The sequence below is a fragment of the Suncus etruscus genome, chromosome 16 (genome assembly GCF_024139225.1).
Source record: "Suncus etruscus isolate mSunEtr1 chromosome 16, mSunEtr1.pri.cur, whole genome shotgun sequence".
Taxonomy (NCBI): domain Eukaryota; kingdom Metazoa; phylum Chordata; class Mammalia; order Eulipotyphla; family Soricidae; genus Suncus; species Suncus etruscus.
The window spans coordinates 85,274,853-85,333,444 of record NC_064863.1 but is presented as its reverse complement, the minus strand read 5'-3'; the positions used below and the strand labels follow the sequence as shown (position 1 = coordinate 85,333,444).

Below are 58,592 nucleotides of genomic sequence, written 5' to 3'. Positions count from 1 at the left end.
GAATCCCGGTGTCCCATATGGTCCCCTGTGCCTGCCAGGAGCTATTTCTGAGCAGACAGCCAGGAGTAACCCCTGAGCATCGCCTGGTGTGGCCCAAAAACAAACAAAAAAAAATAGAGAAAGGTACATTATGACATTGATAGTTGGAACATATCACTCTGGACAAGAACTGGATGCTGAAAATGGATAAGTGACATGCATGGTACCCTTTAATTAACAATATTGCAAACAAGTGTTACAGCTCTTTTAGAATTTGTCCACCAGGCCTTCTGGTCTCCACCGGAAGGCACCCTTAAAAAGAAACAAACAAATATTGCAAACCACGGTGTCATAAAGGAAAGTTTGCAAACCTCAGTTGTCATAAAGAAAAAGAGAGAGAGAAAAAGGCAAAATGCCTGCCCTTGACATAGGCAGAGGAGGGTGAATGGGAAGGAAACAAGGGACATTGGTGGTGGGGAAAGTGCACTGGTGAAGGGTAGTGTACGTTCTATGATTGAAACTCAAGTATGAATAATTTTGTTACAAATATGTTTAAATAAAAATTATTTTTAAAATGTTTCAGGCACTCTATCATAATTCCTTTATGATATATCATATGCCTTTAACAAAGTGCCGTTTTTGTTTCTGTGTGTATTTTAGTTTGGTTTCTTGCAGCATACACTAAAGTGTCAATAGGTTTTTTTCCTTTCAGTGAAATCACTACTTTTCTCTGGAATGCTGTCCTTGCTTTTAAAGATTGTTAAAAAGGTTTTTCTCTTACCTGTTTCATCTCCATATTGTGGGGTTTCAAATTTTCACATTTTGGTTATCAAGAGGAAACGTTTTAAACGTTTTGCTTACTTATTATCAGAAATCAAAGCATTTTTCCTCGAGAAGGGTGTTCACTATCCAGAATTAACAAACAATCAGTAGATTCAAAAACTGTATTTCATGGTGGATGTTACTTCACATCTAAATCAGCTTAATCATAAACTACAGGGGAAAGGAAACAGTTTTTTCGATGTTAGAAGTTATTTCATTTGAAAACAAATTATCTGTTTTTGCTCAAGATTTTGACAGAGAAACTTTGATTCACCTTCCAAGCTTGTTAAAACATCGCCAAGAAAATAATTCTGATATTGACATTACCTATTTTAAAACAGCACTTTTAAATATGAGGGAAGCTTTTCTCAAGAGGTTTCAGGATTTCAGAAACAGCAAAGCGACGTTGGCCTTTGTTAAAAAAAAAACCTCTGGATGTCACTGTAACGGAATCAAATTTTTCACCCTTTAATATTGACATTGGCAACTTTGAAGTGCAATTTCTGGATTTAAAAACAAAGAACTGTGGAGCTCAAAATTTGAACGTCTTTGTACTAATTTAGAAAGATTGGAGAAACACAAATGTGAACTTAGTTCACAGCACAAGTGGTCTGCTTTGAAAGACCTGGAGAAGGAAGATATGTTGATTTTTAACACCTGGAATAGTATTCCTGACTCATATAATCAACTAAAAAAGCTAGCATATGCTGTTCTTTCCTTGTTCCGGTCTACATATTTATGCGAACAATCATTTTCAAGCATGAATCTTATCAAGAGTAAATTGAGAAATCGTCTTATCGATGAGAACCTGGAATCGTGCCTAAAATTAAAAACAACAACATACAAACCTGACTTACTCAAATTATCCAAGGAAATGCAAAGCCAATATTCACATTAGTGTTTGTGACTTTGTCAGTCATTGTCAGGATGTAATTTTCTCTACATTGTAAGGCAAATTTTATAGAATTTAACGTTTTCAATAAATAATATTGTTCTAAAGTTTTTGTTTTATTAGTTGTGTTATTTGTATCCTTCCGACCTATGTGGATACTTGCCATGCAAAATATTTTCTCTCTCTCTCTCTCTCTCTCTTTTTTTTTTTTTGGTTTTCGAGCCACACCCAGTGACACTCAGGGGTTACTCCTGGCTATGTGCTCAGAAGTCGCTCCTGGCTTGGGGGACCATACAGGTCACCGGGGGATCGAACGACGGTCCTTCCTTGGCTAGTGCTTGCAAGGCAGACACCTTGCCTCTAGTGCCACCTCGCTGGCCCCTAGAATATTTTCAATAAAAACTTATTGAGGGGCCGGGAAGGTGGCACTAGAGGTAAGGTGTTTGCCTTGCAAGCGCTAGCTTAGGATGGACCGTAGTTCGATCCCCCGGCATCCCATATGGTCCCCCAAGCCAGGAGTGACTTCTGAGCACATAGCCAGGAGTAACCCCTGAGCATCAAACGGGTGTGGCCCAAAAACCAAAAAAAAAAAAAAAAAACTTATTGAAACTAAAAATATTGTACCATCCTATGTATTTTCGGTTTTAAAAATGTGGCTCTCGGGCCTGGAGAGATAGCACAGCGGCGTTTGCCTGGCAGCCGATCCAGGACCAAAGGTGGTTGGTTCAAATCCCGGTGTCCCATAGGGTCCCCCGTGCCTGCCAGGAGCTATTTCTGAGCAGACAGCCAGGAGTAACCCCTGAGCATCACCGGGTGTGGCCCAAAAACAAAAACAAAAAGTGTGGCTCTCGGGGCCAGAGAGATAGCATGGAGGTAAGGCGTTTGCCTCTCATGCAGAAGGTCGGTGGTTCAAATCCCGGCATCCCATATGGTCCCCTGAGCCTGCCAGGAGCAATTTCTGAGCATAGAGCCAGGAGTAACCCGTGAGCGCTGCCAAAAAAAAAAAAAAATGTGGCTCCCAAAATAAATTTCAATCGTGGTTTTGGTGAGATTTGGCTCAGTTGAAAAAAAAAGGTTGCCGACCACTGGCTTAGGGGATTGAATCCAGGCCTCTTACATGCAAAGCATGCACACTGGCCCTTTGAGCCACTTCTCTGTGGTCACTTACAGGTGAATTTTAGGGTAAGCCACATGCCCTAAACATACTAAAATGCACAGCACCAAGAGTGCACTGTAATGTTAAGGATGGACTTTGATTAATGCCAACGTTTCAGTATTGATTCATCAATAGCGACAAATGTATCTAATTCCTGATGCAAATAATAGAAATAAGTAGTGTCTTTTTGTTTTGTTTTGGGACTGCACCAGCAGTTCTCAGGGGTTACTCCTGGCTCTTAGCTCTCCTGGCAGTAAATTACTCCTGACAGGGACTGTATTGGGTGCTGGGACTCAAATACAGCTGGGTGCTGTATTGGGAGTTGGCCACATGCAGGTCAAATGCCCTACCCGCTGTACTATCACTTCTGCCCCTATAGTGTCTTTTTTTTTTTATGTTTTTTTGGGTCACATCCAGCAGTGCTCAGGGATTACTCCTTGCTCTGTGCTCATAAATCGCTCCTGGCAGGCATGGGGGACTATATGAGATGCCTGGATTCAAACCACCGTCCGTTCTGAACCAGCTGCATGCAAGACTAATGCCCTACCGCTGTGCTATCACTCCAGTCCTCTAGTGTCATTTTTTTTTTTTTTTTGGTTTTTGGGCCACACCCGGTGACGCTCAGGGGTTACTCCTGGCTATATGCGCTCAGAAGTCGCTCCTGGCTTGGGGGACCATATGGGACGCCGGGGGATCGAACCGCGGTCCGTCTCCTAGGCTAGCGCAGGTAAGGCAGGCACCTTACCTCCAGCGCCACCGCCCGGCCCCTCTAGTGTCATTTTTGACAAATTGTGTTCGAGAGGAGACACATGGAAACTCACTGAATTTTCTTAGCCATTTTTCAAATAAACATAAAACTACGGGGCCAGAGATAGCACAGCGTGTAAAGCGTTTGCCTTACACGGGACCAACCCAGGTTTGATCCCCGGCATCCTATATGGTCCCCCAAGCCTGCTATGATTAATTTCTGAGCTCAGAGGCAGAAGTAACCGAAGAATCATGAGTATGGCTAATAACAACAACAAAAACCTCCTAAAACTGCTTTAAAAATAAAGCCAAGAGGGGCTGGAGAGAAAGCATGTAGGTAAGGCATCTGCCTTGCATGCAGAAGGGCAGTGGTTCGAATCCCAGCATCCTGTGATTTCTGAGCATAGAGCCAGGAGTAACCCCTGAACGCTGCCGGGTGTGACCCAAAAAACAAACCAAAACAAAACAAAATAAAACAAAACAAAATAAAGCCAAGGGGCCGGAGAGATAGCATGGAGGTAGAGTGTTTGCCTTTCATGCAGAAGGACGGTGGTTCAAATCCCGCATCCCATATGGTGCCCCGAACTTGCCAGGAGCAATTTCTGAGCATAGAGCCAGGAGTAACCCCTGAGCGCTGCCGGGTATGACCCAAAAACTAAAAATAAAGCCAATTTGGAGCCGCATCAGTGACGCAGCAGTGGCACAGCACTAGGGCATTTGCCTTGCACATGGCTGACCCAGGATGGACCGCAGTTGGATCCCCTGGTGTTCCATATGGTCCCCTGAGCCAGGAGCAATTTCTGAGCACATAGCCAGGAGTAACCCCTGAGCGTCACCGGGTGTGGCCCAAAACCCAAAATAAAATAAAGCCAGTTTTGGGCCAGAACGATAGCACAAGATGTAATCTAACACCATATGGTCCTCAAAATCTGCCAGGAGTAATTTCTGAATGCAGAACCAGGAGTCACTCCTTAGTACCACAGGATGCAGCTCAAAAACAAACCAAAAGAAGTGAATTTTAAAAAATATTAATAACGGGACCTGAGAGATAGCATAGTGGTAGGGCATTTGCCTTACATGCAGCCAGCCAGGTCAGATTGTGGTTCAGATCCTGGCATCCCGGATGGTCCCTTGAGCCTGCCAGGGCCAATTTCTGAGCACAGAGCCAGGAGTAACCCCTGAGTGCTATTGGGTGTGACCCAAAAATTATTAATAATGTAACAAAATAATGCAATTCTTTGTTTTGGGTAACGCCAACAGTGCTCAGGTGAAACTCCTGATTCTGTGCTCAGGAATTACTGCTGGCAATGCTGGAAAACTATAAAAGATACTGAGGATCAAAGGTTGATCTGCCCTACCCACTGCACTATCTTCCCAGCACCATCAATGCAAACACTTTTATTTTTTATTTATTTATTTATTTATTTTTGGTTTTCGGTTTTTAGGTCACATCTGGTGATGCTCAGGGGTTACTCCTGGCTCTGTGTTCAGAAATCACTCCTGGCTTGGGGGACCATATGGAACACTGGGGGGATCAAACTGTGGTCTGTCCTAGGTCAGCCGCATGCAAGGCAAATGCCCTACAGCTGCGCCATCTCTACAGCCTCAAATGAAAACATTTTTTTTTTTTTTTTGGTTTTTGGGTCACACTCGGCGGTGCTCAGATGTTACTCCTGGCTGTCTGCTCAGAAATAGCTCATGGTGGGGCCCGGAGAGATAGCACAGCGGCGTTTGCCTTGCAAGCAGCCGATCCAGGACCAAAGGTGGTTGGTTCGAATCCCGGTGTCCCATAGGGTCCCCTGTGCCTGCCAGGAGCTATTTCTGAGCAGACAGCCAGGAGTAACCCTTGAGCACCGCCGGGTGTGACCCAAAAAAACAAACAAACAAAAAAAAAGAAATAGCTTATGGCAGGCACAGGGGACCATATGGGACACCAGGATTCGAACCAACCACCTTTGGTCCTGGATCGGCTGCTTGCAAGGCAAACGCCGCTGTGCTATCTCTCTGGGCCCTATGAAAACATTTTTAAAACTACCAAATGTTGGGGCCAGAGAGATAGTATTGTGGTAGGGCGTTTGCCTTGCAAGCGTCCAACCCAGGACCAATGGTGATTCGAATCCCGTTATTCCATATGGTCCCCTGTGCTTGCCAGGAGCAATTTCTAGCAGAGAGTCAGGAGTAATCCCTGAGCATCACCAGGTGTGGCCCAAAAACAAAACAAAACAAAACAAAAAAACAACTAACAACTACAAAATGTTGGGGCTGGAGTGATAGCATAGCAGTAGGGCGTTTGCCTTGCATGCGGTCGACCCAGGACAGATGGTGGTTCGAATCCTAGCATCCCTGATGGTCCCCCGAGCCTGCCAGGGGCGATTTCTGAGCACACAGCCAGGAGTAACCCCTGAGTGCCCCCGGGTGTGACCCCCCCCCCAAAAAAAAACCTACAAAATGTCTAAAAAATAAAAGAATATTTGAAGGACCAGAGCGGCACAAGCAGTAGGGTGTCTGCCTTGCACACACTAACCTAGGATGGACCTTGGTTCAATCCCCTAGCATCCCATCTGGTCCCCCAAGCCAGGAGTGACTTCTGAATGCATAGCCAGGTGTGGGGAGCCTAGCTGATGGAACCTAAAACAAAGGACACCTCAGAAATCCCTGACCTTGTCACCCACGTGACCAGAGGCGCCCATGCCCTGAGAACAAAGGAACTAGACAAATACTAAAGTAATTCAAAGCAGCCCAATACATCCAGCCAGAAAGAAAAATATAGAGCAACTTGCCTTTGTGTTAGCAAAAGGTTATTAGGATTACAGCTGATGTTTTATTTATGCTTGCTGAGTAAAATTTATAAGACTCTGTTTGGATCTTGTGCTTTCAGTATAAACTCATGCTCAGGTCTACCTTTTTACCCCTCCCTATTACCTGCCCCCAGCTTATGCTAATGAGTGCTTGCAATTGTAATTGGTGGAAAACCTGTAACACCCCATGACGTATTTCAGCCCTTAAAAGCTGATCTCCCCGACAATAAATCCTTTTTGAACAGCATGTGTTGTCTTTTTTTTTTTTTTTTTTGTGGTTTTTGGGTCACACCAGGCAGTGCTCAGGGGTTATTCCTGGCTCCAGGCTCAGAAATTGCTCCTGGCAGGCACGGGGGACCATATGGGGCGCCGGGATTCGAACCGATGACCTCCTGCATGAAAGGCAAATGCCTTACCTCCATGCTATCTCTCCGGCCCCCAGCATGTGTTGTCTTGAGGACTTTTCTCACTAACTTCTCAAGTTTTTCTTCACAGATCGGTTCTGCTCGGGCAAACCCAGGAATTACTAGCGACCTTCATTTCCACACCCCCGCGGGTCGGGGGTCCCCCACGGAAGGTTGCAGCCAGGAGTAACCCCTGAGCATCACTGGGTGTGGCCCAAAAACCAAAAACCAAAAAAAAAAAAAAAAAAGTAAAGATAGACATGGATCTTTTTTGGTCTTGATTAGACAATGTTTTCTTAGACTTGATGACTGAGCAAAGTAACAAAATGAAAATTAATGAATTGGATAGCATCAAAATTAAAACTATTTCCAAGTATACCAAAAGAATGAAAAAAATACCAAGAGAAAAATTTGAAATCATATATCTGATGTGGGATTAACAGATAAATATTTAACTGTTAAATATAAACTGTTAAGGCTCGAAGTAGTGGCGCAAGTGGTAGGGCATCTGCCTTGCATGCACTGACCTAGGATGGACCTCTGTTCAATCCCCTGATGTCCCTTATGGTCCCCCAAGCCAGAAACGGTTTCTGAGTGCATAGCCAGGAGTAACCCCTGAGCATCACTGGGTGTGGCCACCCCAAAAAACAAAAACTTTAACAGATAAATATTATATAGGAATATATAGAATGTGTTAACTGTCACTATGAAATGATATAAAGGCATCCGATTAATAAATGAACAAACAAGGGGCTGGAGACATACTACAGTGGTTAGGCATTTATTTACCTACATGTGGCCAATCTAGGTTCAGATCCCAGACCCACATATATAACCTGAGAATTACCAGGAATGATCCCTGAGCGCAAAGCCAATAGTAAGGTATGAGCTCCCTCAGGTGTGGCCAAAAAATAAAAACAAACAAGAAGAAGTGATAGTTCTCCCATGAAGATATAAAATAGTCACTAAGCACTGGCATAGTGAAATATAGTGAAAACTTTCTCTGTTGTCTATTTACAAATAAACTCAGCTTGTTGAATTAACTGCTATTATTTGAGTGACACAAAGACAAATTAGGGCCCGGAGAGATAGCACAGTGGTGTTTGCCTTGCAAGCAGCCGATCCTGGACCAAAGGTGGTTGGTTCGAATCCCGGTGTCCCATAGGGTCCCCCATGCCTGCCAGGAGCTATTTCTGAGCAGACAGCCAGGAGTAACCCTGAGCACTGCCGGGTGTGGCCCAATAAAAACCAAAAAACAAACAAACAAAAAACAAAGACAAATTAAATACCACTGTACCCCACAGTTACATAAACCTAAAGAGCAGTTCACCCCCTTGCACACACACAGAATAAGATGAGCCGTTCACTCCCAACACACACAGAACAAAGAAATAATTCACCAATACAGAAATTCAGTCTTTCACTCCCTACCTCCTTGCACACACACAGAATCAGAAGAGCAATATACCCCTCATGAACAAATAATAGAAGGGTCTCATACCCACCACACACAGAATTAATGAGGAAAGGGCTAAATAATAGCAGAGGTGATAGAGCTTTTGATTTGCACGGGCCCACTGAGCCAAAATGAGTTCAATCCCCAGCATCCCAAAAACAAACAACCAAACAAAACACAGTTTGGGGCCAGATCGATAGCACAGTGTTAAGGCATTTGCCTTGCACAGGGCCAACCTGGGACAAACCAGGATTCGATCCCATACGGATTCATCCCATATGGTTCCCCTGAGCCTGCCAGGAAGGATTTCTGAGCGCAGAGCCAGGAATAAACCCTGAGCACCGCTGGGTGTGGCCCAACCCCCTCCCCCCAAAGAAAATGATTAATGAGGAAAATAATCCTCAACCCACATTTCAAACAGATCCGAGACCAGAGAGAAAAACCTACGAAGGGACAGCAGAGTGGATGACACAACATAACCACAGTGTACATTCAAGAAGTCCTTGAGTTAGCCATGTGAGAACCAAGACCCCCCTGGATCCGTGGTAAGGGTCCTAGACTAAGATGAGCCCAAAAGTAAAAGCAGTTTTTCTTGAGACAGGTGAAAAGCAGTTGTTCAGGCAGGTTAAAAGGTTAGGTTCTTTTCCACTCCTATCTCTGAGCCAAAGTGGAGGGAGTTAATTCAGAAATAAAACCTCAGAAGGATTACAGGGATGTCAAGACCCTCCCTATTCTGCTCTGGAATGTTCCACCTGATAAGGCCCCCTTGACAACCAAAATCGAGTCAGATGAGTCAGAGACAAGATGAAACATTAATAGTAAGAAATAATGTGGGCCCGAAGAGATAGCACAGCGGCGTTTGCCTTGCAAGCAGCCGATCCAGGACCAAAGGTGGTTGGTTCGAATCCCGGTGTCCCACGTGCCTGCCAGGAGCTATTTCTGAGCAGACAGCCAGGAGTAACCCCTGAGCACCGCCGGGTGTGGCCCAAAAACCAAAAAAAAAAAAAAAAAGAAATAATGTGCTTTGTGTGCAAATTAATATAAACCAATCATATGTTGATGAAAGTTATAGGCCAGTTATGTATGCTGTAAAGGTTGAACTGTTTGTATCAACCAATGAAATGCTTATGCTGTTAATGCTTGTGATGTCTATAAATAAACTGGCTAAGATTTTGCTTCAGGGACCTTGTCAAGACTCCCTTGGTTGAATGAGACTGAACCTTGACTAGTCGGATAAACTCCCCTTATGCATCTTGCATTATCAGAGGTGGTCTCTGACTCTTAGTGCTGAATCAGTGGTCAACTCAGATCCTAACACTTTGTAACTTCGGTAACCTGGAAACATACTACAGATGTGCATATGTCCTTGAGATGGCCTTGCTTTGCAGATGACATGCTTGAAAATTTCTGCTTCTGCGGCAAGAGCGCTAGCACAGCGGTAAGGCATTTGCCTTGCATGTGGCTAACACAGGACAGACCCCAATTCGAATCCCAGCATCCCATATGGTCCCCCAATCCTACCAGAAGTGACTTCTGAGGCAGAGCCAGGAGTAACCCCTGAGTGGTGTGATCCAAAAACCAAAACAAAAGAAAATTTCTGCTTTTGTACTCTCCAGTCATCTACCTGCAAATGCCCTGCCCCCCACTAGGTATTTCATAAAACAGATATCTCACCTTGATTCAAGGCCCAGTCTTTTGAGTACTAGGTTACCTGGTGTAATAAACTTGAGTTTCCCCAATATTCAGTGTATATCACTTGGTTTTTCACTGGCTCTCAGTGAGAATATTTTTTTTTTGTGTGTGTGTGTGTGATTTTTTGGTCATACCTGGCAGTGCTCAGGGGTTACTCCTGGCTCCATGCTTAGAAATTGCTCCTGGCAGGCACGGGGGACCATATGGGGCCGGGATTCAAACCGATGACCTTCTGCATAAAAGGCAAACACCTTACTTCCATGCTATCTCTCCGGCCCCAATATTTTCTTTTTTTTCAGTGAGAATATTTTCAACAGTATCAGGAGGCTCATGTTTCCTCATCTTCTCTCTTGAAATGTGAACTTTCATGTTTTGGGGCTCATTTCTCCATCCTGGGGAAATAGTCTCTACATTACTACTTGGGATATGTACTTTGCTTTTACCACTTTGGAGAAACCTGTGTTCTCTCTTGAGCATGTATCTTTAGCTACTTCTCTCCTTTCCTCCCTTTAATTTTCACAAACTTATTTTACTTCAAAAAAAGAATCAGGAGCATTTTCACTTCACACAGAATTAAATATTATCAAATGCCATAGAGAATTAGATACTATGAATCCCCAAATACACAGAATCAGAGGACCATTCTGCCCCAAACACACAATTAGATACTGTTCTATCCTACATACACACAGAATCAAATATTATCACAACCAATTTATACACAAAGGTGATGTAATAGCTCCACATGCCATATCCCACCCTGGGGAAATGGTCTGGAGCAGAGGTTGTCACAGTAAATAATTCGAACCAGACTAAGAAGGAAAACCATGTGGTTGGGTAGCTTTCTGCCTGTCCAACATGAGAGGGAGTTGCCTGCCAGAAGTACAGTTTTTACTGAATACAAAGACCAACCCTGGGGCCCAGAGAGATAGCACAGCGGCGTTTGCCTTGCAAGCAGCTGATCCAGGACCAAAGGTGGTTGGTTCGAATCCTGGTGTCCCATAGGGTCCCCCGTGCCTGCCAGGAGCTATTTCTGAGCAGACAGCCAGGAGTAACCTCTGAGCATCGCCGGGTGTGGCCCCAAAACAAAAACAAAACAAAACAAAAAGAAACCCCCCAAAACAAAGACCAACCCTGGGTTGTAGGAGTAGGGCAAGAAGCCTATTCTGAGCCACTTCTGACCAGGTTTGCTCGAGACATCTAAAACAAGATGGTAAGTAGGAACCTCTCTGGTTTGGGTGAAATCAAGTTGTGAACAGATACAAAGAAACCAGGATGGGCTGGAGTGATAGCACAGAGGTATTTGATCCTCAGCATCCTATGGTCCCCCAAACCTGCTAACAGTAACTGAGCACAGAGCCAGGAGTAACCCCTGAGTGCTGCTGGGTGTTGCCTCAAAACAAAAAATAAACAAACCCTCCCAAACAAGGATGATCTTTGTTTGTAAATTGTTGTAAATTGTGAACCAATAGGTAACATTATACCCCACATGTACACAGATACCACAATACCCACCCCAGAACAAAATCACACACACACACACACACACACACACACACTGAGACTCACCTTATACCTTCATGACAAGAAAACAAATGCCTTCTCACTAACATTCTGAAAGCTGGCATCACCTTTCACAATGCAGCATGACTAACTGATTGCCCAATCACATCTTATAGTTTATAGAACATGCTCCTTCCCTGTCTTACTCCACTGCCCCATTTAGTGTTCTTGCAAAATGGTGTCCACATATGCACAGAAACTATCTCTCCCTGTTTAAACTAAAGTGTGGGTGGAAGGGCCCACGGAGTCCTTGATGAAGGGGATGGCATGCTGGTTCTCAAATGCTGTTGCTTCAACCTTGAGGTGTGTGTAAGCCCTGCTCCCAATGCTGGCTTTTTCTAGATTGTGCTCTTGACACAAATAAATCTTCTGGGGTCCCTTGAAAGGTGTGTACCGGGGTCGGCAAATAGTTAACAGAGGCAAGGAGTAAAGTTAGGTTCAAGCTCTGTTCCCTTTATTCAAAGCAAAAGGTGAAATATTTATACTCAACTTCTTGACAGATAATAAGGCTAATTCACCAAAAAAGGCATAGGGGCAAGTTGTTTAAGGCATATTTCTGGCACAGGATAGTTTCATTTTTGAGGCTGCTTCTTGCTATCAGTAGTTTCTCTGTAGCAAGGTCGATTCAGAATTGTTTTGGTTTATGCATACTGAGCTGGGTCTGAAATGTTAACTCTTATTATGACTGCATATAGGCTAAGAGCAAAATTAGATTTGAGAGTGAGTAATTATTCTGTAAGACTAAATAAAAATACTTGAATATAAACAAATGTTCCTCATAGGTATGTTTATATGTCTAAGTAATTTTTTTTTTTTTTTTTGGTTTTTGGGCCACACCCGGCGTTGCTCAGGGGTTACTCCTGGCTGTCTGCTCAGAAATAGCTCCTGGCAGGCACAGGGGACCATATGGGACACCGGGATTCGAACCAACCACCTTTGGTCCTGGATCAGCTGCTTGCAAGGCAAACGCCGCTGTGCTATCTCTCCGGGCCCTTGTCTAAGTAATTTTTAAAATGTCAGCTAAATTATGTCTCAAATAATATTTATGCTACATCCCTTTATTTCCCAAATGCCTCATGGACAGGCAACCAATGTTTTTTCAGGGCCCTAATGCCTTTGAGTATAGGTTTTTTTTTTTTTAAGCATCCTTTTTTTACAGGTGCTACTTTTTTCAAATGTCCTCTCTGCGAGACTGCTTTGAAAAAGTTCCTGTAATAGCAGACAGCTTTGTAAAAAGCCTTTCCTTTGGCAGTTAGGGCCTTTATAAACTTGGTGCCTTCCTAGGTCTCAGGATTTGTTAACACGGGGGATGTAACACAGGACTAGTTGGGCTGGCGACTGTGGACTTAACTCTGGGACCAGTTTATTTCTTTTCTATTTTCTGGGGGTGAGTGTCCAGGGCTTACTCCTTCCCAGTACACTTTTTATGGAACGTATCACCTGATTCACCTCCCATAAGGATAAGGATGAAGTTGGGTCCTTTTAAAGCAGCCTGATGCTGATGACACGGATTTTGATTTGCTGACTCAGTGCTCTGTAATAGGACTATTTGGCTGTGTGTTTTCAGCAGCTACGAACTCAAAGACTTTGTCTGTGAGAGTGTTCAAGTTTCTGTGTGTGTGTGTGTGTGTGTGTGTGTGTGTGTGTGAGAGAGAGAGAGAGAGAGAGAGAGAGAGAGAGAGAGAGAGAGAGAGAGAGAGAGAGAGAGAGAGAGAGAGAGAGAGAGGTAGCTAGGCAGATTGGGGTGAGGTCAGAGAGATAGAGGGTGGAAGGCAGCAAGATAACACAACCCACACAAATATTTTTATCCAGAACCCTGTTCCTGGGATTCCAGTCTGGACAATTTGGCCCTGACCCTCATGCAGCTGACATTCTTGTGTAAGAAGCAGATAAACACCAGGTTCAAAAGTCAACAGGATGGTATGGGATCCTGTCACCTGACAGGTGTCAACTTTGCTGATAATGCCTGGCTTCAGAAACTGATAGCACTCAACTGCTTCATCTGAGGCCCCAACTCCCGCACCCCCACAGAGCCTTTCCTCAGGCTGTGTGGGATGCTCACAGAACTAATGAGAAAGGAGTTCAGTGAATCCTGACAGATGTAGAAAAAATTGTATGCTCAATATTATTATTATTATTATTATTATTATTATTATTATTATTATTATTATTACTTTGGTTTTTGGGTCACACCTGGCAGCACTCAGCGGTTACTCCTAGCGCTATGATCAGAAATCACTCCTGGCAGACTCCGGGGACCATATGGGATGCGGGATTCGAACCATCGTCCTTGTGCATGCAAGACAAACGCCCTACCTCCATGCTATCTCTCCAGCTACACTGAATGTTATTTTAAATAAGTCTTTTTTTGTTTGTTTGTTTTAGTTTTTGGGTCACACCCAGTAGCGCTCAGGGGTTACTCCTGGCTCCACGCTCAGAAATCGCCCCCAGCAGGCTCGGGGGACTATATGGGATGCCAGGATTTGAACCACCGTCCTTCTCTATGCAACCCCCCTACCGCTGGGGAGTCCTTAATACTGCTCTGGCATCAACTTGTGCCAGGGAAGGTTCATAACAACATCCTGATGATGAGGAAACAGTAACAACTTGATCTAAGGACAGGTTGTCCTACCTCGACAGTGAGGGCAACAGTGAGATGAACTCAGAAGATACTCTGTCCTTTGATATGTGCAAAAACCAAAATCACTAATTATAGAAGACTGATTTTGAGAACCACAACTGAGCATAACTTTTCCTGGAACCATAAAGAAAGGCTATCCTAGGCTTCATCTTAGATTCTGTGCAAAAACCAAGATCTCTAATTATAGAGGACTGACTTTGACAACCACAACTTAGCAGAACTTCTGGAACCATAAAGAAAGACTCTATCCTAGACTTTGTCCTAGGATCTGTGCAAAAACCAAGATCACTACAGAAGTGTTACTACAGCAACTGTGACAGAGCAGAACTTCTGAAATCATAAAGAAAGACTATCCTAGACTTCATCCTTGGATCTGTGCAAAAACCAAGATCTCTATTACAGAGGTCTGACTTTGACAACCACAACTAAGCAGAACATTTCCTGACACCATAAAAAGACCTTGGGGTTCGACAGTGACATGTCTGGAGCCTGTAGTTGATTCAATAATAGTATGCTTCAAGGGCAGAAGAATCCTGTATCTCTTAGGCCAAGGGAATTTCCTTTCTAATTTCCCCAATACTTACTGTGCTATGCAGCAAAAAACAAAACAAAACAAAAAAATCTTGCCACACCTTTCTTTTTTGTTATTGGTGTTCTTTTTCTTTCTTTTTCTTTTTTTCTTCTTTTAAATTTATGTTTAATAGCTTCTAGACAGGGGCTCCTCCCCACTTTCTTTTTCCCCCAACAGAACCATAGAACATGAATCATTTTATTCTGCCTCATAAATTGAGGGGGAAGGGCCAGAGAGATAGCACAGTGGTAGGACATTTGCCCTGTAAGTGGCCAACCCAGGACAGATGGCTGGAATCCTGGCATCCCATATGGTAATCCCTGAGCGCTGTGACCCAAAAACTAAAACAAACAAACAAAAAAGACTTATTTAAAATAACATTCAGCATAGCTGGAGATATAGCATGGAGGTAGGGCATTTGTCTTGCATGCATAAGGACGATGGTTCGAATCCTGCATCCCATATGGTCCCCGGAGCCTGCCAGGAGCGATTTCTGAGCACAGAACCAGGAGTAACCCCTGAGCACTGCTGGGTTTGACCCCCCCCCCAAAAAATATTGAGGGGGAAAAAAAGTGGATGGTACCAGGGGCAAGCAGTTTCAGGAACATTGAGTGGAAATAAAAAAAATGATCAGACCTAAATACCCAGCCCAAAGTCAACGACAATAGAATCAAGAGACCCAAACTACAACAAGCTATACACAAAAGGGACCAGAGACACTAGCAGTCCAGGGGGTAAGGGTGGAGGTATAGGATGCATGCTGGGAACAGGGGTGGAAGGAGTACAACACTGGTGGTGGGAATGGACCTAATTCACTGTCATTATGTATCTTAAGTATTTTTTGTGTGTTTGTTTGTTTGTTTTTGGTTCACACCCGGCAGCGCTCAGGGGTTCCTCCTGGCTCTCTGCTCAGAAATCGCTCCTGGCAGGTTCAGGGGACCATATGGAATGCTGGGATTTGAACCACCGTCCTTCTGCATGCAAGGCAAATGCCTTACCTTCATGCTATCTCTCTGGCCCCCAATGTATCTTAAGTATAACTGTGAAAGACTTGTAATTCTTGTAATTACAAGTTGTAATTACAATAACTTGTAATTTATTGGTCTCAATAAAAATTATAAAAAAAATAAGCCCTTCACATTTTGAGAGAACTAGAGACCCAGATATGTTATAGGAGATAATAGAGATGGCTTAGCCCCTATTATCAGACAACATCCTGTGGAGTAATATGGAATAATAGAGGTGGCTTGGACTCACACATTCAGAAAACAGCCTGTGAGAACAGGAGGCCTACAGTTAACCCTGGCAGTAGCGCCAATGCTCACTCTCTTACATGATTCCGCTCTGGCCTACCTTTGCTCTTACGTGTTTGTCCATGTACTTCATGACCTTATAGCGTTCTCAGTGCCCTACACATTCTCTTGCACATTTGTGTCCCTGATTGGATGGTCCCATACCCATAAGGTTCCTGTCTCTCCTGTTCCTTCAGCTACGAAGCCCAAATCTCTGCTCTGGAACTTTCCCTCCTCACATTAGTGAGGAAGAAGAAACGGGGTGCCCATCTGTAGTTGGGCTTTCATACAGCACAGCAGCACAGCAGCACAAGACCTGGCTCAGTGCAGAACAGTTCGCTGACTATCCACCTGTGGAGACGCAGTTGGATCATGACTAGTCTTCGTGATCCTGAAAACAACACAGACCTCTCGTATGTCTTCTCCCCAGAGAACAAATGCCTAGCATTGATGATGCGTCCTGTGGTGGTTGCATGTTAACTTTTAGAGAAAGTACTAAACCTGGAGATGATGCTTAGGAAACCCTCTCGGGCACCATGGGAAGCTTTTAGCCCTTCCTTCTCCTAAATAAAACCTCTCCTTAAAAAAAAAGAAAGATGGGGCCGGCGAGGTGGCGCTAGAGGTAAGGTGTCTGCCTTGCAAGCGCTAGCCAAGGAAATTGGCGACTGCGCTTCGATCCCCAGTGTCCCATATGGTCCCCCAAGCCTGGGGCAATTTCTGAGTGCTTAGCCAGGAGTAACCCCTGAGCATCAAACGGGTGTGGCCCAAAAAAACAATAAAAACAAAACAAAACAAAAAAAGGTAGCTTTACACAGACACAGTAGCTTTACACAGACACAGTAACATTGCTAGTCTCTCTCAGCCAGGAGATATCTGTTTACATACAGTCCCTCCAGTGTGGGAGGGTATGGGCCCTGGGTTTAAACTCTGAGAGGTGTGGAGACACTTTCCTATCAATCTGTTTCTGGACCACACCCAGACCTCAAGGGCTATTCCCATTTCTGTGCTCTGGTGTTGTGGGATCACTCTGTGGGCCATTGCATGCCCTTTAGGAATCTCTCGGGCCCAGTTTTGTTAGCTTCATTGACTTGAGGGCTGTAGCAATGCTGGGTGTCTACTAGTTTGGTACTCAGGGCTTCAATCCTGTAATACTTGGGGTAACAGACAGTGTTGGGAATCAAACCCAATGATCTACCACTCATCCCTCACCATGCTTTTAAAGTGACTTTAATGACAGCTAGTTTCCATTTGAAAAAAATTTTCTGGGCCGGAGAGATACCATGAAGGCAGGGTGTTGGCCTTGCATGCAGAAGGATGGTGGTTCGAATCCAAGCATCCCATATGGTCTCCAGAACCTGCCAGGAGCAATTTCTGAGCATAGAGCCAGGAGGAACACCTGAGTGCTGCCAGGTGTGACCCAAAAACAACAACAAGAACAACAAAAATATTTCCAGTCTCAAAGAATAGCTCCATGCTTTTCACCAGTTTTCTTTCTTTTTTTTTTTTTTTTTTTTTTTTGTGGTTTTTGGGTCACACCCGGCAGTGCTCAGGGGTTATTCCTGGCTCCATGCTCAGAAATTGCTCCTGGCAGGCACGGGGGACCATATGGGACGCCGGGATTCGAACCGATGACCTTCTGCATGAAAGGCAAACGCCTTACCTCCATGCTATCTCTCCGGCCCCTTCTTTCTTTCTTCTTTTCTTTTCTTTCTTTCTTTCTTTCTTTCTTTCTTTCTTTCTTTCTTTCTTTCTTTCTTTCTTTCTTTCTTTCTTTCTTTCTTTCTTTCTTTCTTTCTTTCTTTCTTTCTTTCTTTCTTTCTTTCTTTCTTTCTTTCTTTCTTTCTTTTTTGGTTTTTGGGCCACACCCGATGACGCTCAGGGGTTACTCCTGGCTATGCACTCAGAAGTCGCTCCTGGCTTGGGGGACCATATGGGACGCCGGGGGATCGAACCGCGGTCCGTCCTAGGCTAGCGCAGGCAAGGCAGGCACCTTACCTCCAGCGCCACCGCCCGGCCCCTTTTCTTTCTTTCGTCTGTCTTTCTTTCTTTCGTTTTTGGGCCACTCCCAGCAGCACTCAGGGGTTACTCCTGGCTGGCTGCTCAGAAATAGCTCCTTGCAGGCACGCGGGACCAAATGGGACGCTGGAATTCGAACCAAGCACCTTAGGTCCTGGGTCGGCTGCTTGCAAGGCAAACGCCGCTGTGCTATCTCTCTGGCCCCAATTTCCTTCCTTCCTTCCTTCCTTCCTTCCTTCCTTCCTTCCTTCCTTCCTTCCTTCCTTCCTTCCTTCCTTCCTTCCTTCCTTCCTTCCTTCCTTCCTTCCTCCCTCCCTCCCTCCCTCCCTCCCTCCCTCCCCTCCCCTCCCTCCCTCCCTCCCTCCTTCCCTCCCTCACTTCTTTCTTTCTTTTTCTTTTTCTTTCTTTCTTTCTCTCCCTCTCCCTCCCTTCCTTTCTTCCTTCTCCTCTTGCCACACCCAGGAGTTCTCTGAGTCACTCCTGGTGGGACTGGGGGACCATATGTGGTGTTGGGAATTACAAGGCAAGCTGCTTACTTATATTTAACCCCCTTGTCCTTGGATCCTTTTAGCCACAGTTTTCTGATTGGATCTTTTAGTTTGATTTAGGATGTTTCTGAGTTTGGGGTGCTCTTTCTATATTTTGGACACTTGGTCTGCAAACAAGAGCTCCCAGCAGGTGTGTGTGTGGGGGCGGGGGGGTCGTGGCTCCATGGGGGTGACTACCCACTGTGACCTCATCTCCCCGCCTGGTTGCTTTCTTTCTTCACCAACCCCAGTAAGTTCTGAAGGGGTGAAGTGCGAATAAGCTCCCTCCACCTCTGGCTCCAGCTGTGCGTGCAGGACGGGACCAGCCCAAAGATGCCCTTAAGCGTTGAGCTGGGGAACCTACTGTGGCGCGTGGCGACTGGCCCTGGAAACCTGTTGGCGAGCCCTGCCCCGTCGCGGCCCCGCCTCTGCTGTCCGGCCCAACCGGGTCTGGGCCAGCCCTGCTCTTAGCAAGCTGGCCCAGCCCTTTTCTCCAGCCCGGCCTCCAGACTGCGCCAGGAGACTGATCGTGGGGACGGGACCCTTTCCACGCCCCCCGTGGGTGCCATCCTGCCGACCGTGACTTCTTCTTCTGCACTTCTGGGTGGCCCAGAGACAGGCGCGGCCACCGGCGGCGCGGGACGGTCAGCTCGGCGGGTTCCAGTCCCTGGCCCCACCGCCTCCTCGCTCGCCCCGTCCAGCCTCTCCGCCTCTCCCGACTCGCATTCCCTGGCCTCTCGCCCTCTGCCCTCCGCTGGCGGCCATCACGGAGTCCCCTGCGCCTTGCCCGCCGCCCCCTGTTCGGGGTGGACATCTGGCGGGGCCGGGCCCAGGGACACCTCCGGGCTACCGCGTCTACGCGCGCCGCTGGCTCTTTCTGCTGGTGGTCAGCTTGCTCAGCTGCTCCAATGCCACGGTACAGGGTCCACACCCTACAGGGTCCAACGCAGAGGTGGGTGGGTGGGCGAGGTGCCCCCCCTGCCCGGCTCTGCTATACGAGGACAGGCAGGGACAGTGACCCTTGGCCTGGGGTGGGCTTGGGGGCACCCAGGGCCTCGGAGTGTGTGCCTTCCCCTGCTGTCCCTCACAGCTGGGCAATGTGGGTGCAGCTGCAGGTGGGCGTGTTGGTGGGAGTGTTTCCACTGCTTTGTGGAACTCCCTGCGGGCGGCCATTGTCCACTGCCATTCTTTCGGCTCTGCCCTTCTTCCCTTCCAAATTCTCCTCCCTTTCTCCCTTCATTCCTCCACTTCCACCCTGACTCCCTCCCCCTCACTCTTCCCCCTTTACTTTCTTACCCCTCGGCAGCCTCCAACCCAACCACCTTCTCCATTCCTCTGGAGAGTGAGTAGACAGGGCCATTCTTGCCTGGGACTCTGGTGGTTCTGGGTTTCTCTTTGGACTTTCTTTTTTTTTTTTTTTTTTTTTTTTGGTTTTTGGGCCACACCCGGCGTTGCTCAGGGGTTACTCCTGGCTGTCTGCTCAGAAATAGCTCCTGGCAGGCACGGGGGACCCTATGGGACACCGGGATTCGAACCAACCACCTTGGGTCCTGGATCGGCTGCTTGCAAGGCAAACGCTGCTGTGCTATCTCTCCGGGCCCCTCTTTGGACTTTCATCCCAGTTGTGCCTGCTTCATCTCTGCACAGCTTGTACTAGGTCCACCAGGACCATACTGACTCCATGACTGTACTAACCCTCCATGATCCCACAAATCCTCTGTGATTTGCTGCTGTTGTTGTTGTTGGGCCACACCCAGTTCTACTGAGGGGTTACTCCTGGTTTTGTGCTCAGCAATCACTCCTGGCTTGGTCTGGTATATGGGACGCTGGGGATCAAACCCGAGGCCTGTCCTGGGTCAGCCGTGTGAAAGGCAAATGTCCCACTGCTTCCCTACTGCTGCGCTATTGCTTCAGCCCCTCCTCTGTGATTTTTACTGACCATGATGGTGCCTTCTCTATCACCATCCTGCTGCAGATGGAGTCTCTGCCATTGACCCCCACAGATTGGAGCAGATTGGAGCTGAGGGGATCAACTGTGAGAAAGCATGTCCCCTGTAACAGAGGGCTCTCAGCTCCCTGCAGGGCTCAGACCCGTGGTCAGAGGCTAGAGTTTATCTTTCCTTGGCGGTCACCAAGTGAGGATCAGTAGTGACTTCTTCACTCCCTGAACCCTGGGTTGAGTACTGAGCAGAGGGAGGATCCCTGGGCTGCTGCCTACCTCACTGAGCCCACTGGGCACCCTCCAGGCCAGGGCCCAGGCTCCCATACCAGCACCAGGAGCGTCCAGGAAGGGCAAGCACTATTCTACCCTTGGCCATGAAAGTGGAACTTAGGAAGCTGGGGAGAGTGTGAGGTACATAGGTTGGCCTGTGGCAGGGGTCAGTTTGGCTAGACCATGTAGGTGCTACCTCTAGCCAGCCTAGAAGCCTAGGTAGGTGTTCCAGATATCTGGGTCTTTCCTGCTCTCCTTGCTGCTGTGCTGGGAGGAGCCAGCCCCGTCTGAGATATGTCTGCAGCTGTTCCCTCTGAGGGGCTCTCTGGGTGGCCAAGCAGCAGCCAGACCCCTGCTTGCCACGTGGCTGCTAGTGTTGGTTGCTCCAGGAGTGGGATTAGGTGGTGTAGCCTTAAATGGGTAACCTTGAGAATTCCTTGAACACAGAGGTGGCATGCAGCAGACCTCTCTCTCACTGCAAGAGCCTCAAAGGATTTAACTTTGTCCTGGCCACCACTGAGCCACACCCCCTTGTCAGATCTGCTCACCCCTGCATGTCTCTGTGTAGGTCCAGGGGCTGGGGGCCAGTAAAACCTGAGGGCCAGGGCTGCAGGGACAACCCTGTGCCTATGGGTAGCTGTTGACATGTGAGGCAGGTCTGGGCAGGCAGAACACTCACTGGGACAGATGACAGGCCCATCCATGTGCCTGGCACACTTTGGACTCAGCTCTGCTGTGGGCATGATATTGGTGAGGGAAGGGACTGGCAGCAGGCAAGAGAGGAAAACAGAATCAGTCTTTCTTCACAGGTCAGGCCAGGGAGGATGCAGAGGGACTGTGTGAGGCTCATTCTGAACCATGGAAGTGGGCCCCTGCTCTGTGGAAGGAGGCCAAGGCAGCTCTTGCCGAAGCTTACTGTCATATGAGGCTTCACATTCAGTCCTCTATTGGGTCATAAATCTGGGCCTACATCTATACACAGAGGGCAGGGGGCTGACCTCCAGCCCCCCTGAGCCATCATGTCAGAGAGGGAACCCTTCTCTGGACTAGATGGTTTGCTGCTCTCCCTCCTGCGGGACAGTCATGTGATCCCTGTCCCTCCCCTTTGCTGGGGGGCGGTCAGTCTGGTCTGCACTGAGGCAGCTGAGACCCACCACACCTGCTCCAGGCTATTTTCCTGGGCCCTCATTAGCCCCTGCCATAGGAAACCACAACGTTCTGTTGTCCCTTCCTCCTGCTGCTGTGACTCTGGGCACACACGCCTTGTACCCATGTCCACCTGGGCACCCTTGTCAACCTCCAAGGCCTGTTCATTGAAGGGTCATTCCTGGGGGGCTTGTTTGCCTGCCCTGCTAGTCTTCTGGGGGCTCTGTCTGCCCCAGACACTACACCCTCTCTCAGGGTGACTGGAAGAAGGCCTCATCTTTTTGAGAATACCAGATGCTTTCCCTGGGTGGGAGGGGGTGTTGACCAGCCCAGGTAACAGCGGCTGGTGTCCCTGGCCTGGGCTGACCCCTGTGTGTCCACAGCTATGGCTCAGCTTCGCACCAGTGGCCGACATCATAGCCCAGACCTTCCTTCTCTCCATGGACCAGATCAACTGGCTGTCTCTGGTCTACCTGGTGGTATCCATCCCAGCTGGGGTGGTAGCCATCTGGCTTCTGGACACTGTTGGGCTGCGATGGGCTGTAAGTCAGACCCCAGTTAGCCGGCATGGCATGGATGGGCGTGGGCCCCTGCATGAAACTGACAGCCCCCAGACCTGGGTCCAGGCAGCCATGGGTGGGGATGCTGCTCAGGTCCGAGGCCTGAGCCCCTTTGTCCCTGTAGACCATCCTGTGTGCATGGCTGAACTTTTCTGGGAGTGTTCTGCGTGCCCTGCCCTGTGTGCTGCCCAGGACCAGAGACCCCTTTGCCTTTCTCATGGCGGGGCAGAGTCTCTGCGCTCTGGCCCAGACTCTGGTCATCTTCTCTCCAGCCAAGCTGGCTGCACTGTGGTTCCCTGAGCACCAGCGAGCCACAGCCAACATGATTGCTACCATGTGTGAGTCCTGGGAGGAGGTGGTGGGGCTCCTCTACCACCAGGTTCTTGGGTAGTCAAGGCTTTGTGTGGGCTGGGGACTAGATCTGGCTGCAACTCAGCTGACCTGTTGGTCCATCTGTCTATTCAGCAAATCCCCTGGGCATCCTGGTAGCTAACCTGCTTTCACCTGCCCTAGTCAAGGAGGAGGGAGACATCCCCATCATGGTAAGGAAGGGGTCAGTGTGCACACTTGTACGCAAATGGTGTTCAAAAAACACGCACATGTGATGCATGTATGTGCTTGTGTGATACACATGGGTGCATTCTGGCATGAAGTGTCACACATGTGTTTCTTGTGTATGGCCTGCAGTATCACATAATGCATGTGTGTATTTCATGCAGTGTCACGTGTATGAAGTGTCAGTTCCATGTGTGTTGTGCATAGCCTATTACATGTTTGTGTGTCAATGCTTCATAGTGTGCATGCATGTTTGTGTACATGCCTGTGTGTGGCCTGTGCATTCTCTCTTGATTTGTGGTATGTGGTGTGTATGCTGTGTGGCCTTTGAGTGTACCTGCTCCTCCCTGTGGCCATACTCTATCCTGAGGTCAAGCACCGGCTGCATTACACTTTGCCCTAGGGACCAGAAATCTGGGAAGGAGGGGGACAGTTGTTCACAGGGATTATGCTGGGCTGTTCTCAAAGGTCCCAGTAAAGCCACATGAGCCAGGGTTCACCACAGCCACCTCTGGCTGGCCAACTCTGGAGGGTGGGGTTGGGGCTGCTGGCAAAGTGACCAGGAAAGTGCTACCTGGAGCCCAAGCAGTATGCATGGTATCCATGGCACAATCCAGGGGTGCACCCTCATAGCGTGCCGTGGGGATGAAATGAGTCGGGTGTAGCACCCACATACCATCGGCTATGTGCCCCGTCAATCACACACACCCTCCATAGATGGGTATCTACACCATCCCTGCTGCCTTGGCTTGTCTGCTGGCTACCACGTGCCTCTGGGAGAATGTGCCCCCCACCCCACCCTCTGCAGGGGCCTCCTCCTCTACTTCAGAGAAGTTCTTGGTTGGACTGAAGCTGGTAGGTACTCCAGTTGCTGGGTCAGGGGTGACTGGGGACAGGGAGTAGACCCCGGGGATGAAGGTGGGTCCTGGCCACAGCCCTGTGTTTCCTGCAGGGGACTCTGGGCTCAGTGCTCGTTCTCTGCAGCTCCTGCAGAACAGAGCCTACATCCTGCTGGCCGTGTGCTTTGGGGGAGCCGTTGGGATCTGCTCCGCCTTCTCTGCCCTCCTGGAGCAAGTGCTCTGCGTCAATGGCTATTCCAATGTAAGTGTGGCAGGTCAAGGCCTCTTCCAGGATGCCCAGCCCTGTGTGGCTCTGCAGTGCTTCCCCTATGCAGTAGAGGTGGCAGGTTTGTCCAGCAGGGCTGGGCTTCTTTCTGGCTGCTCCCGCTCTTCCAGTGCCCCACCTTGGACAGGAACAGCTTGGACATTGGAGTGCTGGCTGGCAGCACAGTGGGGCGCCAGGCAGCATGGGTGTTTGCCCTCTTTTGATCACTGGATGTCCTTTGAGGCATCTAAAGAGAGTGTGACAGAGGTCCCGTGTCTCCTCCTACAGGACTTCGCTGGCCTCTGTGGGGCTCTGTTCATTGCATTTGGGATCCTGGGGGCACTGGTGCTTGGCCTCTATGTGGATCGGACCAAGCACTTCACCGAAGCCCTCAAGATTGGTCTCTCTCTGACTTCTGTGGTCTTCATTGCCTTTGCCCTAGTGAGACCCCTCCTGGGACCTCCGGCCGGGAAGGAGGGTGGGCAGCGGTGGGTGCTTTGCTCTGCCAGGGTCACCTAGACCCCTCAGGCCAGGTGCTGCCTACAGGTGATCCCTGCTGAAACCCTACTCCCCGGCCCCTGAACCCAGCACTGGCTTGTTCTTGCCCATCTCCCTCTGTGCCAGGGTGGCCACTGACTCTGTCACTTGGGCTTGCTCCCAGGTGTCCCAGCTGCAGGGACAGGCCCTCGCACTGGCTGCCATCTGCTCGCTGCTAGGGTTCTGTGGCTTCTCTGTGGCGCCCGTGGCCATGGAACTGGCAGTTGAGTGCTCCTTCCCTGTGGGTGAAGGGGCAGCCGCAGGCCTGATCTTCGTGGTGGGGTAAGTGTTTACCCCTCCCACTGCCTCCCCCCACCCGCCCCCGGACTTCCTGGGAGTCTGAGACATGCCTGCCCCAGCTATGAAGCTTCCTGCTACGACAACTGGCCCAAGCCATGCCTGCCTCTGAGGGCTGTGGGCTCCAGGTAGGGCTGGGGCAGGGCTGAAGGCCACATGGCTGTTCAGGCAGGCTCAGGGAGTGGTCATCATGCTGCTGCTGCCTGCTCTGGCTGTGAGACGCGCAGACCCATCCTTCTCCAAATGCCAGGATGGCCAGGACCCCCTGGACTGGAGTGGTGAGTGCTGGGCCTGCCTATGGGTGTTGGGGCCTGTTGCCATTGTCCTGGAGTGGATGAGGACTGGCTGGGGACAGAAGCCCATCAGTCCCTCTGGGCCCCTTCTTTGGTGCACTTATGTTCCCTTGAGTGGGTGCCTGGTGTGCAAGGGTGCGAGGTGGGTGCAGAGGGAACTGTGGGAAAGACACAGAGGAGGGCAATGGCAGGAGGAGCTGGTCTCATGTGCCCCTCCTTTGGCCTCAGTCTCCATGCAGTCACTTGAGTCAGCTGGCTCTGTGTGGCTCTGCCTGGTACTGTAGCGGGGAGCCCTGTGCTTGGTGAGACTTGACCGGGATGTTTCTTCAGTGTCTATGCTGCTGATGGCCGGCTTGTGCACCCTCTTCAGCTGTGTCTTGGTGCTCTTCTTCCACACCCCATACCGGCGCATGGAGGCCGAGGCCAGAGCAAGGTCCTCTATGCAGAACAACAGTGACTGCACAGCAGCCACAGAAGCCCCCGGCACCTAGACTTGTGTCTCCAGATTCACCACCTCCCCTGAGCCCATACCTGAGAGATGGGAGGTGTCCCCCTGAAGATCCCCTGTGGTGTTCAAAAGGGTGTGGAGGTGGGGAGAGGCAGGGTGTGTACCCTGTAGGTGCTCCAGGGGCTGCTGTGAGGATGGAAGCCCATCCCCAGTCATGGAGGTGGTGGAGTCCTGGATTGCAGGTGACTGGAAGACAACCCTTCTTGAGGTGCAGCTCCTACCCACTCCTGCTGAGCACCATCCTTGGTAGCCTTCTGCCCCGAGCTGCCTGCAGGTCTCTGGATGAACCCTAGAAGTTCTGTGTCCCTGTGGACCAGTCTCCCATGACTGGAGGGTGGCTCGCCACCTCAGGTCCCTTTGCCTGCAGGCTGACCGTGGTCATTGATGGGGGATGGGTCACTCTAGTGACCTTGGCTGCTCTGGCTGCAAGCAACACCTTTGTGGAAAGTTGTGGTCACTTGTGCCCTACCTGATAACCCTTTGGCTGAACTTACGGGGATGGTCCCTGTCCAGACATTTGAAATCCTGGATCTGCATTTGTTCAAAGTTGGAAAAACCAAGGGGTGACCCTCTGGCAGAACGACCCTCCTTTCTGCTTGGTCATCTCATTGGTTTGTGGTGAGAACCCAGAAAATACAGCAATGCTTGACGCCACACTCATATGCAAGCTCTCTAGAAGGTGCGTCTGGTGCGATGCCTGCAGGAACCCAGCTGAGGACAGGGTGGACATCTACAGGTCTGACACCTATGGTCTGAGCACAAAAGAATGCTGTTCGGTTACCAGGGATCATTGCTAGTCACATGGTAGGCACAGGACCCCCACCAGCAGGACCCCAGTCCTGTGCCAAATAGGACTTCCTCCTCCAGGAAGGGCTCTGGGCTGGGGTGGGGGGGGGGCTGTTGGTTACTGTCTTTACTCTGTTAGCAAGAGCTAGTAGATAGTTCCATCTTCTGTCCTTGAGACAGTTACTGTTGACTCTGGAAGCGGGAATTGCTGAGGGATCCAGTTCTTTGTTTGCTTGTTTATTTGAAATCCAGGAAGACCTGGGCTGGAGAGATGGAAGGCTCATGCCTTGCAAGTGACTGGCCCATGTTCAATGCCCAAGCCCCACTAGGAATAATCCCAGACTGCAGGAATAAGCCCTGAGCACTAATGAATGGGAACCAAATCCTGGAAAGGTGAAAGGAACCAAGGAGAATAGGAATGTCATGAGGATGGGCCCAGGATGGGCCTGAATCCCTGAACAACTGAGATGACTAGCACCAGTAGAGAATTTTAACAGCATCCTGATGTTACAAAATCACTTATTTTAGGTACCGTGATTGACAGTACTGTTATTGCTAGGGTTTCCTTCATAAAACACTCTAGTATCACTCTTCACGGGAGTGTCTGCTTTCCTATTGTATTACATCCCCTCCTACTTTAAACTAAATGAAAAGTGCTCATCCTTGTTAAAATGTTATAAAACAGGCAAGGTTTCCACTTCTGCTGAAGGAGACCCCGCTTGTAATCCAGGAATTCCTATCTTTCTTTTCCTTCTTTTAAATAAAAATTTGGCTATTTAGTTTCTGGTCCTTTGCCTTAAATTTTGAATGCTGGAGAAGCAGCTGAGTGTCCACCGATCACAACACATCTGGACTGAAGTTCCTGCCAAAGCCTCAAGTGCCTTCTCAGGTTCTACAGCACCAGGAGCTGCCATACCTCAGGGCCCCGTTCTTTTCTTCTTTCTTCTTCCTTTCTTCCTTCTTTCCTTCCTTCCTTCCTTCCTTCCTTCCTTCCTTCCTTCCTTCCTTCCTTCCTTCCTTCCTTCCTTCCTTCCTTCCTTCCTTCCTTCCTTCCTTCCCTCCCTCCCTCCCTCCTTCCCTCCCTCCCTCCTTCCTTCCTTCCTTCCTTTCCTTCTTTCCTTCCTTTCCTTCCTTCCTTCCTTCCTTCCTTCCTTCCTTCCTTCCTTCCTTCCTTCCCTCCCTCCCTCCCTCCTTCCCTCCCTCCCTCCCTCCTTCCCTCCTTCCTTCCTTCCTTCCTTTTCCTTCCTTCCTTCCTTCCTTCCTTCCTTCCTTCCTTCCTTCCTTCCTTCCTTCCTTCCTTCCTTCCTTCTTTCTGTGTTTTTTTTGGGGGGGTCACATCCGGCAGTGCTCAGGGGTTACTCCTGGTTCCATGCTCAGAAACTGCTCCTGGCTCCATGCTCAGATATTGCTCCTGGCAGGCACACCCTGCCATATGGGACCATATGGGACGCTGGGATTCGAACCAATGACTTTCTGCATGAAAGGCAAACGCCTTATCTCCATGCTCTCTCTCCGACCCCTTTTCTTCCTTCCTTCCCTCGGTTTTTGGGCCACACCCTGTGACACTCAGGGGTTACTCTTGGCTATGCACTTCTGGCTTGGGGGACCGTATGAGATGCCAGGGGATCGAACCGCAGTCCATCCTAGGCTAGTGCAGGCAAGGCAAATGCCTTACCGCTTGCGCCACCACTCCAGCCCCATTACCGGGGAGGGTGAGGTGGAAAAGTGGCGTGGCGGTGCTCAGGCCTTCCACTGGGCTCTGCACTCAGAATCACTCCCAGAGGTACTCAGGGGTCCATAGGTGGTGCTGGGAATCTAATCTGAACAAGTATCCTCCCTGCTGTGCGTTCGCTCAAACCCCAAATCCTGTTTTTTGTGAACTTGACCCTTGACCTTTTCCTTCCATTTTTCTTCGGGGAAACCACACTGTGGACGAGTGCCTGCCCCTTGCGCTGTCTCTCTGAACCTGATCAGTGCTTTTAGATCTAGACCAGGGGTCTTCAAACTTTTTAAAGTGGGGGCCGGATTACGGTCCCTTAGAGAGCTGGAGGGCCGGACTATATGAGCTACTAATTCCTACTCACACTGCACATATCTTATATAAATAAAATGAAAACCATTTATAAATAAACAGGTCACGCACCAGTATTTCAATGGGAACTGTGGGCCTGCTTTTGGCTAATGAGATGGTCAATGTCCGGTTCCATATTTGTCACTGCCAGCCAGCCATAACAAGTGATGCAAGTGGGCATCAGTTAATCTTGACCTGGTTGGAGATTTCAGATGTTTCATTCTTGAAAAAGTCTGTTCGCAGGCATAAGTGCTACCAAAGATGGTTACCATTTGAGTGCACGGTTCCTGATATTTGGATATACATTGAGTGTATATGCTGGCAGGTATCTTGGCAACCAAACAGCGCTCACAGCTGGCGGGCCGGATCAGACTCCTCTGCGGGCCGCATGTGGCCCGCGGGCCATAGTTTGAAGACCCCTGATCTAGACGACAGGACAGCGGGTTTGTCCTTGTTCACACAGGCCGGCCCTAAGGCCCCCAGGAAAGATCCCAGAGCACCTGGAATGGCCCCGAACGAAACCCATCCTAGGTCTTCGGTGCGCGTGCGCTGGGCGGGCCTCTGCTCGGAGGCTGCAAGTTCCAGCAAGGAGTGACCTTAAAAGTCCCAAAGTGCAAGCACGGGGGCGGGGCAACCGAGGGCGCTCGCGCACGCGCAGCCCAGCAAGCACCGTGAGCGCGCGTGCGCACCAGGGCTGCCCCCTTGCGAGCATGCGTCTGGATTCTCCAGCCGCCGACTGCGCACGCGCCCTGCGCCTCCGCGCTCGGTGTGCTTCCGGTTCGAAGGTCACGGGCAAGATGGTGCCTCCCGTGCAGGTCTCCCCTCTCATCAAGGTGAGTTAGGCTTTGCAGGCGTGGGCATGGGCGATCCCTCGGGGCCCTGCGCCCTGGTCCCGCGCCCCTGGCCCGGGAGGCGCTCTAGACGCTCATGGCTGCCCTGTCTCCGCAGCTCGGCCGCTACTCCGCCCTGTTCCTCGGGGTCGCCTATGGAGCCAAGCGCCACAGTGAGTGCGGGGCCGGGCTGTCCCGGGTGGGGTCGGGTGGGGCCTGTGCCAGCGAACGGTAAGTGGGGCCGGGCAGCGGGACCGAGCCGCGAACAAGCTGCCGTGCGCAGGTTACCTGAAGCCGCGGGCCGAGGAGGAGAGAAGGGTGGCCGCCGAAGAGAAGAAGAAGCAGGATGAGCTCAAGCGCATCGAGCGCGAACTTGCCGAAGGTGCGTGCGTGTAGGGGACGGAGGGGAGGCCGAGGCGGAGCAGCCCGGGTCGGATCTCCGCCTTGGGCTGCTCGCACAAGGTCGGGCTCGCCGGTGGAGGCCGCGAGCGCCTGAGCTTAGCTCTGAGACCTAGCGTTTCCCCCCTCCTTTCCCACAGCCCGCGATGACAGCATCCTGAAGTGAGCCTGCCGTGCCCTTCCAGACTCCCAGTGCTCCAATAAAGGCTCTCCAATGATGTCTGCAGTTGGTACCTCATTTGCGTTCGACTCGGAGCCCGGTGTGGCCTCCCCGGAGCATGCAGGCCCGGTTGGGGTCAGGATCCTGGGTATAACTGTGCAGGAAGTGCTCTCTGAGTGAGCCCCTGTGGCACTGTGAGCTACTCTGCAGACACACAGCTCTGGCCATCGTCTGTGTTCTGGTAGGGCTCAGCCCAGATTGTGGTCCAGCACACAACTGGCAGTACTGGACTGAGAAGGGCACGCAGTGGAGGTGCCTTGTATCTGGGTTGAGGAGTCCTGGTTCCAGGCTAAGACTCCTGCTCCAGCTATGGGAGCCATCTTGCAGCGGGGAAGGGGAGTGGGCAGCAGCCTGCCTCAGGTCAGGGCCTGCTTTTTTGAGGTGGTTGAAGAGGACGGTGTCTTGGCCTCGCCCACCCCACAATAGCTTTTCACTTTGGTTCGTCTGAGGGAGACCCTATGCAGACTGTTGTCGCTGGTCCCAGCCTTCTTTCTCAGTGTTACCACCGAGCTGGAGTGTCCAGATCTTCCTTGGTGCTCCTTGGCAGGGAACCCTTGTGTGACCTGTCCTTTTCTTGGGAATTTAACTGTGGTGCTGTGGCTGCTGCCTGGGAACCTTTCATGAAGATTTTGGCAGCATCTCAGCCCTATGCACTTGTAGAAAGCAGCTCTTAAGTCACAACCAGTGACTCCTGGATAGTTCTCCGCCACTCAGCAGCTTAACTCTTTTTAATAGTCACTCTTGATTTCTGACACTTAAATTGTGCCCGTTGCTGTCGTTCCCACCCCATGGACAGGACAGCCTCATTTGGCTCTTCCAGTGTATCCCCCTGAGGCAGATCATCCCCAGTACCCTGTGGTCACCCACTCATTGGAAGTGATTGCACATACTTCATGGGGCCAGGAGCATCTCCACGGGGTGGGGATAAATTCTGGGAGCTATTCCTGGTTACTCTAGGAATGACCCTGGCAGTGCTCTAGGAACTATACATGGTAGTGGGGATTCCAACCTGCTTAGTGGGATGCAAGGTGAATTTTCTAACCCTGTGTTATCTCTCAGGGCTCTAGGGCAGATTTTGTTTTTTTTTTTTTTTTTTTTTTTTTTGGAGGGAGGCACACCTGTAGACGCTCAGGGATTACTCCAGGCTATGTGTTCAGAAATAACTCCTGGCTTGGGGGAACCATATGGGACACCGGGGCATTGAATTGACAGTCTGTCCTAGGCTAGCACTTGCAAGGCAGACTTCTTACCTCTAGTGCCAATGCTCCAGCCCAGATTTTGAGCCAAAAGTTTAACCCCTGACTATCACTCAATGCTGCCAGGAATAGCCCTGAGGACTTCTGAAAACTTAGGTGGCCTGGTCACAGTGTTCCTGAACATTCCTCAGGAACACCCCTTCACCAAGGAAGTCAGCCTTTTCAGAGACCTGTGATGGTGAGATTATGTGTCAAAAAAACACAGACATGCCACTCAGAATTGCATTGCTGGTGTTGTCTTTAGTTTATAAAATCACAAACCTTAAAAAAAAAAATTTAGAAAAAAAACATCTGCTTGTCTTCCTGTTTTTTTTTTTGTTTTTTTTTTGTAACAAAGGATTAGAGGCAGGGTGTAGTGGGTGTGAAGGATAGGGTGCCATCGGAGCCTGGGACAGCTCACAGGACACAGCAAGTAGAGGACTTGGGAGCAGGGCCTCCGTTGCACACTTCAGTGCCCACTGCAGGAGAGAAGCAACCACATGAGCGCCTCAGGGCAGAGCATGGCCTGAAATCTTGAGTGTTCAATCCTGTGAGGCCTACTGGGTTCCCCCTGGCCTCAGCATTTGAAGGGCTTGTGCAAGTCTTCCCCTTTCCCTGTCACTGCAGAGAAGCACAGTGCTGTGGGGGTGAGCTTGGCAGGTAGGCTACAGTGTCTCCTGACTTAAGAGTGAGTTCACTCTAAATGGGGGTGTGTCTCGCACACTGCTGCACAGGTGTATGGACAGGCTTTATGAGATACTTCTGGGGGAGACTTGCCAAAAGGTGGGGTGGAAGGCTCTGAAGAGCCTGGGGCAGAACGATTCTTGGGGTCGGGATGAGGCCTCTGGGATCAAGAAGAGCTCTTGGAGCTTTTGGAGCTGGACTTGCACTGCTCTGGGGACATTTGATGAATCCTGCCTTTTCTCAACTATACGTCTTTTTCCACACACTGATCCCCACCCTAGGGGCACTCAGCTGGAGCAGGAGAGACACCTGACCTTTCTTGGCCTCCACCCTCTCCTGTTTCTCCTCTAGGGCCTTCACTTTCTCCTCGTGCTCGTCAGCCAGCGCCTTCCACTCTTGTCTGTTATTTTGCAGGCGTTCAAACATGGGCAGGATCTCCTCGTGGAAACGTGAAAACTCCTGTGAAGAGAATGAAAGTGGGCTGGTTATAATACCAGCTACCTCAAGCCGCTGAGATGGTGCTTACCATTGTCTCATTGCCCACCTCTATCCCTTGTTGGGAGATAGGCTTCCCTTTCCCCCACCTACTTCTTGCCTGTGAGAACTATGAGGGAACCTATCTGGGAGGACACCACTGAGATGTTGCTTTCCCAGCCAAGGGAGTTGGAATCCGGGGTTTCTGTTCCTAACATTGGAAAGGGACCTGTGGGCTGTGACTGTCAAGGTCACGGTGAGAAGAGGACCCCAGAAAGATGAGAACACATCTACCACAGAGCAGGGGTCCCTTGGAGAGGGATCATTTAGAAGTCATGCAGATCTGTGGCTCCAGACCTAGGCACATTCACAGCAGAACAGGAACATGTCATATGCTGCATACAAATACACACACCACAGTACATGTGTGTAAACCACACGTGGTATGGTACATAGATGACCATGTACTCTGTACATAGGCACATGCCACAGCACATGGACATGCACTGTTTCACATGTGGCCATATAGACAGTATGAACATACACAAAACTGCACATTTGCAACATAGCATGCACCATGATGAAATGTGAAGAATATTCACACATGTACACCACAAATGTAACTGCCATATGCGCATATGGACCATCATGTGAATACTCACATGTACATTAGAGATGCACACAGCACTACACTGCACAAATACATGACACCTGTTACACTAGAACATCACATGCACACTAATGGACCCGTGACAACACAGGCTGTGGAGCACGTGGATTGGGTAGGGGGAGATACTTGGTTCAGCTGCGACTTGTGACCCCTGCAGGACAGGCTTGTACATCCTGGTTCCGTCCAGCACTTGGGTGGAGGCAGAGGAGGGAGCTGGGGAGTAGGACCTAGTTGGCCTACTTTTCTGAATCCGTACTCCCCTCTCCAACCTCCCATGCATCTAGGGCCCTGGATAGCAGGCAGGCTGGAATGGGGTACTCTGGCTGGAGCTCAGGAAAGAGAAACATTTAAGGGAGAGTGCAGATGGGTAGAGAACAATCCAGGAGGAGGGTAATGCTGAGTGGGAGGAACCCCTGGGATCAGGGGTTCAGGGGTTCAATGAGTATGATGAATTTGATGAGCTAAGTGTCATTGAGAATAGGTGTTGGGGCTTCAGTAGCACTTAGCAGTGGGGCACTGTTGCAACCTCTGTATAAGGAACCCTAGCCTAGAGCCCTTGGCTAAGGGAGCACACTAGGCTCAAAAAAGCCTTTGGTTGGGGCCGGAGAGATAGCATGGAGGTGGGGCATTTGCCTTGCATGCAGAAGGACGATGTGGTTCGAATCCCATAATCCCAAATAGCTCTGGGGCTGCCCTCTCAGGCTCCCCTGAGCCTGCCAGGAGCGATTTCTGAGCATAAAGCCAGGACTAACCCTTGAGCGCTGCTGGGTGTGACCCAAAAACCAATCCTCCTCCCCCCCAAAAAAAGCCTTTGGTTGCCTGTACCCACAATTGCCATGAGATGTTTAGGGTAAAGGGGATAGTGATAGCAGTCGCGGCATAAATTTGTCCCTCTTATTTGAGACATAATTTTTATTAACATCCTAAGGGCATCTCTCTGAGTCCACCAAAACTTCTGTAAATCAAAACTGTTTCCTAGTTACCAAGTAAATGTGCTGAGGCCTTATTCCAGGCCTTCCTGCTCAGTATAGGAATGCTATAGGAGATAAGAATGTGAAAATTTCTGAAGGATCAAAGCCTCCGGCCCTGAGCCACGGCCACTTGGTTTTAAAGGTAATCTGCATCAAAACAAAACCCAATTTAGGCATGCAGTAAACAACCACACTAAAGATTCCCTGGAAAACAAGGAACTGGGCATTTAAGCCATAAAGCTGGTTCAGCAAATTTAGGAGATTTTGGGAAATTAGGGTATTGTTAAATCCTAGGTCAAAAATAAGTGATGTCTGGTAAAGATCAATAAGTATTATAATCATTGTATTAAAGAGGATATCAATGAATTCTATAGAATGTTTTGATGATTATACCTCACAGAAGCCACGTTTTCCTGCTATGTAAACTACTGATCACCCCCTTCCTTGCTAACTCCAATATGACTTGCTAAAGTAAATGTATTAAAAATTCTGATCTTTGAGTGAATAAATGGGCTAGATCCAAACTCCTCTCTTGGTGTGAGGTCCAGTCACAATTCTACTCCTGTGCCCACTCTCCTAGAGGACCCCACTGCTGTTCCTATGTCCAGCTGCTCCTGCCCAGCCCGAGAAGCCCATGGCAGGGCACCCCAAGCCAACTTCCACTCACCTTGTACACAAACGTGCACACGAAGTCGATGAAGCCGACCTGCAGTTTGGGGAGCTCAGCTGCCTTGTTCCGGTCCATCATTGGCTGTGAGGGAAATGCACCAGGGGGCTCTGCATCATAGAGAACAGCTAGGGGGGGGACTCTATCCCCCATGTCCTGTCCTTGGAAGCTCTTCCAGAGCATTGAATTCCCAGTGCATTGAATGTGGATGAATGTGTACAAAGAAATAGAATGAGCAGAATGAAACAGGTGGGCTGTTTGGAGATGTCCTTGTACTCCCTGCACTGAGACCCTGAATGCTGATTTAGGGCAACTCTGCAGTTGTCCATGGAACTGTCTTGTCCTGTGTCCCCTGTTCACCTCTTTCCTGAGGAGTGTCTGGGGGAGCCCTGAGCCACATTTTGTGACCCATAGTGCTGACACTCAGGCCTCCACTGGCAGGGGGAACTGATTCTGTATGCAGATATTCTGTGTGCTGATATCATTTGAGGTGACCCCAGATGGCCCAAAAACCTGGCCCAGAGGGGGTCAGGGATGGCTTTCTGTCCTTCCCCAGACACTCTCGTTGGTCTGCACATCCTCCTGGTCAAGCTCAGCTGATGTCACCACTACCTGGAAGAAGTGTGAGTTGCACCCCTACCCAGCTCTCCCTGGGCCTCTCCTGCACCACAGTCCACAGCCTGAAGGCCTGTGTCAGTCTGGGTGTGAAGCTGTGCTCGCTGGGTCCAGCACAGCTACCAGGACAGGGACATAGCTAGTCTATTCAGGGTGGTTCTGTGTTCCCCAAGCCGAAGACTGCCCCCACCTCCCCAGGTCCTGATGGTCCTGGGTCATTTGGTAGCAGTGCTGAGCCAGGTCATGAGGATGGAGAATGGTTCTACTTACAATGGGCTGCTGCTCCAGAACGGTTCGCTCCAGATCACCTTGTTCCCAGAACTCAGCTGCTACCAGCAGAGCCACCTACAGGCACACAGTGTCTATCACTCAAGGTTGAACCTCCCAGGGCACCCAGGCTTCATCTGCCCTCTGTCCCCACCCAGCCTTAGGTCCCCTCCTGCCCAGTCCTGCCCTGCCCCGCTGCAGGTTCCGGCTCTATGTTCATGGCAGCTGTCCTCATGCAACCTGACCCCTCTATTGACGTCTCGCTCCCCTTTCGGGCAACCCAGACACCCACAGGAGGGCCCTGATGTCTGACCTTGCTCTGAACTTCCCAGGGCTTGGTGATGGCAGAAAGGTCACACGCAGTCATCATCATGGCCCTGCAGGCAGAGGGTTCCAACGTGCTCTCTCCTCCTCCCTACTCCTTTGCAGCCTCCCTCCCTCTTCCCCCTGCCCCCTCTCTCCTTCCTCCTGTCTCTTTCCACCCATGCTCCATTTCTCCATCCCTCCTCTCCTTCTCCCATCCATTCTCCCTCCTGCCATCCTCTACTTCCTTTCTTCTACTTCCTTTCCTTCTCCCCCTCCTCCCCTCCTTGTTTCTCAATCTCTCTCCCTCACTCTATCTTCCTCACTCTCACCTCTCTCCTCCTCCCTCCATCCTCCCTTCCCTTTCTCCACCTCTGTAATCACCTCCTCTCCATTCCCCCCCATAGCTGTCCTTCCTTCCTTACCCTCCTCCCCTCTGCTCACCACCTCTCCCTCCAGTTCCTTCCATCCTGAGAAACCATGGTCAGTGGCTCAGGCCCAAGCACTTTTGGGGAAAGACCCCTTTGCCCTTGCCCTCATAGTCCTGAACTGGGGGAACCAGTGCTGTTGGGCCTTTGGAGTGCTGAGATGGAGCCTGAATTTGGAGGCACCAGTAGCATGGGATGTTGTGACAAGTTCAGGAGGAACCCTGCCCTGCCAGCACTCACATGACTATCTCCTTCCGTGTGGTCTCTAGGGAGAGGTAGTCCACCCAGCTCTTCCTGTCCATGTAGTTCTTGGACTCATCCACAATCTTCTGAAACATTGTTCTCTTCCTGAGGCCACAGATGAGGGTGGGAGACTGACATGACATGTCAGCCATGTTTTCACCTGTGCTCATGGGTAGTGTGGGTAAAACGCCCACCCATCTACCACCAAGAACAGCCAAACCCTGTGGTATGGGGGCTCCTGTGGTATGTGGTTTCTGGGTTTCTGCAAGCAGTACCCACTTTTGTGGGGCCACTCTTACTCTACACTCAGGGATCACTCCTGGCAGTGAACATAGGAGATATAGGGGATGGAGCCCAGGTTGGCTGCATGAAAGGCAATTCCCTCCTGTAAGTTTTTGTTTGTTTGTTTGTTTGATTTTGGGGCACACCCGACGGTGCTCAGGGGTTACTGCTGGCTGTCTGCTCAGAAATAGCTCCTGGCAGGCACGGGGGACCATATGGGACACCGGGATTCGAACCAACCACCTTTGGTCCTGGATTGGCTGCTTGCAAGGCCAACGCCGCTGTGCTATCTCTCTGGACCCTCCCTGCTGTAAGTTTTTTTTTTTTTCTTTTCCCACCCCTTCTAAGTAAGTTTTTGTTGTTGCTGTTTGTTTTTGGTTTCTCTTTTTATATATTTTTTTGTCACACCTGGTGGTGCTCAGGGGTTTCTCCTGGCTCTGCACTCAAGAACCACTCCTGGGAGGACTCAGGAGACCATAGGGGGTGCTGGGGATCAAATCCGGTTTGCTGGTGCAAGGCAAATGCCCTCCCCCCCTGCTGTGCCATCTCTCTGGCAACCTGGCAACACCCACTTGAAGTAAAGTGCCAAGTCTGTGGCGATGATGGCAATATCCATGAGGTGGATCACATGCTCGTGCTGGTGCCGGTTCAGGTTCTGGTAGATGTTTAGGCTCTGTGGAAGGCATGTCCACAGAAGGTGAGGCCTTCAAGGATTCCTGAGATCAGCTGCAGAGGTCCTTGGGCCCTTGGGAACCCTGAGACCAGCTGCCCTGAGGATGAGGACCATCCCTGCGGGGTGCCCACATCCGCTCTCAGCACAGGTCAAGGTTCAGGATAGGGGGTGAGAGTTGGACGTACCTCCTCTGCCAGTAGAAACTTCCCAAACTCCAGGTGGTGCCTCTCCAAGATGGATGAGCCGTGCAGCTTGGCAAGAGGGTTCTGGGACCTGTTCCAAGGTTAGTTAGCTACAAGATCTCCAACAGCCTGGCTGGGTGCCCCGCCTTGGGTGCCAGAGTCTGTAGCCTCTGAAGTGCCCCCCCCCCACCAAGCCCTGGGCATCCTCCTGGTGCCTGTACACACTTCATCTGGTAGAGGTTGTTGGTGCCTCGGTGGTCGATATCATGGCATAGTCCAGCTGTGACCATGGCGAAGGCCTCCAGGTCCGTGTAGTAGCTTTTGAGTTTGCCCGTCTGCAGAGACAGGTCCCTGGTTCTCAACCAGCCAGCACCCACTTTCCATGTGAGAGGGGAGGGCTGTACCCACTATGGGGTTGGGATCACCCCCTGCTACTCTGCCCAGGGGTAACCCCTCTTCCATGCAGGGGGCTCTGGCCACCTCCTCCACTCACGCACCATGAGCAGCGTGAACATGGTCTGGGCCACATTAAAGCCATGGCGCCAGTTGTGGTAGGTGATTCTCCGGTAGCCTTTGCTGATAGAGAACAGGAACCGTACCAGGACCTGAGGGAGCAGAAGAGCTCATGGCTGCCCTGCCCACGAGCGGTGCCTGGTGCCCAACACCTGAGGGCTTTCCCTTACCCTGCAGTATCCTGGGGGAAAGTGCCACAATGGGGGGGGGGAGGGTGTCATGGACCCAGCGTGTCCCTCACCTCCTGGGGGATCTGGAACTTTCGGACCACACCGAGCTCATAGTACATCTGGATGCCGCATTTGACCAGTTCCAGTTCTGTGCACTCCAGGTCAGAGAAATGGAACTCATAGATGTCAAACTTGGTTGGTCCTGGTAGCTCTTCCTTCTGTGAGAGCAACCATGAGGCTGAGGTAGGCCCCCCGAACTCAGGCACCCAGGAAGGTCCTTTCCAACTGCTCTGGACACCATCCCAGCACATCATCCTTGCTCGTCCAGAACTGGCTTCCTTCCTATGGGACTCAGCACAGCACTTACCAGCCAGGGACAGTATGTCACACATGGGCAAAACGTGCATGTCAAGGGAACATATGGCCTGGGGCTCCATAGAGACCCAGGAAAGGCATCCCATGATAAGCACAGGTCAGCATGTCATATATGTGATATGGCAACCAGGCATGGCAGACACAGGGCTCATGTGACACAATACTCAAGCACCTGTGGTAGTGTGCAACCATACACACTACATACATGCCACGTGCATGTACCTATCACACGTGGAATATGCATGATAGACAAATACATGCAGGACACATTGATATTGGACATATATATATATTGCACATGATCTAGAACTAATAAACACAGGCAGTACAAACATGGGCATAGATGCAGCTACAAAGGCACTGGAGGACACATGAGTAACACATGAACACAGATGCATGAACAGGCATTCAGGGCACAGGACACACATATGATGGATCTATCTTTTTATTTATTTATTTGTTGGTTTTTCAGCCACACCCGGTGATGCTTAGGGGTTACTTCTGGCTATGCGCTCCAAAATCACTCCTGGCTTGGGGGACCATATGGGACACTGGGGGACCAAACCTCGGTCCATCCTAGACTAGTGTGCTCAAGGCAGATGCCATACCACTTGTGCCACCACTCCGGCCCTATGATGCATCTATCTTGCAGCAGACCTGAGACGTGGATATAGGCAGATACATACCTTAAGCACTCACAGTACATGTGCAGCATGAACATTTCTCATGAACACACACTTCTCAGACACACCATGGGCACCCAGCACCTAGCACCCAGCACCAGGCACCTAGCATCCAACACCAGCTCTGGGTTTCTGGTCTCCTGGTTGGGCATCTCACCACAGCCTCAGGGGGTCCCACTCTCACCAGGATCTCTGCCAACTCGTCTTCCTCACAGTCTGCAGGCTCCTTCCCTAGACGTGCTCTTGTTGGCTAGGAAGGAACCGAGAGTTGGGGCTGGGTACTGGTGACCTACAGCCCAGGAAGCTGTGCAGGGCGTATTCTCCAGAGCAGGATGCCAGCCCCAGGGGGTATCCTGACCCCACAGAACTGCCAGGGAGGGGTGCAAAGGGGGATGAAGGTGCAGACTGGGGTTAGGGGTGGGGTGGGAGCAAAAGGACTCAGTGGAAGTACCAGGATGGACTGGATCTCATTCTTGTCACAGCGTACGTGGTACAGAACCATATCCTGGGCAATGTTCTTGCAGTTCTCCAGCTTGTTCATCCTGTCGTAGGTGTCGGTGTTGAGCACAGACCAACCCAGGAATTGTGTGAGGGACTGGCGGAGACATGTGAGGGCAGCTCAACCTTTGCCTAGCCCCTGCGCTTTCCCACCCTCATTGTGACTCTGGAGCAGATGGGTGGCAGGACCTACCTCCATGAGCACTTCGTCCTGCTCATCGAAAGGCTTCCCATCCTTCCGATTATAGAAGGTGGCCACCCCCACAATCTCCTCCTTCTTGTTGACGATGGGCATAGACAGGACATTCTTGATGACCCACCCAGTTGCATCCAGAGGCCCTTCCTGCAGGACAGGCCAAGCTGACTGCTACTGTGCTGTGGAGACCTGAATTTCCATACCCAGACTGGGCTCTGGCTTCTTCTGTCCCAGGGGCTCCCACAAAGATCTGGGCCCATCTAATAACCCATCTGTTTCAGACATTGGCCAACTCCTCCTGGAGACTTTTTTGGAGATAGCCTGTGGGCAGGGCGGGCTCCCATGAAGGCATTACACAGACAGATGAGTGTGATGTATGTGGTGTTACCCATGGAAGGTTTTTGCTTTTTCTGCTTTCTTTTTTTTTTTTTTTGGTCTTTGGGTCACACCCGGCGGTGCTCAGGGGTTACTCCTGGCTGTCTGCTCAGAAATAGCTCCTGGCAGGCACGGGGGACCATATGGGACACCGGGATTCGAACCAACCACCTTTGGTCCTGGATCGGCTGCTTGCAAGGCAAACACCGCTGTGCTATCTCTCCGGGCCCTTTTTCTGCTTTCATGGGATGACCACACCTGCTCAGAGTTTGTAGGTCACTTCTGATAGTGCCGGGATCCAACCCAGGGCCTCCCATTATGCAAAGCCTGTGCTCAGCCTTTGTATCCCTCTGTCCCTTTTCCTCACATTTCTGAAGCACAGCCTTTTTCCTAGACAAACAATTTCTACTACCAAAATACCTGAAACTTGAACATTTCATCAGCAGAAGCATTCATAATGTTACAGATCTGTAAAAGAACCAGAAAAGAAACTTCACCAGAGGGGCTAAAAGCACATCCTGATTCGGAATAGGGCTGCCACACACTGTGATTTTCACAGGCAAATCAGGGCAGTTGGCATGAAACCAGGCTATTGGGAGTGGGAGGAGAGGACAGGAGAGCTGGGCGATGGACAGGAGGGGACAGGAGGGCTGGGTAAGCGCAAGTAGGAACAGCAAGGATCAGGAGGGTTGGTTGGGGGCAGGAGTTGGTAGAAGAGGACAGGAGGGCTTGGCAAAGGGACAGGAGGACACAGGAGAGGCTAGAACTCTGATGATGGGGCAGGATGAGACAGGCGGGGACAGGTAGGCTGGACAAAAGGATAGGAAGGGGCAGGAGAAAACAGGTAGGTGGGAAAGAAGCAGGAACAGAAACCCTGACTCACAAAGCCGCTTTCTGCCACATAGGTTGGAAGGCCACTGGCCAGAGCCCAGTGGTCAGCCGAGGGTGTGCTGTGAAAAGAGGAGAGGCCAGATGAGCCAGTGAGAGGTATGGAGATACGACTGTCCCGTGCCCCATGTCAGCTTTCCGTGGGTCTCACTGGAGGAGTGGGTGTGTGGGGAGGTGCAAAGGACTGGGAGTCAGTCAAGCTCATTGAGTGTGTAATCGGGGCTCCTCTTCTGGAGACACCTACTTGGGGACATAAGGCCCCTGAACCTCATGGGTTCTATGGACACCTGTGCATGATGCCTCTCCTGTTCCTGTCCTTGCACCTCGTCTTGTCCTGGCACATGTAGCATCATTGAAGCCTCATCCCTCCATTCTCCCTAGGTAACTTGACCTTACCTGCAAGACCCCGCCCATTCCTGGGAGGGGTCTTGGAAAAGGTAGATAAGGCCTTTTTGCCTTTTGGTCTTTGGCCAGGATGGAGGTTGGAGGAGACATGGATGAAAGAAGTTAAGACGCAGGGCAAGCTAAGGATAGCATGCGTAAATGGTTGAGATTGACCATGCATGTGGTGGATAGGGTATGAATAAAGCTGTACTTCCTGATGCCTGTCTCTGGATGAGTCTGATTCCGCCATTCACCTAAACCTGGGACCCTCCAGCTGAATGGGGATTGCGGAGCCACGTGGCCTGGGATGGCAGAGAAAAATCCCTCCATCCATCCCTCTCCATCCAGCTCCATCGTTAATTATTTAATGCAACAATCATTACAGTGAAGCTGCATCCCAGAGACCCTAGCCTGGGCCTTGGGCTGCTCAGTTGTCCCCTAAGCCCTGGAACTTACGGAATGACTTTGATGTCTTCCTTCCCATGGAGAATATAGTCGATGACTTTGTAGAAGAGAATTTCCTGGGAAACGGACCACAGTAGGGTAAGGGGCTAGGGAGACCCTAGAGGGGCCCCAAGAGGGGAAAGAGCTGCTGAATCTATGTGTACTGCTGCTACCATGCACAGATACACATGTACACACATGCACATGTTTTGTGAACATGGCACAACCACATTGTCACATGGCCACACTTGCAAACACACATCCCACATTGTTTATATAAACCATCATAGACACATGAGGGTATGCATGATTATGTGTGTACATGTACCATGTACCATAGACTGGCATGTGATTATGTACACACAGACCACCACTGACATATGGGGTATGTGTGATTGTGTGCACAGACCATCACTGACACAGAATTTGTGTGATTCCACAACATGAAGACTCGTTGACACAGGTGGGACATCGTGTGTGATCACAGAACATCACTGACATGGGTGGGCCATGTCATATATCCTGATCTCCATGGCAAGGAGTCTTCTCTCTCTGCCCTTGTCCCCTTAGTCCCAGGCCCACTGGACCTTGCACTCTACCACAGGCACAGAGCCTAGTAACCATACACAACTGTTACACCTCAGTGTCATCATGGCAAATGTACTATGGTCAGCCCTCATGCAGCCCTCATGTGTTCTGCAAGTGGGACCATGCCAAGCTCATAGCACTCTTCCTGGGGCTGTGCCCATTCGGCAGGCAGGTGGGGGACTGAAGGACAACTAGGTTGGCTACAGAGTCAGGGAGAAGCAGCACCTGCTAATGTTCCTGTCTGTTTACACTGCAACTTGTGCATGTGCATGGCATGGGCAGGCACGAAGACCTGCCCCCATCTAGATGCTTCAGGAAAGGCAGCATTGGTCCATAGACAGACACTGGACAGTGACGCTCACCTGTAGAGCAGCCTGGCTGGAGCACAGAGGAGAGATTGGCCCTCTTCTGGGCACTCAGCACCAGCTGCCCCATCGAATTTATTCCCACTCCCACACAGGTCTGAGTCTGGCTGGACCCTGGAGAAGCAGCTAGGGAATGCAAGCAGTGTGGTCTGGTCCTATGCCCTTTCCCCAGGCCCCACACACTCACTCGGCCGTCTGGTGTTCTCGGGCCTGCGTAAGGCTGTGCCTCTCCCATCAGCACAGGCCACACATCGAAGAATTCCTGATGCAAAGAGGAGAAGCAAGTCAGGGCTGGAGCAGGACAGAGCAGCGGAGGCTGTAGAAATGAGCCTCACCTTCTCCTTGCTCATGTCCAAGAGGCCCACTGAGTAGCGGTCACAGTTGAGATAGGCCCGCACCGTGTAGAAAGCCTTGTGGAATTGCCGTTCAATGTCTGTCAGCTCCTCAAACACCTTGTTGGCTGACCACAGCAGCACCTGGGGATGGCATGGCTGTGGGGGGTGTAGTCACATGCACACAAAGTTGTGTGACTGCGTGGGTGGCATCGCCATGGTCACACAACAGTTGTGTGATCACAAGAGGTGGCATATTGATAGTCACACACCTATATACACACAGTTGTGTGACTGCAGGGAATAGCAAACCAGGGTCACAATCTACATACCCTCATGTGACTCTACAGGATGCTACAGCTATAGTTATATACACACACCTGTGTGACTACAGAGAATAGCACACCCATGATCACACACAAATGGCACACCTAAGACCATACTCATATATACCTCTGTGACTGCAGGGGAAAGAACACCCATGGTCACACACAGAGACACACACATGAATACCTGATACACACATGACTTCAGGGATGGCACCCTGTGGCCTCACACAGACACATGCATACACACAGATCGGATATTGATATCACATGGATCCTTGAGTGCTAATGGCTGTAGCTCTTACGATCCAAAATCAGTAATTTCATCTTAAGGAACTAGAAGAAGAAAATTATTGCCAGAAGATAGATGGTTAAATATTAAGTACAACTCTGTGTCCCTAAATTTGATTACAGAATAATTCTTAGGAAGAAAAACTACCAGACTCACACACAGATTAGGCATTAAGATGAAATTTTGTTTTTGTTTTTTTGGGTCACACCCGGCAGCGCTCAGGGGTACCTTCTGGCTCTATGCTCAGAAATCGCCCATAGTAGGCACAGAGGACTGTATGGGATGCCAGGATTTGAACCACCGTCCTTCTGCATGGAAGGCAAATGCCTTACCTTCATGCTATCTCTCTGGCCCCTAAGATGAAATTTTTTAACTTTTTTTGTGAGGGCCACACCCAGAGGTGCTCAGTAGTTATTCCTGGCTCTGTGCTTAGTAATCATTCCTAGAAGCTTGGGGGAACCATATGGGATGCCAGGGATCAAACCAAGGTCAACTGCATGCAATACAAACAGCCAACCTGCTGTACTATTGTTCTGCCCTGAGATCTATAAACCTTAACAATACTGATCAATAGATAATACTTTCAAAAGCAAGTACTAGTCTTTAATGAGGCACCGGAAATCTCTTTAAAAAGTAAGGAAGAAACCAATGGATTTACTACAATCTTCTGCAGGTGAAAAGCAGAGGAATTTCTACCTCACTCATGCTATAGGGTTAACACCCTACAGGGTCAACACCAAAAATCCAGGGGGATAATTGGAAGAAAGAGAAACTATAAACTTAAATTGCTCCTGGACATAGATATAAAATTTCCTAGCCAAATATTAGCAAAATGAACCCAACATTATATAAAAATAGTTATATTCTATGATCAAGTAGGATTTATACCAGACATACAAAACTGATTTATAATCAATTTACATGACCCCCTAATCAGGGGTCCTCAAAATTTTTAAACAGGGGGCCAGTTCACTGTCCCTCAGACCATTGGAGGGTCTGACTCTAGTAAAAACAAAACTTATGAACGAATTCTTATGCACACTGCATAGATCTTATTTTGCAATGAAGAAACAAAACAGATACAAATACAATATGTGGCCCACGGGCCATAGTTTGAGGACTACTGCCCTAAATAATAGGTTAAAGAAAAAAATTGGTGGGCCAGAGTAGTGGTGCATAGCGGTAAAGCATCTGCCCTGAATGCACTAGCTTAGGACGGACCGAGGTTCGATCCCCCAGCATCTCATATGGTCCCCCAAGCCAGGAGTGATTTTTGAGCACATAGCCAGGAGTAACCCCTGAGCATCACTGGGTGTGGCCGAATTAAAAAAAGAGAGAGAAAAGAGAAAAGAAAAGAAAAAGAAAAAACGGCATCAACTGATAAAAATTTGACAACTCTCATACGTATCTTGAACAAGCAGTGATAGACAGGACATGATACTGAATAGCAGACACTGAGACTGGACCCAGCAGAATCCCTGTGTGCTCATCCAGCACCAACTGCAGGCACGGTGGTGGTGGGGGGCACATTCACAGAGTAAAGAGTGCATGCCATCCTTGTTTGCCCAGGGAAAGATAACAGCACCAGGGGTAAGATACAGGTTGGCCACTTCATTGCTTCTCTTTTGCATAGGCACATTAAAATGGAAAAATAATACATATGCAAACAAGTTCTTATCTAATAGAGATGGGAACACAAATTTGGTAATGTAATTAGGCCTTTTACCCTGAACGTTGGCATAATGATTTAACTCAGGCCTCAGAAGAATGGGCATCGCCCACACACACCTGAACAATGGATACCATCTATGGAAACAGCCACAATTGTCTATAATATTACCAGGATCCAAGCCTCTACCAGGGAAGACCGACCACTGCTTTGGCATTGACTTACTTCAAAGAATGCTCTCAACACCCAGACGACTCAGCAACAGTCTGCATGCAGTGCAGATTGCTCTGCATTGAATGGTATGCTGAAACTAGAGGATGCTCCATATCAGCCTGACATCGATGAAAGAAATGCACAGAATCCAGAGCCTTTAAATATAAGAATCTGATACCAACAATAGCTAAAGTGTGAAAAAGTTTCACCAGGACCTTGAGAATGACTCGAGTTGGATGGACTGGTATGCCTGGAACCCAGAGTCGGTCTTATGCCAATACATTTCTATGGTGAGGCCTTTTTGTAATCAGGTCAAGGATTTTTTTCCATTTTCCCCGTTTTTCTGGACCTATGCAAACAACCGTGATTGCCACTATCACACCTTTACTATATTTTTTTACTCTTATCCTTTAAGGAAAAAAATACAACTTACTGAACTTAAAAACAAATAACTGTAGTAGAATTTCTGTCTCGAACACAGGCAGGGGATGGGAAGGAGGGAGGGGGTAATGTTACACTGGAGGAGGGGGGGTGTTTTGGTTATGACTGTAACCCAACTATGATCATGTTACTTAAATAAAAAATATATTAAAAAAAAAAACAAGTTGGCCACTTTTCTATATGCTAAACTTGAAGTTAAGAACACACACACACACACACACACACACACACACACACACACAGAAAATGAGACACTTAGATACAAATACTGATGCTGAAGAGTCACTAGAGGGGTTAAGACTCTTGCATTGCTGGTCCAGAGCAATAGCACGTCAGGTAGGGTGGTTTGCCTTGCACACAGCTGACCTGGATTTGACATCCAGCATCCCATATGGTCCCCCAGATCTGTCAGGAGTTCTGAGTACCACTTGGTGTGGCCCAAAACCAAAAAATAAGAAAGACTCTTGCCTTGCATCTCTCTGACCCTAGTTTTCATCCTCAGTACTGCCTATGGTCTCTGAGCACTCCAAAGGTCACTCCTGAACACTTGAGCACTGAGCCAGGAGTAGCGCTGAGTACTAATGGGTATGCCCTCCCAATTAACAAAATGTGTAAGGACCTATAAGTAAAATAGACAAAAGTCTAAAGTATACCATCTCTCATGCACCACAGCCAAGTATGTCTTGGCTGAAAGTGTACAATTTTGGGCTAGCATCATGAATGTGCATGTGCCACAACCAAGGGTGAGGCCTTGAGCATCATAACCAAAAGGGAAGGGGAAATGTGAAACAGGCCGAGATCTTGTCCTTTCCCAGCCTTCTCGAAGATTGACAACTCACATCAATGAAGAGTATCAATGATAAACCTAGTGGACAGGGAAACACATCCGAGCCAGAATACATCTCAAGTATGTGATCCCTGGCTCAGTCCCAGGATCGAAATCAAATAAGCAGCCAACAATGAGACCAGTTTCAAGGTCTGGAGTAAAGAAGTCTTAGGTGCATTCCCCCAGCACAAGGTCCCCTGAGCACTGTGGCAGGAGTAGCCTCTGAATCTCATCTGATGTGGCACTCTCAAAGTGGATGCCTGAGAAGCCATTCTGAAAGGCTTCATGCTGTGATTTCAAGAATGCAATGCCATTTTTTTTTGGATTTTGGGCCACACATGGTGATGTTCAGAAATCACTCCTGGCTTGGGGGACCTATATGGGATAAGGAGGATAGAACCCAGGTCCATCCTGGGTCAGCTGAGTGCAAGGCAAATGCCCTATGCTTTGCTATCGTTCCGGCCCCAGCATGCAACGTCTTAAAAGGCCAGTATATGGGAGAGATGAGGGTGTCAAAATTAGGCAGGTGACCCAGTGTTCAGGCAGCAGAGGGAGGGACAATATGATTTTTAGCCACCATGATGGACACAGTCATGGTGCACTTGTCCGCATCTGTGAAATGGACAGTACCAAGAGGGACCTTGATACCAGCAAAATGAACCCAGAGTTCTCTTGGGATTCCAGGGGAAAATGCAGTCAATGGCAGAATCTCATGATGGGACTGGTCAGCCCATTTGCTGAAGGGGATGGTAGGAAGGCACTGCCTGAGTATTTCCCTCTAAAACCCCAGAAAAGCAGAAGCATGGACACTGCACTGCAGTTGATAAGACTAGCTTTTTGGGGACAGAGGTTGAGGCTTCTGACCTGGCTCTATTAGCAGACCAGGAACAAATTATTACATAATCACACCGAGGTATCTCACTGTCGAAGTGGAGATTCCTATGCCAGCAGACTGCAGGTGCTGGGTGGTGAGTGCTGATAACTTACTAGCTTACATGACTCCTAAGGCAGGTGCTGACGGGTACAGGTGAATATAGCCACAGCAAAGTGTGTGCACAAGGGAGTACACACGGTTATCTCCCGCACTGCAATGAACTAGAAACTATGGCAACCACATAGCCATGAGTCCATCCATGCGCAGAGCTTGGCTTCTCAGACCCTTCCCCAGTAAAATCCTTTGAGCACCCTAGAGAAAGGCTGATTCCAGAGGCAGAAACACACAGTTGAGTCCAGAATAGCAGGGTGGGATGGTACAGTGATAGGTAGAATGCTTGCCATGAAGGCAGGAGGCTATGAAGGCAGGATGATCCTGCATCATTATCGGGTAGATTCCCAGCACTGAGTGTAATCCTCAGTGCTGCCACTGAGACTGCCAACCTCAGTGCACCCTAACAACTGAAGGGACAGGATAAACGATAAGGAAGATAAGGGGTGAATGTGGATTTGGGGAAGTGAATCAAAGGCCTGGGGTGCATTGCTTACATGAGAACCCAGGAATGACAAGGCACTCGGTGCTGCTAAGAGTGCCCCACCTACCAAAAAAGAAATTTTGGAGTAGTATATAGGGTGCTGCAGAGTTTAATCCCTAGCACTATTTAAGGTTTTCCAAGTACCACCACAACTAGTCCTGAGCACAGAGCCAGGAGTAAGTCCTGAGAACTACCCCTCACGGAGCATGTAAATTCACCCCTGCACCCCACATCTCTCACAGAGGGTAAACACCCATTCCTAAACCCCACACCTCACAGAGGGTCTGCGCTCACCCCTGCATCCCATACTCCACGGATCCTGTGCACCCACCACGAAGATCCTGTCCTCTCCAGGACAACATTGCAGTGTGGGCTCTTTCTATGCCTTCTAAGAAAAACCCACCGGTGGTCTCTCCATGTGCAAGTCTGGCTGGGTCAATTTCTAGTTCTCCTGGGTCTTTGGCTTAGCCTTGTGCCACAGGACAGCTCCAAGCCTCTGCTCCCTGCCCTCCACACGGTGCTGACACCAGGCCACTAGGTTGTGGCTCATTTATGGCCTCAGTTCTGGTTACCTCTGGCGAGCCCAGGCCCCACACAAAGTCCTGACCATGGAGATGGCCTTCCTGGATAACCTGATCTTAGGTGCCCATGGATGAGGCTGTCCTGTGTTCAGGAGACCCTCTGAGGCTTTGGCTCTCCTGGCCTAGCTTTCCAGCACCTCTCTCAAGCTGCACTATGCAAAGCACAGGAGCTGCAGCCTTTCAGACAGGAGGCTCAATCTGAACTGCCTGTCTTGGGCCTTCCCAGCCACAGCCAAGTGAGGGCGCCACCTCTGCCACTCTCCCATGCCTGCAACAGGGAACAGAAGGAGCACAGGGACAATGCTGTCTTCCGGGCTGCAACTCCATGACCAGCTCCTACAGCACAGAATCCTCTGCCCATAGGCACATCCCTCTCCCTTGAAGAGGAAACGCTGCTGTGTGCTCATGTCAGAGCCACACCATAGGCTCAGCCTGCCGTTGCCGATTCCTTGGCAATGGCTCAGTTTCACAAAAGCCACAGAACCACTCAACATTCCAGGATGCCACACACCCATCCGGCTGGGCACCAGTAGAAACCCAGTCTCATACATCACAAAAAAGGAAAACAAGCAGTGCTGGCGGGGATGTGGAGAGAAAGGAACTCTTTTTCACTGCTGGTGGGAATGCCGTCTAGTACAACCTTTATGGAAAGTGATATGGAGATTCCTTCACAGACTGGAAATTGAGCTTCCATACGATCCAGCTATACCACTCCTAGGAATATACCCGAGGAACACAAAAATACAATACAAAAATCCCTTCCTTACACCTATATTCATTGCAGCACTATTTACCATAGCAAGACTCTGGAAACAACCAAGATGCCCTTCAACAGACAAAAGGCTAAAGAAACTGTGGTACATATACACAATGGAATACTATGCAGCCATTAGGAGAGATGAAGTTATGAAATTTTCCTATACATGGATGTACATGGAATCTATTATGCTGAGTGAAGTAAGTCAGAGGGAGAGAGAAAGACGCACAGAATGGTTTCACTCATCTATGGGCTTTAAGAAAAATGAAGGACATTTTTAAAAGTATCTCAGAGACAAGAGAGATGAGGGCTGGTAGGGGCAGCTCAGGACATGCAGCTCATCACATAGAGTGATGAGTGCAGTTGGAGAGATGACTACATTGAAAACTATCATAAAATTGTGAATGAATGAGGGAAGTAGAAAGCCTGTCTCGAGTACAGGTGTAGGGGGGTGGGGAGGAGGGAGATCTGGGAAATTGGTGGTGGGAATGTTGCACTGGTGAAGGGGGGTGTTCTTTACATGACTGTAATCATACAACTATAATCATGTTTGTAATCACGGTGTTTGAATAAAGATAATAATAATAATAATAAAAAAAGGAACCCAGTCTCTTGGGATCTAGTTCTGGGACTCAGAGTGATGGATAGGCGTTACCTCCTTCCTACAGCTCTGCACCACAACCATAGCCACAAAGTCAAAGTCACACCCACACTCACAGTCACACTCAGAGCTAAAGCCACAACTACACAGCTACAGTTCTTGCCAGAGTTACAGCCATACTCTCAGGCACACTCACAAAGCTAGAGCCACAGTCCCATAGCTACAGTCCTAGCCATAGTCACACTATACGCGCAACCACACTCACCTCTACCGCTACAGCCACACGTATAGAACCACAGTCATACATCTATGATCATAGCCACAGCTGCATCCATACTCAGTCACAAGGTATAGCCAGCCACAGCCACAACCACATGATACAGCCAAAGAGTTAGAGCCACATGTGGACAGCTACATCAGACCTCCAGCCACACTCATACGCAGCTATCCAGCTCCAGCCACACGCATATTCTCAGTTAGAACTGCAGAGCTACAGTCACACTGACAGTCCATAGCCACAACCAATCATATAGCCACACGCACAGCCAGTCACATAGAGCTGCAGCTACAATCGGGCCACACCTGTCAACCACAGTTATAGCCACACCCACAATCACAACTGTACCCACACTCACAGCTAAAGTCACATCTACACCCATGGCAGGGACCCTCTGCAGAGCTGAGCACAGCAGCCTCCACCGCTGCTCTGAAAGGGGCTGTCACCTTGGTGGGAGTGAGATCTGAGCTGGGCAGAGCGAGGTTGTGGGTGGCCCTGGCTGGGCAGCGCTTGCAAGTACCTGGCCTCTGCGGGTCTCACAGTTATGGAGATAACTCAAGTGGTAGATCTTCAGGTTCAAGGTGCCAAAATTCAGGTACTTCAAGAAAACCTGCGGTGGGAAGGGTGAGAACAGGAATTTGGGAAGTGTGTGCAGGTGTGTCTGAGCAGGGACAAGATGTCAAGGAGGCCCCAGCACTGCCTGCAGGACCTCAGCACAAGTGAGCTACAGGTGCATAGAGGAGCTAAGCTGTGTCTGTTCATGCTCAACCCCCCAAATTATGGTGTGGGGATGGGGCCCCAGGAACTCACGTCCTCATCCTGGCTGGTGAAGCAGGAACCGCCCAGCTTATTCACTGCCATTACCACGCCCATGACATCCTTTCCGTTCATGAGGGGCGTGGCCAACACGTTTCTGGTCTGGTAGTTGGTCAACTCATCTGCGAAGGAGCTGAAGTGGGGGCACTGTGGGGCCAGAGGAGAGTGAGGGGCTGCCTCTGGGCCTGTCACTGGGTATTCAGCTACTAACAGCTCCGACCAAGTTGGCCATCAGATCTGTGGCTTCCCTGGGCTCTGAAGCCCACACCACAGAAGGCTATTGGCATGCTGTGGCATGTGTCCTTACACCTCTTTAGCCAAAGGCCCAGATGCCCCATACTGTCGCCCTGTTCTGTTCTCTCCTAGCCTCCCTTGCCTCCCCACTTAACTGCCAGAGTCGCCCTGCAAGTCAAGTATTGGCTTGGAGGGCAGGAGTGTCTCATTGGGTTCCAGAGCTGGGGTTGAGGCCAGAGGTCCCTGTACCCTGGGACTCATCACCAGGCCTCTGAGTCTCTGGGACCCAGGCTCAGGATTTGATGCTCCCTGACCCCCTCCTTGATTCCCAGGAAGGGCCCACCTGATTGGAGCTATTGGCATCTTAGGCATGTCTCCATAGGGAGCAGCGCTTGTCTCTGAGGATCAAGTACCAACAGGACCAGACCAGACCCATGAGGACTGGGCCTGTTACCAGGACACTCAGCTCTTGGCTGCCCAAGCAAGCATCAGAGTCCTGCTCAGGTTGTCAGGTGCTCAGATGCACTGGGCCTGACCACCTTCTGCTGCCTGCTGGTGTGATGGTACATTTTGACCAGCCTCTCTAGGGCCTGGGACTGTCTTCTCTGTGGGACCAGGGTGATGACCCTGGGAGCTATGGTACTCACCCTCTGCTCAGCCCTCTTCAGGGAGATGGCTCTGCTCAGGATAGCAGAGTTCATAGGCTTCGGGGATTAGCGCAGGTGACAGGGCTGGGGTCGGAGGGGGGTATATGTGTCCAGCAGGTGAGACCAGGGCAGGAGGCATGACCTGATTATTGTGCCTACTGCCCCACCCTGTAGAGAAAGCCTGTTCTGCATAGATATGTCCCTACATGTCTGTCTGTCTGTCTGTCAGCACCGATATTTCTGCTCCTGTGGGCCCTGTGCCCCTTCTTATCTCATATAGGCCCTTCTCCTCAGGTGCCCGTGCCCTATGCCTGTCCTCACAGTTTCTTTTTTTTTTTTTTTTTTTTTTTTTTGTGGTTTTTGGGTCACACCCGGCAGTGCTCAGGGGTTATTCCTGGCTCCAGGCTCAGAAATTGCTCCTGGCAGGCACAGGGGACCATATGGGACACCGGGATTCGAACAGATGACCTCCTGCATGAAAGGCAAACACCTTACCTCCATGCTATCTCTCCGGCCCCTGTCCTCACAGTTTCATATGTGGTCTGGGCGCTGCCCACAGGAAGGTCCAGGCAGGGGCCTGCAGGTCTGGTCTGGGCAGATGGTATTCCAGAGGATCGCTGGTTAGCCATCTCTACTTTGCCACAGTAGGGGTGGGCCGGACACTCACTGCCTGTGCTGTTCTTTCCTAGTCTCCCAGACCAACACCCCTGCTCTCGGCTTCTCTGCAGACAGTCCTACCTGTCTATGACCACTTGCAACAAGATGTGCCTCTAGATGGGGGTGGAACTTGGACCCCTTCCTACCTCACCCCTAACAGGGTCTCCCTTGCCCCCTCTCCTTTTTTTCCTCCATCCCCTTCCACATTTACCCCCCCTACCTCTATCCCCAGGACCCTCTCCCTGCCCCATCCTTCTAGCCCCTTCCACCCTTCTTCTCTAGGAGCCCCACCTCTTTGTTTTTCTTTTTGGTTTTGGGGCCACATCTGACAGTGCTCAGGGGTTCCTCCTGGCTCTGTCCTCAGGAATTACTCCTGGCAGTGCTTGGGGGATCATATGGAATTCTGGGATTGAATCCATGCCAACTGTAGTCACTCTGTTATCTCTGCTATGGCTCTGGTCCAGCCCCACCTCTTTAACAGTGCACAGAGCTTTGCCCTTTGTCTGCTGCCCACTGCTAGGCCTGTCCCAGAGCTCCCTGCAGGGATTGTCTCTGTACAAAACTGCCTCCTAGGGCCTGGAGAGATAGCACAGTGGCGTTTGCCTTGCAAGCAGCCGATCCAGGATCTAAGGTGGTTGGTTTGAATCCTGGTGTCCCATAAGGTCCCCCGTGCCTGCCAGGAGCTATTTCTGAGCAGACAGCCAGGAGTAACCCCTGAGCACCGCCGGGTGTGGCCCAAAAAAACCAAAAAACAAACAAAAAACAACAAAGAAAACAAAACTGCCTCCTTTGACCCCAAGTATCTCTGGGTCTCTGACCTTAGACAGGGCCCTCCTGATGTGGACTTTAGGGCCCAGAGTATGAGGATAGGAGTTCCAGGGACCAAGGATACCTGCTTCAGGGCCCCCCTCTGCCTTGAGGACCCTGTTTTCCTTTCTGAGGCTCCCACCATAGGTGGGAGAAGCCTGGCGACCCTGGGTGTCTCCCCACGATTGCAACCTCTTCAAAACCAGCTCACATGGCCCAGGGACTGCAGTGAAAAGAGGGACGGGCCATTCTGAGTCTCTACATGGCTAGAACACAGGCGGGCACGCAAACTTCGCTCAAGACTGACCCATTTCTGATGAGAGGGAGGCGGGAGGCAGGATTACCAGTTCAGCTCACTGACTGGGATCTTAGAGATGATTTTGAGAGGATTATACCTCTTCCTTCCAGGCCACTAGTCTAGGACCCAGGAGAGGCCCATAGGTGAGGTCTTGTGGAAATACAAAGGACAGGTCAGCTCCACACTCGACTGAGGTAGGGTCTCCTGGGAGCCAAGGAACGGAGGGTTGAGGAGGGTGGCAACAGAGACCACCTTTTTGCTACCTTACTGGCTTTCTCTGGTAGATCCTGATTTCCACCTCCAAGGCCTGCTGTGAACATTCACTGTCCAAAAGGGCAGCCCATGTCACTTCATAGAAACCTTTATCCTGGGATACCGGGTGTGACACAGACCTGTCCTTAGTAGTGGGACACCAGGCACCAGTTGTGATCCTCAGATTTTTCCTAAATCCCTGGAACACCAATGTGACCCTCAGACCTGTCCTAAATCCTTGAGATACCAGTGTGATCCTCAGATCTATCCTCAGTTCCTGGGATACCAGTGTGACCCTCAACCCTGCTACCAACCCTGGAAGTCTGGTGGTTCTCTTTTTTCTAATCCCTAAGAATCATCACTTTGAACCTCTGTGCCCCAACCCACCCTCCTTCCTATAGGATAAGCCTGGAGCTCCTCCTCTTTATCCTGAATCTCAACTTACCCAGTGTTTGTCAACAGTATGGGTTTGAGCTTGGGGATCTGAGTTCACAACGCTCAGCCTTGACCCCTTTGTTCTAAATACCCATCCCCCAAGACCTGCCCACCATCCCTATTTCTACAAGTTTTGTTGAGCTGAGCCATGCAGCCCCCACTCCGCTGCCTTCCCCACACCCGGAGTCTCATGGCAGGTAACATGGCCAGTCCCCACGCACCTCGGTCACATCCTTGATGTTCACTGTTTTCTTGGTCTGGGCCACATGGCCCACAAGGCCAATGTCCAGTGGAAAGACGATCTCGGAGTCAGGGGGTACGAGGCAGTCTTCAAGCATGCTGTGAGGCTGCACACTGAAGAGCCGAGTGGCCAGCTCGGCCACACCGTTGCGCTGGCGATATATGAAGAGGCTGCAGCGGTCAGCCTGCAGGATGGTGCAGAGGTGGCGCAGCACCTTGAACAGCACACGTTCCATGTTCACACTCTCCTGCATGTCCTGCACCAGCTCGAACAGGGCCCTGCTCTCCTCCACCTGGCAGAGCTCTCTGAAGCTGGCACAGTCTATGAGGTGCCTGTCCTTGCAAGTGCTGCTCAGATGCTCAGGGCTCAGCCTCCGTGCAAAGTACTGGTCCGAGAAGTCAGGGTTCTGCTCCAGGTAGGCCTGCACCTGCTCCTCGCTGAGGCTCATGGTGCTGCGTGGCCTTGGTGCTGCCTGCCCAGCATGGACTCCAGCAAACACTGCCATCAGCAAAGCCTTTCTTAGTGGTGATTACTGAGCCCAGGAACATCAGCTGACCACCCGCCAGCCCCACCCTGCACGCACACTTCCTGTGAGCCCGTCCAGGATTGTCAGAGCCCTGGGACTGGTAGGGCTGGAGCTGGGACCCTGCTCACTTTGGGGGCTCTGGGTGGGTGGGGCAGATATGTCCTCGAAGGAGTCAACAATCCGAGCGAGTCAAGTCCACCAACTCCAGGACCTCTGCTGTGGTATCATCTGAATGTCTCGGGTGGTCAAGCAGGCAGCTGGCATTCCAGGCACTCAGACCTAGACTCAGGACTGCTGGAGAGGCACCAGCTCAGCTCCAAGACAGGACACAGATAGTGGGTGCACCTGCTGGGCTCCACCCTTAAACAAGGTGGGAGGTGGGGGCAGGGCACCTGGATGGGGGGAGACCAAGTTGGGGTTTCACAGACTCTTGATGCACGACTTTTTCTGGGGTGAGGGTTTGCCCATGGGAATCATAACTGAACTCACATAGTACTTCTCTGCTCCTAGAGGTTGCCTGGATGACCTTCCCCATGTACTTCTTTGGCCTGCTTCAATTTGCTTGGCTGTGAGAGGGCTACTGGCCCTTCTTTTTTTGTTTTTGTTTTTGTTTTTGTTTTTGGGGCCACACCCATTTGATGCTCAGAAATTGCCCCTGGCTTGGGGGGACCATATGGAATGCCAGGGGATCGAACCGTGGTCCTTCCTTGGCTAGCGCTTGCAAGGCAGACACCTTACCTCTAGCGCCACCTCACCGGCTGCTACTGGCCCTTCTGATGCCCAACACTGGCAGCATCTCTAGTGGCCACCCTGCCACTGCTGAAAGCCTTACCTCTATGTCTGGGGGCTGGGGGACAGTTTCTTTGAGTTATGATAGGCTGAAAAGGTTGGAAAAATGTGAGGACTCAGTTGTGCCTGAGTCCTGCTATGGTGTGCCCTTTGCTTCACAAAGGACACTGTGCAGGGGCCGGAGAGATAGCATGAAGGTAAGGCGTTTGCCTTGCATGCAGAAGGACAGTGGTTCGAATCCCGGTATCCCATAGGGTCCCCCGAGCCTGTTAGGAGCGATTTCTGAGCATAGAGCCAGGAGGAACCCCTGAGCGCTGCCAGGTGTGACCCAACCCCCCCCCAAAAAAAAGGACACTGTGCAGGTATGTATGTGTATTCATGTATGTAGTATGTGGGCATGTATCTGAGCACACATCTGTATATACTTTCACATTTGTCCCATGTCAGTATTCATGTCTGTGCATGTATGTGTCTCTGTGTCTATGCATTTATTTATGTCCATGTTTCCCTATGTCTGTGTTCATAGACCTATGTGTCTCTATGTGTGTCCATGTTCATATACACATGTCTGTGTTCATCTATATGTCGCGTGTCCCCATTCATGTGCTCCATTGTGGAGTTAATTGGATGCCATCCCACGCAGTATATACCTGGTTACTCATTGGCTGAAAACAGTCCCACCTCTGGGTGTGGTCTGTTCCTTCCTAATAAATACCTTGGGTAGTAGGAAAATGCTCTCTTGCATTTCCGGGCTTCCCATGGAGCTTCCGGCTTCTTAGGAGTGGAAGACTTATGTGTTGAAACTTCTGCTTTTTTTTTGTTTGTTTGTTTGTTTTTTGGTTTTTTTTTTTTTTTTTTTTTTTTTGGTTTTTGGGCCACACCCGGTGACGCTCAGGGGTTACTCCTGGCTATGCGCTCAGAAGTCGCTCCTGGCTTGGGGGACCATATGGGACGCCGGGGGATCGAACCGCGGTCCGTCTCCTAGGCTAGCGCAGGTAAGGCAGGCACCTTACCTCCAGCGCCACCGCCCGGCCCCTGTTTTTTGGTTTTTGGGTCACACCCTGCAGTGCTCAGGGGTTACTCCTGGCTCTATGCTCAGAAATCGCTCCTGGCAGGCTCAGGGGACCATATGGGATGCCAGGATTCGAGCCACTGACCTTCTGCATGAGAGACAAACACCTTACCTCCATGCTATACCTCCGGCCCCACGTGTTGAAACTTCTGAACCCATTTTACCCTCTTTAGTGTGTGCAGATTATTTTTAGTATTGACATTTGCTTCCAGACCCACGAATCAATCTCTCTCTCTCTCTCTCTCTCTTTGGTTTATGGGCCACACCCAACATTGCTCAGGGGTTACTTCTGGCTGTCTGCTCAGAAATAGCTCCTGGCAGGCACGGGGGACCATATGGAACACCGGGGTTCAAACCAACCACCTTGGGTCCTGGATCGGCTGCTTGCAAGGCAAATGCCGCTGTGCTATCTCTCTAGGCCCAGACCCACGAATCTCAAGTGTCCTGGCTTTGACGCTTGAGGCCTGATTTAACATTCCACCATGTTCTTTGTTCATGTGTTTATGTCCACCTGTGTATCTGTCCTTGGACTGCTGCAAGGAGATCAGACAGGGCATGTCCATGGTGTGAACCAGCTTGGGGCACTGACAGGTGAGCAGAGGGCAGCTGGCCCCTGGGCTCCCCTTTCTAGGTTAGTGACCAGGTGGTCCACCACACCACAGAGAGGGAAGCAATGCTTGGCTGGAGGGACTTGGGGCACCTCTAGCCAAGGATCAAGAAGCACCAAGCTTCTCATCTCTTCAGTGGCACGTGTTTTTGTGTTGGCCTGATGTGGCTGTCTTGGGTC

General features: G+C 50.1%; 3 protein-coding genes and 1 non-coding gene across 4 annotated transcripts; 3 read left to right on the top strand and 1 right to left on the bottom strand.

Annotated features, from left to right (window-relative positions):
• The first annotated feature begins 230 nt into the window (after nt 1-230).
• On the top strand, nt 231-292 carry LOC126033234 (U7 small nuclear RNA). The gene has a single exon (XR_007504353.1). It is a non-coding gene; the product is annotated as a U7 small nuclear RNA (small nuclear RNA).
• Nucleotides 293-18,740: 18,448 nt separating this feature from the next.
• On the top strand, nt 18,741-25,840 carry SLC49A3 (solute carrier family 49 member 3). Its single transcript, XM_049789895.1, has 13 exons — nt 18,741-18,746; nt 18,860-19,004; nt 19,054-19,118; nt 19,170-19,472; nt 22,298-22,456; nt 22,599-22,812; nt 22,940-23,016; nt 23,747-23,884; nt 24,014-24,130; nt 24,422-24,574; nt 24,795-24,952; nt 25,136-25,245; nt 25,591-25,840. Exons 1-13 carry the CDS (start codon nt 18,741-18,743, stop codon nt 25,749-25,751), a joined length of 1,806 nt encoding a protein of 601 aa, XP_049645852.1. The 3' UTR covers nt 25,752-25,840.
• Nucleotides 25,841-29,345: 3,505 nt separating this feature from the next.
• On the top strand, nt 29,346-30,072 carry ATP5ME (ATP synthase membrane subunit e). The gene is made up of 4 exons (XM_049789987.1): nt 29,346-29,458; nt 29,574-29,628; nt 29,739-29,837; nt 29,995-30,072. The coding sequence occupies exons 1-4, from the start codon at nt 29,423-29,425 to the stop codon at nt 30,018-30,020; spliced, it is 216 nt and encodes a 71-aa protein (XP_049645944.1). The 5' UTR covers nt 29,346-29,422; the 3' UTR covers nt 30,021-30,072.
• A 1,654-nt stretch (nt 30,073-31,726) lies between these two features.
• PDE6B (phosphodiesterase 6B) lies at nt 31,727-55,866 on the bottom strand. Its single transcript, XM_049789981.1, has 22 exons — nt 55,399-55,866; nt 51,842-51,994; nt 51,552-51,641; nt 43,583-43,723; nt 43,435-43,509; nt 42,307-42,371; nt 41,462-41,528; nt 40,999-41,046; nt 40,201-40,350; nt 39,961-40,104; nt 39,694-39,759; nt 38,523-38,669; nt 38,266-38,373; nt 37,994-38,103; nt 37,772-37,859; nt 37,486-37,586; nt 36,629-36,736; nt 35,971-36,034; nt 35,661-35,735; nt 34,776-34,859; nt 32,308-32,452; nt 31,727-31,788 (listed from the first exon to the last, which is right to left on the bottom strand). Exons 1-22 carry the CDS (start codon nt 55,864-55,866, stop codon nt 31,727-31,729), a joined length of 2,559 nt encoding a protein of 852 aa, XP_049645938.1.
• Nucleotides 55,867-58,592: the final 2,726 nt, after the last annotated feature.

Coding starts and splice junctions, on each gene's coding strand:
- PDE6B (XM_049789981.1), bottom strand. CDS start 55,866: ATGAGCCTCAGCGAGGAGCAGGTGCAGGCCTACCTGGAGCAGAACCCT. Junction 41,529..42,306: donor GAAGACATCAAAGTCATTCC/GTAAGTTCCAGG, acceptor CTCTTTTCACAG/CACACCCTCGGCTGACCACT. Junction 39,760..39,960: donor ATGAGATCCAGTCCATCCTG/GTACTTCCACTG, acceptor GTTCCTTCCTAG/CCAACAAGAGCACGTCTAGG.
- ATP5ME (XM_049789987.1), top strand. CDS start 29,423: ATGGTGCCTCCCGTGCAGGTCTCCCCTCTCATCAAG. Junction 29,459..29,573: donor AGGTCTCCCCTCTCATCAAG/GTGAGTTAGGCT, acceptor CTGTCTCCGCAG/CTCGGCCGCTACTCCGCCCT. Junction 29,838..29,994: donor CGAGCGCGAACTTGCCGAAG/GTGCGTGCGTGT, acceptor CCTTTCCCACAG/CCCGCGATGACAGCATCCTG.
- SLC49A3 (XM_049789895.1), top strand. Junction 19,005..19,053: donor CTGCTGTCCGGCCCAACCGG/GTCTGGGCCAGC, acceptor CCTTTTCTCCAG/CCCGGCCTCCAGACTGCGCC. Junction 24,131..24,421: donor GCGTCAATGGCTATTCCAAT/GTAAGTGTGGCA, acceptor CTCCTCCTACAG/GACTTCGCTGGCCTCTGTGG.